The sequence below is a fragment of the Eptesicus fuscus genome, chromosome 5 (genome assembly GCF_027574615.1).
Source record: "Eptesicus fuscus isolate TK198812 chromosome 5, DD_ASM_mEF_20220401, whole genome shotgun sequence".
In the NCBI taxonomy this organism is placed as follows: domain Eukaryota; kingdom Metazoa; phylum Chordata; class Mammalia; order Chiroptera; family Vespertilionidae; genus Eptesicus; species Eptesicus fuscus.
Genome location: NC_072477.1, coordinates 41,987,275 through 42,059,363, shown reverse-complemented (window position 1 = coordinate 42,059,363; position 72,089 = coordinate 41,987,275). Strand labels below are relative to the sequence as shown.

Sequence of the window (72,089 nt, the reverse complement as noted above, 5' to 3'; positions counted from 1 at the left end):
GAACCTCCATTTTACACATATGCATTCAAAATCATTGAGCACTGAATTAGCTTATAATACAGTTTGCTTGCCACAACTGTCTGAATGCAACATAAACATTCCCAATCCCACCGATTCTCCCTTCAAGCCTGCCATAAAATGTTTCCTTTTAGGTTACCTCTGCCCAGACCTTAACCCAAGCTCTTTTACACTGGCACCTGGGCTGGCAGAGAAGACTCCTCCTGTTTTCTCTGCTCTGGAAGTTGTCCCAGACTTGCCTCACAGGTAACACCAGATCTGTCCTCTTTTTTCATGTCCCTATTACACAGATCCTCCTATAGGTGCAACTTTGTCACCTGGTTGTGTCCCAGCCATCCTGGATGAAGGGTGGCTCAACACTGTCTTTCCACCTCGAATGCCCTCCACCTTCCCTCAGTGACCCAGGCTCCCCCACCCCCCGATTTTGCACTTTCTATCATGTCATTTCCCTCAGCTAAGACATTCACCCCTCCCTCTGTCTGGTTAGTTAAGTCCTATTGCCTTTCCCTGCCTCATGTAAATTTCATTTCTTTCAAGGAAGCTTTGCTATCCCGACTGTTGGCAGGCTACCTTCACCTCCTTTGGCCTACGCTGGGTCACCTGTCATCCCCTTACCATTCACTGTCTCATGATTGTCCCCATGTGTATCTAACCATGCTTGTGAGCCTGCAGTGCCAGATCACAGAGTCCCACACATTGCTGCCTCTTTAGCAGCACGCTACATGGGGCTGAGCCCCTAAGTGGCACTCATAGAAACTTCAGAACTGCCTTCCCAAGGCTTCTTCAAATTTAGAGATGTGTATAAAGTCTCAAGACATGCATAATGCTTGTACTTGAAAAAGTATGTGTGAGACCCATGTCACTTCTGCTTATATTTCACTGACCAAAGACCAGCATGATGTCAATAGGGTGGGGAAATAGACTCTTTTTAAAGGAATTCCTGCAAGTTGCAGGGCAAGAAGGGGGGAGAGGTGAGGATATATAATTATTACTCAGGAAAAAGGGATATAATAATTGAGGGCAATAATATATTACTGAAGTATTTCCAAACAAGAACATTTTCCTACTTAATCCCAACCCATTGTCACTTCTAACAAAATAAATAATAATTCCTCAATATCATCTAATATCCAGTCTATATTTAGAATTTTCCAGTTATCCCAACGTTATATTTAAAATTTAATTTATTCAAACCAGAATCCAACCAAAGGACCAGTGTAACATGGTTACATGTCTTTAAGTCTTTTAAGATCTAGGACAGTCAGGAGCCTCCATATTTTCATCAGCTGTTTTTTCAAGAGACTAGTGCAGTTGTCCTGCAGTGTGTTCTACCATCTGGATTTGTTTGGAAGATGTATTTATTTCCTTTGTGAGAACATTAAAACATTTTTAAAAAATTTATTGATTTTATAAAGAAAGGAAGAGAGAGAGACATCAATGTGTGTTTCACTTATCTGTGCATTCATTGGTTGATTCCTGTTTATGCCCTGACCAGGGATCAAACCTGAAACCTTGGCGTATTGAGACAACGCTCTAACCAATCAAGCTACCTGGCAAGGCCCCTTCTGGATGTGACTCCTCATGGTGTTCGTGTAACCTGTCCCTCTACCCCCAGATTTCTCATAAAATAAAAATTAGATCTAAATAATCAGTTAAACTCAGATTAAACATTTTTGGCAAAAATATTCATAGATATACTGTATTGTTCATATCACATCACACCAGGAGGCATCAGATGTCTTTCTATCTTGCCATGCAGGATGATAAGATTGATCACTGAGTTAAGGTGTTGACAACCTGATTTCTCCAATGTAAGTTTTTCCCCTCTCATAATTATCACACCTGTGATGTGAAACTTGTGAACTATGTGAACAGCTGGTTCCTCACTGACCTTTTATTCAAAGACTTTGGTATCCAGTGATGAGCCTGCCTGAATGAATTATTTTTTAAGTTGTAATAAAATGATAATTTTAATCATTACTTTTATATTTGTTAGCTGGCATTCTTGTGTAAAGAAGGACTCTTCATCATCGGCTATTAGATGAAAAAATAAAACTCTTAGGACCTTATGTTTTGAGTTTTTAATCTCTCTTTAAAAATATTATTATATTGCCTGGCTGGTGTGGCTCTGTGGTTGAGTGTTAACCTAGGAACCAGAAGGTCATGGTTCAATTCCCAGCCAGGGCACATGCCCGATTGCGGGCTCAATCCCTAGTGTGGGGCATGCAGGAGGCAGCCAATCAATGATTCTTTCTCATTGTTGATGTTTCTATCTCTCTCCTCTCCCTTCCTCTCTGAAATAAATAAAAATATATTTTAAAAAATTATTACATCATGAACACTTTTGTACATATTTTTGAAAATAGTTTTGATGGCTGTATAATATGCATCATGGTGATAAATGATTATGATGAGTATTAGTCAAAAATATACAGGATCTGCATGCCAAGAATTATAAAACAGTTTTTCATGTTTCTTGACTTTCATGGCTTTGACACTTTAAAAGATCATAGGGCAATAAAAATAGAAAAAAGAAAGATCATAGGGCAAGTATTTTGTAGAACGTCAGTCCGAGTTCTCTGAAAAATCCTCATGATTAGATTTAGATTATGCATCTGGAATTTCTATAATTCTAGACTTTCTATCTGGTTCCTTTTTTTTTTTTGAGATATAATAGCAAGTTTAATAAAATCAGATTTGTATGAAATCAAAACATTCTTCTTGGATCCTGGCTCTCTGTCTCCCTGGCCAGCCTGTCTTCCCACAAAGTTGCAGGCAGTCTCTCTCTTGCTCTCTTCACTCTCAGAGTCTATCTCCGCATATCTCCACGGGTGACTGGTTGCCAGCAGAGAAGCTGTGGGCCACAGAAACCTGCTCCTGGGATCATCTCTGCCCAATTTAAAAATTGTGCTGTGCTGGGCTGGGGGCTGGTGTGTCGAGACCCAGGACCAGCATGGCCCAGGGATTCACCCGCACTTCCTGGTGCAATTATTTTCATCATATTCGTCACATCGAAAATATTTAAAAGTTCTCCTTCACTGCTGCAGGCCTGGAGCCCCTACAGTCTCCTGTAGGCACTCATCTGCTGGGGCTCCTCCAAGGTCTCCTCCTGCCGCCTGCGCTGACCACATTGTCAGGATGGGCTGTTATCTTGGTGACTGCACTCTTGAAAATGCAGCTGGCCAGCCTCATTGGATGTTCAGTCCTTTCACGACGTCTCTGCTTGCTCTTGGCTAAAATGAGTTGTCTCTTCTTTGCTAAAGTCTGGGGCATCATATTTCTCTGGCGCTTTCCCAGAGAAGGCTGGTTTGTATTGGAGATCGATCCAGGTTCCCCCGTGGCTGCAGTGTTGTCTTGCGGGCCCACTCCTGAGATGAGAACCACTCCTGGTTCCTTTAAAAATGTTTCCCATTTTTCCACTGCGGTTCTCTATCTGTTCATCCATTTTGTCCACATTTTCCTATAGGTTCTTGATTATATTTATTGTATCTGTTTTAAAGTTTTTTTTATAGATAATTCCAACACGAGTCACATGTGGATGTGCTTCTACTAACCTCTTAATTGCATTTTTGCTTCTTTACATGCCTAATAGTGTTTTATTGTACACCAGTCATTGAGAATACTATGTTGTAGAAACTCTGGGTTAGGTTATCCTCCTCTAAAAAGTATTGCGTTTTGTTATGGCAGCAGTAAAATTACTGGCAGATCATCTTGATCCTTGGGGCTCAGTTTTAGCCTTTGTTAGGTATATTCAGTTTGCCATTGGTCCTCAGATATAGTCTTTACAATTAAGGTAAGGTCCTTCTGGAATGTCAGTAGAAAGCCAATCTTTTTACAAACTCCTCTATTTTGGTTGGACTTAAACACCAAACTTAAACTTCTGAGTCCTAGACAGGTGCTAAAAATCTCATCTTAGTTCCGTAGCCTTTTTCTTTTTGTTGCGTTTCTTGGAGTCTTGTCCTGTGTGTATACAATTTAGGAGTCAGACAAGGATTAAAGGAACATTTATATTTAAATTTTGGATCTCCTTCTTTTGTAGCATTTTCCTTCCTGGGATTTCCCCCATTTGATTTCCAGTGCCTCTGGATCATTTCCAAAACACTGACTTCTTTCTCATCTCATCTCAGCAGTAAAACTGCTGCTCTCTGCTTGAGCTGTATTTCCCCAGGCACTGAAGTAAACCAGGAAGTGCCCTCAGAGGAAAAGCTGATTAAATGTGGACCTCACCCAGTGAGCTTCCCTTCTTCAAAGATAATATCCTTCCCACTTTTCCTTACTTTGGGTTGCTCTCCAGTGCCTTCACACAGTTATTTTTTTATATTTTGTCTAGGATTTATAATTGTTATCGGCAAAAGAATTAATCTAATACAGGCTACTTCTCCATTACACAAATGGGAACCAGATAATTGCATTTTCATTAAAAAATATTTAGAATTAACTATAAAGATTAAGAGATAAATATAACAAACAGTATTAATATTTGTGTTTTAATGAATTTGTTTCTGTTTGATACTTAAGGTGTTTGTAATGTTTAATAGACTTTAGCATGCTAGGTTTGTGATTCTAACTTATAATACGTAATTGAATAATTGGTTGGAACTTGTCATTTAATATTAAATAGCACTTATTTTATAAACAGTATGGGAACAATTAAAGGCATTTTACAGTCATCATATTTATGATATTTAAACTTATTAAATTTACAAATATTACTTAAATAATGTGGTAAGGTCTCTATAAATCAGATATTAAAATACTTAAGAAGAAAATTGACTATATTAAACTCAAAATTCATTTTGAAGCATTAAAGCATTTAATTAAATTTGTAAATGGAACCAAAATTAACAAAGGCTCATTTTAATAATTATTAAATTTGTATATGTTTATAAGGAAAGTAAGAGAATAATTAATATCATAATTGAACCAGGATTTTGTATTTATAACTTTAATAAATTGAACAATTAATTTTAAACCACTATTTTAAGTAAGCACTTATTGACATTTTTAAGTTTGGATTCTACAAAACCTGGTTAAATTGTTCTAGATCATAATTTGCTTAACATCTATTATCCTCAGTTTCTTTATCTGGGAAATAGGGGTAATGATACATCCCTAAAAGTATACATATTTCAATAAATAGTAATGCTCATGATGGTAATAATGATGATTAATGATAACATAGTTTTAAAAGAGGATTATAGAACAATGTACACATTTTTGGTTAAAAAATAAGTTACGCAAACATAGTATAAAAAAATCTCCAGCCTGGCCAGCATCACTCAGTGACAGCATTGACCTATGAACCGAGAGGTCATGGTTCAATTCTTGGTTGGAGCATACTCCAGGTTGTGGGCTCGATCCCCAGTGTGGAGCAGGCAGGAGGCAGCTGATCAATGATTCTCTTTCATCACTGATGTTTCTCTCTCTTTCTCTCTCCCTTCCTCTCTGAAATCAATAAAAAGATATTTTTTTAAAAACCTCCAGGTGGCTACATAGACTTCAATTTTTACTTACAATTATCTATCATTTCTAAGTTTTCAACATTGTAAATATAAAAATAGATGTATTTTGATATCTATTTGTGTGTATATGTGTGTGTGTTCATAGGTAACACTTTCAGTTGTAGTTAGGGGTGGGATTATGACTAATTTTTATAACTTGTTTCTTAATTTTATTTATTTTCTTACTTTAAAATTTTATTTACTTTTTATGTTGTACAGATATAACATATAGTCAGTAAAAACATATACCTGCGCATCTTAAAGTCAAGAAAAAGGCATCTTTCCTTGGTTTTAACCTTGCATGGAGATATTGCCACAAAGGTTCAGGGAGCTAGAAAGAAGTCATGTTCAGCATCATCCATCACATAGCCACTAAGTTTTTCAAAAATCCTTACTTAGCTTACTTGCTCTGAGATTCGGATGGTTTCCATGCATCCATACTCGGAAGGAAATGTGGTGTTGCCTAACACTACAGTGTGCCTTTGCCTGCCCTGGGTCTCCTGGAAGAGTGTGTCTGAGGAGATGGTATAAGTAGGAGGGACCCTTGTATCCTCTCCTTTTTCTCTTTTGCCAATCACTTTCACGCTTCATGCTCTGTTGTAAAGACCTTAATCACTCTTGAGGCCTCCCGATCCCCTTCTCCCAGGTGAGATTTCTAAATCTGTCTCTTAAAATCCTTCTTCTTTCCAGGACTCAGGTCAAGCTATCCAAATGTTAAAATTGTTCTAGATCACCTCTGATTCAACAACCCAACACTGAGAGCTTCATAGCCTACAAACCAGTTTTTGGTCCTTTTTGTGGAAAATGGTTAATAGGATATTCAGCTAGTTACTTAACCAGACAAGTTAACCTCATATGTCATTTCCTTCCTGAGGCCTTTCCTGACCTTGTCTCTCCCAGAGAATAAACCTTTCTCACTTGGGCCATCACAGCTCCTTGGCACCTTGAGCCCACACCACTTAGAGCAACTCTCACTTTGGACCATGACTATTTGCTTACTTTTTTTTTTTTTTTTTTGTCTCTGACAAGATCATATATTCTTAGAAACCAGGAATATATTAAGGTATCCCCAGCACTGACCACAATGCCTATAAGATATTCTCATCACTAGTTCATTGTCTTGAAGCAAAAGCAATGCATTTGGAGCCTTAAAAATTTCTCCCTTGCTGAGAAGGGGCAATTCTTCTTTAGAAGAATCCCAAATAATATATGTAGATACCCTCATCTCTTACTCCAGGTATGACCTGGACTTAGTGACTCTTCTAGAGAGCAGAAAGTAGGAAGGAAAAAAATAATAACTCTACAGTGTAGAAAGCTTGCAAACACCACCTTAAGCAAGTGATGAAGATTAACATCATCAGTGATGTCATGTAGATATCAGGTACGCCCTGATATGATGTGATAAGAAGGGCACTTCATCTCTGTGTTGTTCTTCCCTCACACCTGTAACTCTAGAGAAAACATCTGACAAACGGAGATTCAGGGACATTCTACAAATACCTTGCCTATACTCCTCAAAACTGTCAAGGTCATTAGAAAAAACACAAAACAAGGAAAGACTTGAGAAATTGTCATAGACCAGAGGAGCCTAAGGGGACCTGATAACTGAATGTAATGTGTGGATCTGATAAAAACTGGAGTTCACTTAATGATAATGAACTAATGTTGTCTTCTTAGTTCTAACAAATGCACTGTGCTAATTTAAGAAGATAATATTTGGGAAAACAAACTAAGTAAATGAGGAGCTCTCTATACTATATTTGCAACTTTTCTGAAAGTCTAAATTATTCCAAAATTAAGTTTATTTTAAAAATCACTTCCCTATATACTACACCCTCTGTAAAGGCCAAAAGGGTCAAACATTCTATTTGGGTATAAATGGAACCCAGTTAGTTAGATGCTATGTAGTAGATGTGAGCGATTAAAGCAACATTATTTATTTTTATTTTATACCAATTATAATGGTCTATCGAAGCAAATGCCAACTGTCTACATATCCATTCTTTACCAAAGACCCACAATAGCATTCAGGTGAATGGCTACATTTACTGTCTCCCTTGAAGCCTGGGGTGACCCTGTGACTAACCAGAAGGTCAATGCTATGGAAACGGAAGTGGATGGCATTTCCAGAAAGTCTCCTTCAAAGGAAAGGGAGCTCCCTTCCTCTTTCCTGCTGCTGGTATGAAAATGGGAAGGACCTGAAGTAGCACATCAAGGTTGATGGAGCCACAGAAGAGCATGAGCCTGGGTCTTTGATGAAGTTTTGGAGGTGTCATACCTAATCCTCAATGATATATGATCACATACCCAATTTTTTAAAAAAATGCAAAATACTCATTAAAAAGATGAAAACATTCATGTTCTAAAAATGAGAAATACATAGGTTCATAAGGGAGAAAATAAAAACGACCTGTAATTCCACCTCCTAAAAATAGCTTGTTTTGACATACCCAGTATCATTTATGAGGTAAATAGATACATATTCAATTAAAAAACCTCTTAGGAACTTATACATTGAGATTTTTAAATCTTACTTGTTAAAAAATATATTTTTATTGATTTCAGAGAGGAAGAGAGAGGGAGAGAAAGATAGAAACATCAATGATGAGAGGGAATCATTGATTGGCTGCCTCCTACATGCCCCCAACTGGGGATCGAGCCTGCAAGCTGGGGCATATGCCCTTGACTGGAATCAAACCCAGGGCCCTTCAGTCTGCAGGCCGATGCTCTATCCACTGAGCCAAACCAGCTAGGGCTTTAAATCTTACCTTTAAAGATGTAATATTATATCATGGGCACTTTTATAAATTTATATTTTGAAAATATTGTTTTGATGTTTGTGTAATATGCATTATGGTGATGAGTGATTACAATGAGTATGAATTTGGTAGTACAGAGACTTATGTTCAAGTCTCATTTGAGCCATTGACTGTGTAACCTCAGGGAAATTGTGCCATTTCTCCATAAAATGGCACTAAATGAGTTAATGCATAGAAAATCTCTACCATAGCTTCTGGATCTTAGTAAGTTCTTAATTAATAATTACTATTGTGATTATTATTATCATCCTTTAACTAGTTCCTTCTTGGACAGTTAACCTATCAGGGACTATTAAGAAATAGAAGCCATATGAAAACTTAGAACAGAAGGAGTTTAATGCAGGGAATTGGTTACAAAGGTGATAGGAAAGCTAAGAAATAAAATAGGGCAAAATAAATTACCCATGAATTAGCAACAGCAAGAAGGCATTACCACCTTTAGGTGTAAGGAGAGAGGGAAAGGCAGTGTAACCAGAGCCCAGGGCCAGGGTTACTTGGTAGAAACTAGAATCATGGCAGACTTTTCCTGCAGAAGCTAGAACCATGGAGGAAATGCCACCTGAAGTGATAAGGATTGGGGGAAAATATCTGGATTTCCCTCCTTCCCACTTTACGATCTCTGTCCAGAATCTCTCATTGACCAAACCTGTCCAGGGCCTGGGAAATGGAGTCCTTAGGGATTAGCCTTGAAATACAGAGCAGTGCGGGGAAGAGGGTCTTGATGGAATGGAGCTTATGAAAATAAACCCAGGACGGTATAACCCACCCCTTTTACTATTCAGCATTCATTCTCACCCTCCCAACTATATTTAATAACTTTAACTTGAAACACCTCTCTTCTACAAATGCTTTCTCCTTCTTCTCTCTGACAAGAGGGATTGCAAATACCATCAGTCATTATATTAATCTCAGATCCAAGATTTACAGGTGAATTTCAATTCTCCCCACAGTTTAGATGTGTCTTCTCATGGTCTAGTGAATTCATTATGAAATTAAGCACCAACACTACTCACAGAATGCCGGGGAACAGAAAGAGGAAAAAGATATCAATGGTAAGTCTATAATAATAAAAGGGTAATATGCTAATTAGACCAGATGTCATTCCGGACGTCCTTCTTGACCAAGAGGGGGAAGAGGGAAGCAGCCTGGTCCCGAGTGCCTGCCAGCAGCCAGAGGAAGGAAGCCCAGGTCCCGGGTACCAAAGGGAAGCTGGTGCCAGCAGCCTGGGGGAAGGAAGGCCTATTCTTGCACAAATTTTTGTGCATTGGGCCTCTAGTATGCATGTAAAAAAATATGTAGATCTTCCAGTTCTTATTTCTTAACTGGTCACGAGGCTATCATTAATGTTTTATCACTGGTAAAATATCACTTTATCATTGCTTTTTAATCCATCACCCATTCCATGTTACCCTGGTTCTCAGTCAGTACTTTGGCCAGTTGGGATTATTTACCTGGTGAAAAATACCTTCATATCTGAATGGTCTGAGTCCTTGTTACTCCATGGCTTTATTGGGTTACTTTAGTCTTTAATTGACCTTTAGTATTGGACCTGCAATTACTATTTTAAAAACTACTTCCTATTCTAAGGTAATATTTCTCTATTCCAAGTGACACCCCTACGTCCCAGATAACGTCCTTCCTGTATCAGATGTGTAGCAACAACATCATTTCCCTTGATTATTTTTATTTTTTTAAATATATTTTTTATTGATTTCAGAGAGGAATGGAGAGGGAGAGATAGAAACATCAATAATGAGAGAGAACCATTGATTGGCTGCCTCCTGCACATCCCCTAATGGGGATTGAGCCCGTAACATGGGCATGTGCCCTTGACTGGAATCGAACCTGGGACCCTTTAGTCACAGGCCAACGCTCTATCTACTGAGCCAAACCAGCCAGGGCTCCCCTGATTATTGATGTCAATAACTGCAGTACAATTCTCTTTTCTCAGCTTGTCAAATAATGGCCTTTGTAAAATAATTTTAAAATAATTCAGATAATTTCTAATTGTTCTTCAAAACAAACTGTCATTTCCTGCTCATAGCCTGGCATTGAAGTGATGAACAATTATATACTTTATTATAAGCTAAATGAGTATTCTAAGTATATTATTGGACATATAATATTGGTACCAAGTTTTGGCAACCTTTCTTATGCCTCTTACTGACGAATAAGATGCAAGATATTCAGAATACCCTAGCATTAATGCTCATTCACTATTACTCATATGTTTTTTTAACTAGCATTAATGCTCATTCACTATTACTCATATGTTTTTTTAACTAGGAACTTTTTATGGAAATAAAATCTGAAAATGTTTAGTAACTTGAGCAACAATAGGTATACCACATTTCATATACACTTATGTCAGGATTGAATAATTTACGTTTTCCTATTGATAGCAAGGACTATTTTGAATTTTCTTTACAAAAAAGGAATTGCTCTGATGACACTTTTCTAGACACACACACACACACACACACACACACAGCTATTTAAGTGACTTGCCTTATACTATCATAGCTAATATATTAAGGCTTAGCGTGTACTTGAGGTGATGTTGATAGTTAATAATAGTGTATGTAATATATCTCTAGTAGTCTTGATAAATTCAAGCCTTTTTGGCTATTTGATGGTTGCTACTTTCAACCTTGTAAATGGGCAAGAGATGCGTCAGGTTTGCCCTTTCTTGTTGTTCAGTTGTGCTTGCTTTTTAGTGTTATCTTTGATCCAAGGTCCTATTGAAGGCCCAACTTTACAATATTTTTGGGAGGGTTACTTAAGTTAAAAGGAGACAATACAGTCTGTGAATCCATGTAATCTAGTGCCTGTAAATGGCCCTGCACATGAGCTGGAAGAGAGGAAACTCACAAGGGCACCATTACCAGCTGCTCAGTGTGGTGGAGCCACCTCTCATCCCTCAGCTCAACATGTGGCTGTCATATTGACCTTTGGATTTCTTCTTTTGAGAAGTGCTTCCTCAAGACTTTGCCTATTTTTCTACTGGGTTTTCCTTTTCTTACTGATTTGGATTGAAGGTCACTTAAGAATTCTGGGACTCTTCAAAGTGGACAGATACCCACGGACACCCAATATGACCCAGTGGGAAGAAGATACAGCTTCCATGTCTCTGGAGTCACCAACTTCTTTCTCAGCGTGTCACTGGGAAGAATGGATTTTCCATTATGTTTTTATTATTGATTTCTACCTTAATTGCATTACATCCAATCCTTTGAAATTGTTGAGATTTGATTTATGGCCTAGTGTACAGCCAATTTTTGTAAATATTCCATATGTGATATGAAGGATGCATATGTTCCAGATGGTTGTCACTGGTCTATACATGTGCATAATGTCAAGTGTGTTACTCAGGCTGGTCAAATCTGTATGCCTTATTGACTTTTATGTCTGCTTGTCCTATTAATTGTTGAGATAAGTATATTAAAATACTGCACTGTAATTACAGATTTGCCTATCCTTATAATTCTGTCCACTTTGCTTTACATACTATACTAGAAAGACCATTTTGGTCCATTTTTGTTTTACATATTACAAGACCATGTTATTAGCCCAGCTTGCCATCACAGGAAAGAAAAACCCCTGAATCTGCCTGATAATGTGTCTGCAGCCCATGTATTATGAAGCTTTTCCTTTCATCTCATTTTATAATCCTACTAGAGGCCCGGTGCACAAATTCGTGCACAGGTGGGGTCTGGCTGTTCTGTCCCGATGGGGGCCGATTGGGGCTGGGCCAGCGGGGAGTGAGGGGTCACGGGATGTCAGCCAGCTGGCGAGAGGGGCCGTGAGTGGTTGGCCAGCCGGCCCCGCCCCTGATTGGGTTGGGGGGGGCAATTGGGGGCAGGCTGGCGGGGGGGAGGGGCTGCGGGAGGTTTGGGGGTGGGGGCGATGGGGCCCTGATTGGGCCAGTTAGCCACCACAGTGTGTGTCATAATGACCACTCGTTCCATCATTCCAGTCGCTTGGCTTTTATATATATAGATTTCTCTTACTTTACAAAAGGAATATACCTCACCCATTTCAGTTTTTACTATGCTTCCTTGCCTCTGGAGCACCACAGGGTACTCTTAAATAGAAATTATTTTTAAAAAAATATATTTTATTGATTTTTTACAGAGAGGAAGGGAGAGGGAGAGAGTGCTAGAAACATCGATGAGAGAGAAACATCGATCAGCTGCCTCCTGCACACTCCCTGCTGGGGATGTGTCTGCAACCAAGGTACATGCCCTTGACTGGAATCGAACCTGGGACCCTTGAGTCCACAGGTCGATGCTCTATCCACTGAGTCAAACCGGTTAGGGCTTAAATAGAAATTATTAATATTAATCATGAGTCCATAAATTAAAGGCAAGGCCTTATGTTTTCCATTGGTTAGGTGTATTTGTGTAAAGAGCACAACATAGCATTAGATCATTATAGAATTTTTTTGATGTATAACTCAAAGAACATTTAAAGAGTTGAATGACATTGCATAATGGAATTCCTTCCACTTCAACGATATATGTAAACATGTTTTCTAATTATTTACATATATAGAAATTGAAATAGGAATACAATTTGTGCCGAACCCTGTCTCATTTTAATAATCAGTAAATTTATCATAGATATATGAACTAACTGAAAAACAAAACCACAGCCATTACATTAAGAAATACACAAAGAATTTAATAGAATGTAAATATATTTAATGTAACATTTTGTTTAAGAAGTATAAAAATGTATGATTATGATGTTTTAATTGATTTCATTCTAATAATAATTGCAATGACAAGTCTTCAAGAATTTTTTTAAACATTTAAAGCCTCTTAGTCACATGAAATTTCAAAATTAAAATCAATTTTCCAATATTTTAGTTGCAGATAAGGATGATAGGATAATCAATTTAAAAATCTGAAATATAGAGATAGATTTTTGTGGAAAATTCTGAGTTCAAGGAGAAAAGAGAATGGTGTAAATTTTTTTACTGTTAAAGTTAAGTTAGTTCAAGCATGCAGAATCTCAGAGGGAAGGCAGGGGAGAGTGGGTGGGAGGTAATCAACCAAGGACCTTTGCATATGCATGGCCCATAGACACAGGCAATGGGGCAGTGAGGGCCTGAGGTGATGAGGGGGGTGGGGAGTTGGTGGAGGTGGGCTGGAGGGGGCCAATGGGGGAAGATAGGGACATATATAATACTTTCAACAATAAAGAATTATTTTAAAAAACTAAAAAAGAAAAAAAAACAAAACAAAGAGGTAAGTTTGTTCATGTATGCTATAAATGGACAATAGCAGCAATCAAATAGCATGGTATTTATTTTCCATTGCGAACATTAAAAGAATGTGAAAGATTTCTTTTAAAATGTCAGTTCCTGTGATGTGCAATTAATGGCACGATAAAAATCTTTGAGGTCAACTTTTAAAAAGTGTAAAATTCTTTTAGGGTATATGTGAGCAGAACCAATGAGAAGTCTGGTGCTATCCCAGTCCACTTCCTGCCTATTGTTCAACCAGGAAGGAGGTGGCACTAGAGCTGAGTGCCCAGAACTGGAAGCATTCTGAAGGAGACAAGACAGCAGACTTTGCTCTCTTTCATAGCTAACATCAAATTGCCCACCTTACTCCAGCTGGCAAGAATAAGAGGAAGGAAAGATGGACAGTCAGACATATTTATGAACTGCCTACCGTGTTCGGATATCTTACTAGCTGCTTTCCTGTGCATTGTTTCATTTCCATAACAACCCATCCTACAGAAGAGGAGCCTCAGGAAGATGACTGAGTACAGTCTGTAGTGGTGTAGCTGGGATTTGATCCCAGGTCTGGTCTGTCTGATGAGGCTACATCTGTGGCCTCAAAATCAAAAGATGCGTGTGAGCTCAGGCAAATTACTAAACTTCTCTGAGCTCAAACCTCCTCATCTGTAAAATGGGATAATAATAATAACTATTTTGCAGGGTGGTTATCACAATCCAGGGAGTTCATGTGTAGATGAACTCAAATCTTTAGCATAGAGTCTGGCCCACAAAAGGCACGGAAGACATGCATGTTGACCATTTGGGCGCAAAGTTGGGTATTGTTAATGGAAAAAAACGATTGAAACCTGTAAAGAATTTTAGTGAGTTTATTTGAGCCAAACTGTCGACATATGCCAGGAAGCAGAACCTCAATGAATTGAGATAATGCTCCGAAGAATGGTGAATTACATTTCTATTTACACATTGCATTCAAAGGAGGGACATAGGTGGGTTACATGAAATTCATTGGTGACGGATTAAGGAGGTGGGATAAAAGCAAAGCGGTGGGAAACCCCTGGGATTAGATAAAAAGTAAAATGATGGACACATACTTAGGTGGGTGCAGGAACAATTAACATGATAATGAAAGAATTTGAGGCATCTGTCCTGGCACCCACCACATTTGGTTGTGCCCCAGGGGCTCCAGAAAAAAGGAAGTTACAAGTTACCCAGACATCTCACAGATATGTTATCTTAGAGGCAAAAAGGCAAATGGGCTCAGGAAAGATCTAAGTTGATCTTTGTCAGGGAAAATATCAGCCTAGGAATGACTGCCCACTATAACCTGTTTGTAGTTAAATATTTAATTTTCAGACCATCTTTTGTGGTTATTTTAGGTCTCTGAGTTTTCAAGACTGCCACACAGGCCTCCCCTGAGCTTGTCAGGTTAGCATGTGGCTCCTTTCATCCACAGTATTCTGGCATAATACTTCTGCCAGCAAAGGGATGGTTGGTATTTGGGACACAAACCTTTGGGAATCTAGCTGTCACTCGAAGGTGGCTAGCAGAGCAGTGACTGCCTTAAACTTTGAGACCAAGCAGCTAAGACTGAAGGCTGGACTTTGACTTGCGGGTGCCCGAAAGGAAAAATGGCTGTTGTCTTCCAGACCTGTCCTAAGAAATCTGAGGCTAGCAACTGTCCACTGCAATACCCCCTGACCAAGAATTTCCCACCATCCATGTGTGTTAACAAACAGTGCAGCCCACAGAACTATGGAGTTCAGAATGAGTCACCCCATGATGTGCCTCTATGGTATGCAGTTTGTTCTGAGCTTTTCCCTCGGGCAACCTAACCCTTCTGCCCCTCCATTAACTATCTAGAAGAACTTGAATTAGGGACCTTGCCCATAATAAAAGACCATCAGGAATAACCTCTTTTGACTTTTCTATGTGGCAGGACAAACTTCTAAGAATCTGATCTTCTTATTCTGCAACTAGAGGCCCAGTGCATGAAATTCATGCATGGGTAGGGTCCCTAGGCCTGGCCTGCGATTAGGGCCAATCAGGTTCCCTGCCTCCACACTTCCTCCTTCCCTCGCTGCCAGTGCACTGCCACCATGCGGTTCCCCTGCCTCCCCACCTCCTCCTTCCCTCACTCCCTCAGTGCCCTGCCACCACTGCTGGTCACCTGCCATGTTCTGCACCACCCCCTGGTGGTCAGTGCACGTCATAGCAAGCGATCAAATTCCCGGTCTCTTGTTCGAACTCCTGAGGGGACACTTTGCATATTAGCCTTTTATATACACTGAGTGGCCAGGTTATTATGATCTCTGAACACATAATAATCTGGCCACTCAGTGTGTGTGTGTGTGTGTGTGTGTGTGTGTGTGTGTGTGTGTGTGTATTAGAGGCACAGTGCATGAATTTGTGCATGGGTGGGGTCCAGCCAGCCTGGCCAGGGGGAGGGGACATGGGCAGTTGGCCGGCCTGCCTGCTGGTCGAACTCCTGGTGGAGGGGACAATGTGCATATTAGCCTTTTATTATATAGGATATACACTGAGTGGCCAGATTATTATGTGTTCAGAAATCATAATAATCTGACCACTCAGTGTATATAGATGACCCTTTGAAGTCCCCAAGGCACCTTATCTCTTCCCTAGCTCAGGATGTCTTATATACCCATGTTCCCTTTCTGTGTCTGAACCTATCGTGCATGTGGGGTCTCAGACTCTCCCATGTATGTGGGGTTCCCATACATATGTATGTATTAAATTTGGTTATTTTCTCTTGCCAATCCATCTCATGTCTATGTGATTATTAGACCAGCTAGAAGAACCTTGAGGGTACAGGGCAGTTTGTTCCTTTCCCCCAGAGCCAATTCAATGTGCAGTAGAGGATTAAAAACTCATGTTGCTTCATCCAGGTAGGGCAGTAGCCACAGGGACACCCTGTGCCCACTGTTCACTTTCATGTGTGTTTTTTTAAAAATGTTTTTATTGATTTTAAAGAGAGAGGAAGGGAGAAGGAGGAGAGAGAGAGAAAATCATCAATCGGCTGCCTCCTGCATGCTCCTTACTGGGGATTGAGCCTGAAACCCAGGTATGTGCCCTGACCAGGAATTGAACTGGTGACCTCTTGAAGTATGGGATGACAACCCCACCAACTGAGCTACACTGGCCAGGGCCCACTTCCACGTTTTTAATATAACAAAGCAGTTTCAGCCCAAAATCTGTCCTCAGTTTAGCTGCAGATATGTTTGTTTTTTTAATCCTCACTGGAGGATATGTTTATTGATTTGAGAGAGAGAGAGAGAAAGAGAGAGAGAGAGAGAGAGAGAGAGAGAGAGAGAGAGAAACATTGATCTGAGGGAGAAACAATGATTGGTTGCCCCACGTATGTGCCCCGACCAGGGATGAAACCCAGCCCTGACTGGGAATTGAATCCACAACCTTTGGTGTATGGGATAATGCTCCAACCAACTGAGCCACCCAGTCAGGCTGCAGATCAAGAACTTGAACAGAATTGGCAAGCAGAAAAGCTCTATTTAGATATCCTGGACTGGGGCAAATATCACTTGATTATTTTTGAATCACTATTCCTATAACCCTCATGATCTTCGATGCATTTGCAATTCAGAACACTAGTGTGTGTGTGTGTGTGTGTGTGTGTGTGTGTGTGTGTGTCCTACAAAAGCAAAACCTGATAAATACCCCTGTGTCTAAACTTTTCACTGCAGAGATGAACTTATCAAGCAGGGAGAGTCCTTAGGTAGCTGTGTGTTCCTGGAGCCACTGGTGATGTTTGGGCGCCGCCTGTTGGCCATTGACCGTCCCTGTTGGAGAAGTTATCATCACTGGTCATGAGTTTCTTAACCTTGGCTACATGTTAATAACCACCCTGCGATTCTGATTTAAAAGGTCTATATATGAAACTTCTGGTTTCTGGTTCTGAATGTAAGGAGTGCAGAAACCACCACTCTGTCTGAACAAGTGAAAACTGAACAGACTGAAAAACTAACTCTTCTAGGATCTGTAAGAGGGGAGAACACAGGGCAAATGACTGCCCCCATGCCTGGAGAGACAGATAAGGAGGATACAGAGAATAACAATCCAATGGAGCAGACACTTCAGGAACCAGTGCTGGGTAGGAAACCATGGACAGTAATTGATGAATTGCTGGAGGCTTAGAGTTGGGAACTATGAGAATTAAAAACAGTCAGGGGGCGAGGGGAGAGACAAAAAATCTTGTGAGATTTACCTCCAGGAGCTGACCAGATTCCCACAGTAAATATCAGAGAAAAATTTTCTTATGCTTCCGGCAGGGGAAGGAGGAAAAGGAGCCATTTTAAAAATTGCCAGAGCACTCTGTTCTTCTTAACACCTGCCCTTAGGAGAAACCAGTTAAGCAGAGCCTAACCTGCTGGAGAATTATCAAAGCTCACGGAAAGACTGAGATGTAATCATGGGACTACAGAATGCTTCCTCTCCCCCAACACACCTCACTACCATATTACTAAAGGCCAATTTACAGCAGTTTCTTTTATCTGGTACATCACGTCTAGCTGCCAGAAAAAAATTACAAGGTATTCCAAAAGATAAAAATTTGAAGAGACAGAGCAAGCATTAGAACCAGAACATAGCAGGATGTTGAAAGTACCAGGCAGGAATTTAAAACAACTATAACTAATATGCTAAAGGCTCTAATGGATAAAATAGACAGCATATAAGAACAGATGGGCAATGTAAGCAGAGATGGAAATATCAGGAAAGAAACAAAAAAATGCTAGAGGTTAAAAACCCACTATTGTAGAAGTGGAAAATGCCCTTGATAGGCTTACTAACAGACTGGGCATGGCTGAAGAAAGAATCTCTGAGCTTGAGGGTGTCTCAATAGAAACCTCCCAAACTGCAAAGCAAAGGGAATAAAGATGGAAAAAGAAATAGAACAGACTATCCAAGGATTGTGGGGCACCTACAAAAGGTATAATATACAAGTAATGGGAATACCAGAAGCAGAGAGAAAGAAACAGAAGAAATATTTGAAATAATAATGACTGAGGATTCCCCAAGTTAATGTCAGACCCCAAACCACAAATCCAGGAAGCTCAGAGACCACCAAGCAACACAAATGCCAACAAACAAACAAACAAACAAATTACACCTAGGTAGATAACTTTCAAATTACAGACAATCAAAGACAAGGAAAAACCCTGGCCCTGGCCAGTTTGGCTCATTTTGTCCCACGCACCAAAGGGTCTCGGGTTTGATTCCGGTCAAAGGCACATACTTGGGTTGCGGGTTCAATCCCCCGCCCCGTTTGGGGTAAGTGCTGGAGGCAACCAATCAATATGTCTCTCTCTCACATTAATGTTTCTCTCTCTCTTGCTACTTCCTTCCCTCCCATCCACTCTCTCTAAAATCAATGGAAAAATATCCTTGAGTGAGGACTAACAACAACAACAAATCTGAGAGAAGTCAAAGGGATAAAAACACTTTAACTATAGAGGAGCAAAGATAGAAATTATATCCAGCTTCTCTTCAGAAACCGTCTGAGCAAGAAAAGAGTGGGGTGAAATATTTAGTGTTGAAAGAAATAAAACCACCAAAATGCCCCCATCAAACTAGAATTCTGTGCCCTGAAAAATTATCCTTCGAAAGTGAAGGAAAAATGTCTTTCCCAGACACAAATTGACGAAATTTGTTGTTAGTAGATCTGCCTTGCAAGAAATGTTTTAAAAGTTTCTTAGAGAGAATGAAAATAATATGGGTCAGAAACTTGGAACTACATTAAGAATGGAAGAGCATCAAAGAAGAATTAAGTGAAGGTCAAATAAGAACCTATTTTTCTTATTCATAATTGATTTAATAGATAACAGTTTGTTCAAAATAATAACAATAATTTATTTGATTATGATGCTTATGTATATTGTATATGTTTACATATAAGTAAAATGATATTTGAGAAATCTCTGTACTTTCCTCTTATTTTTGCTGTGAACCTAAACTGTTCTAAAATGAAGTCTTTTTGTTGTTGTTGTTAATCCTCACCTGAGGTTATTTTTCCATTAATTTTTAGGGAGAGTGGAAGAGAGAGGGAAAGACAGAGAGAAACATCGATGTGAGAAAAACATATCAATTGGCTGCCTCCTTTATGAGTCCTGACCAGGGCCCTGGCCAGTGAGGAGCCTGCAGCCAGGGTACATGCCCTTGACTGGAATCGAATCCGGTACCCTTTGGTCCGCAGGCCGACACTCTATCCACTGAGCCAAAACAGCTAGGGCAAAAATGAAGTCCGTTTAAAAAAAAAAAAAAAAGGTCTATGTTACGGATGGACACTGGTATTGTTTAAAACACACACACACACACAAAACACACACAAAATAACTTCACAGCACAAGTGATTCCAATGTGCTAGGGTGGTTTCATTTAGAATTAACAATTGATGGTTTTCTTTAATTGATTCACTTCACAAAATATTATTGAGCTCCTACTAGGTGCTAGCTACTGGGATGGAGATGATGCGCACACACGCGTGTACACACACACACTCACACACACACACACACACACACACACCAGTCCCCTTCCTCAGTTACATTACAGATACTAATAAAATAAGTATTCAATTTTTAAATAGGTATTAGAGCTAAGAACAGGGCAACCTGAACTCATCTGGGGGTTAGCAAAGGATTACCTGAGGATCTGCCTTTTGCTGTGAGATCTGAAGAGTGAGTTGGAATTAACTAGGTCAGGGTGATGTACTGAGCTTCCCAATTAATTGCCTCAGGTATCTTTGCTGAGCAAATGGCCCACGGAGTTGGAGGCAGGCCCTTCTTGATTCAACTCTGATTTCCCCAAATAAACAATCATATCCCTGGATGATTTAACTATTCATTTCATTGGGTTAATATGAGAAAACATTAAAATCAAGAAATTGTTGACTGTAGGGACAATCAAAGGTGTGTGGGTGAGGAAGGCAGGGGAGGAAGGTAGGGGAGGGAGACAAGATAAAGAACTGAAAATCAAATAAATGCAACTTAAAAAGGTGCTGTATTTTATCAAGCTGACTGACAAAGGTGGATAATACACTGGGCTGGTGAGAGTGGAAATTCTTGCCTCTGATCCAGCAAATTCACTGCTAGGAAGTCATCCTAGAGGATTATAGGCATAGATGTGCGGAGAGTCTCACAGAGAAAGGGAGCATGGCTGGGCTTAGATAATTAGGATCCTAGCCCCTTCTGGAGGTGAGGTTCCTTTTTGAGAGAGGAAGAGAAAGTGTTATGTGGGAGGTTGTCTCAGTGGATGAACTGCCATTGATCACCCCATGTAGGATTATGTAAGAGCAGATCTCTGCGTATAAAAATTTCTATATAACAACCTCTTCCATGTTTTTAATTCCAGTTGAATTCAGCACACTTAATGAGTACCTTCTGATGCAAGGCTTTGGCAAGGATGAGGAACTGAATTATGATGAGAATGGGTAACACCTGACTCTGCCCACCAGGAACATAGTCTAAAGCAGTGGTCGCCAACTGGTGGTCCGCAGACCACTGGTGGTTTGTGAGGTCCGAAAGGTTGGCGACTGCTGGTCTAAAGGAAGGCTGACATGTGACAAATTCAGATACAGTAATTATAGTAAAGTAAATATTATATTATAGGTATAAAATATGTGTTTAAAAGCATTATGAGAAGAAAGGAAAAGCACAATAAATTGTAATTGGGCAAAGGGAGAAATAAGAGGTACATTCTTACCACCCCCTTTCCTCAGGCTTCTAGATTAAAAAGTATTATTCTTTCTTTCTTTTTTTTTCCAGCTTTTTAAAATTATGTTTTTATTGATTTTGAGAGAGAGGGAGAGGTATAGAGAGATAGAAACATAAATTAGAGAGAAACATCATTGATCAGCTGCCTTCTGCACAGGCCCCCTGAGGATTGAGCTCCCAACCCAAGCATGTGCCCTGACCTGGAAATGAACCAGCAACCTCTTGGTTCATGGGTCACTACTCAACCACTGAACCACACCGGCCAGGCTGTATTATTACTTCTTAATGTTATCTGATCCATACCTGAAAACACTTTGGCAAAAATTCAAGCATAAATAATAAGAAAAAAATCAAAGCCTTCCTTTAACCACTCCAATGCCCTCTAATTCCATATCTCTCCCCATGTATAACTACTACTGCCAGTTTGGTTGTGGAGCCTCAGAGGACTTTGTGCATTTATGTGCAAATATGTAGGGTTTTGTTTTATTGTTGTTGTTTTTTTTGTCTCTGGGTGTTTTATATAAATGATAACATTCTGAATAGCTTCTTCAACTTGTATTTTTCACTCTAATATATTTTAGGAAACTTTACATGTCAGTCTGCTTAGATACACTTCATTTTAAAAAATGTATTCCATGGTATGTGCAGGTTAGTTACTTAACTATTCCCATATGATCAAACATAAAATGGGCGACCCATTAAAGGTCTACTTCATTTGCACAACAACAATAACAATAATAACAGCAGACACACACACACACACACACACACACACACACACACACACACAGAGTCTGGGTTTAGTAAATGGAGCCCTATCTTCAGCCACCACTCTAGAGAGTCATGGCCCACTGCCAATTCCAAGATCTGAATCAATTCACAGATCCAGAATGGAGGGGAAGCTGGGAACCCTTGAAGAGGAACATAGCAATGGCTCTACAGGGTGAATGGAGAACCTCACTCTAAGCCTTCACCAAAGAAACTGGTGATCTTTGACTAAGTAACTATATAACGACAAAAGGGAAATACCAAGAGCTCAACAGCCACCAGGGTCTAGCAGTGAGGGTGGGGACCCAAGTGGGCAGGGGAATAAGTGGTGCTTTGATTTGAATCTGCCTCATATAGTAGGCACACTGAAACGTGAACTTTAAGGAAATTCAAAGATGTTTGGGGTGGGGGAGGAAAGCCAAGTTAGAACTCTTTGCAACTCTAAAAATTAAAGAAATGAAGGTTAAGACAAGATACCCATTTTACCACACTGATTGTTAAGTCAATAAATTGTTTATGGGATGAAAATCAGTGTTTTCCACCCTGGCCAGTTTGGCTCAGTAGATAGAGCGTCGTCCTACAGACTGAATTTGATTCCCATCAAGGGCACATACCTTGGCAATCAATTAATGTCTGTATCTCTCTCTCTCTCTCTCTCTCTCTCTCTCTCTCTCTCTCTCTCTCTCTCTCTCTCTCGCTCTCTCTCCCTCTCTCCCCCCCCGCTCTCACAATCTCTAAAATTCAATGGAAAAATCTCCTCAGATATTTTTGACGGATTGACAAAAAGAAATCAGTGCTTTCCTTTGACTCAGCAGACCCACTTTTAGAAATATCCCATAGAATAAAGCTCATAGATATGTAGAGAGAAAGCAGAAAATGAGAGAAGTTGCCAAACTTTTATTTTACTTAAATTGTGGAATTAAAGAACCTGTGGGATAAGATATTTTGAACCTGGTAATTATTTCCCAAGTTCCTGAGTATATAGTTGAAACTGATATACTTAGAAATTGGCAGAATCTTTACTTTGGATCCCTAATCCAGTGAGAGATATTAGGATTGGAAAACTCAGACTTCCCCCTTTTACCACACCAGAGAGCAATACTGTATCCCTGGGAGAACCATAGCAAATTAGTGTCACCATCAAAACCTTGACAGTTGCCAAAGTAATGACTTCTGTCACATCTGCAGTTTACCTGACAATTTGGCTGATGCACAATTTAGAAGAACTTGGAGAATGGATTGACAATGGCTTTAATTGCATCTGCTTTTACAGATGTTGTCTCTTACATAGCTCCTGGTATGTCACTGTCAATTTGGAAAGTGCTTCTTCATCTCAATGAAAGCAGCCATTTGCTTTCACATGGCAGGGACTGCAGAATACTTTCAACTTCTTGCCTCAGACTTATATCAGCTCCATGGTTTTTGGCTTCAGTTTTGTACTTAGTAACCTTGATCATCTCACCAACCCACAGGACACAGTCCTCGGCCTCTACACAGATGTCATCATGCTAAGAGGGCCTGGTGAGCAGGAAGGAACAGATACCCTGGTTGACTTGGTAAGACACCTGCATACTGAAGGTGGGAGATATATCTTAAGAAAAACCAGGGAACTATCACACTAGTAAAGTTTCTGAGAGTCCAGTAGTCTGAATTATGATGGATAGTTCTCCAGAATGAAAGATAAATCTCTCAATTTTATGCCCCCATATAATTTTGACAGAGATACAATACTTGATAGGACATTTTTGGAGAAGCAAAAACCTGTTAGCTTTGCATGAGGCCCAGAGAAACAGAACACTTCTCAAGCTATCCGAGGCTGCAGTGTCAGTAACGGCTGCCTAGCCTTTCTGACCAGTACATCTACTGGTAGTCAAAGAGTCTGTGGAAGATTGGGCTGTGTGGAGTCTGGGGCAAGCCCAATATAAGCAGTATGAAGGCTAATATTTCCTTACTTTAATTTCTCTGTGATAGTACCACATGATTTCTGTTGTTAATGTATTTTGAACATTTTTTTCAATTGTGTAAAATATAGATAACATAAAATTTACCATCTTAAATGTACAGTTCAGTGCCAGTAAGCACATTCACATTGTTGTGCAGCCATCATCACCTTTCATCTTCAGAACTTTTTTCATTTTGCAAAACTAAAACTGCATACTCATTAGCAATAGCTCCCCACCCCTCTCTCTCCCTAGTCCTTGGCAACTGCCATTCTACTTTCTGTCTCTATGAATTTGACTGCTCTAAAGTACACCATGGTTTAAATTTTGATATCTTTACAGTATCTTTTGCTCTGCAGAAAGTCGTCTCTCCTCATTGTTCTTTAAAAAATTTCCTGGACACCCCCTGGCCAGTTGCTAAGTGGTTAGAGCATCAGCTTGAGGACTAAAGGGTTTGTTTCCAGTTAAGGGCACATACCTTGGTTGCAGGCTCAATTCCTGGCATGTGTCAGGGTGTGTTCAGCAGATAACCAATTGATGTGTCTCTCTCACATGGATGTTTCTCTCTGTCTCTCCCTCCTTTCCACTCTCTCTAGAAATAAATGGAAAAAATATCCTCAAAATTTCCTGGACATCTCTTGTACATCTGATCTTCCAGCTTAGTTTTTGAGACAGCTTATCAAGTAACATAAACAATTCATAGGGGATTTTTGATATTACACTGAACACATTACTAAGATATAAAATTTAAGCATTATTAAAAATATAATTTATTAAAACAAGTTAAGTCTATTATAAAAAGTTATGAGACTCTAATGACTGCAAATAGAGATTTTCTTTTCTTTTCAAATAAATAATACCATACTCAGGTTAATTTTATTCAGGTGAGAGCAATTTTGTTCACATTTAACTGTTCTCAGGATGTCTTCATTATATACAGAAATATAAGAATTTTCCCTTGAAATATTAATGAACAGTATCATGGGACTTTCTGTTCCTCCAACATATGGTGTTAGTAGGGAAAAGACAGGGCCCTGGAGAGTGGGATAGACTTTAAAAACTGAGATTACAATCTCAAAATTTCAAAATAGGTTTGTATCACACAGCCTAATATCCCTATGTTTTAGCCACCTTGGACCATAAAATTATTTGACTGCCCCCAAATTCCAGGCATCATATGTCAACCAGCCACAGGGTGAGCTTTTGTCATAATGTCAAAATATAATTCAATATGGTGTGTGGTAAATAAACATTTTTTAATGGATGGCTGGGTTTTTAAAAATATATTTTTATTTGTTTCAGAGAGGAAGGAAGAGGGATAGAGAGAGCGAAACATCAATGATGAGAGAGAATCACTGATCAGCTGCCTCCTGCACGCCCCACACTGGGGATCGAGCCCGAGCCTACAACTCAGGCATCTGCCCTGACAGGGAATCAAATCTTGACCTCCTGGGTCACAAGTCGATGTTCAACCATTGAACCATGCTAGCGGGGCCATATCTTCAAGTACACTTTAAAAATCACATCTAAGACCATTCAGCTTCTAGTGTGATGTAGGATAGGGGCCTTTTCTCAGCAGAAGCATCCATTCAAACCCTACCAATTCATAAACACTATGCTGTTCACCTGAAACTAATACAAAATAATACTGAATATAAAGCATAATTGAAAAAAAAACCCTCTACCAATTCATGTATGAAATATGTCCCACTCAACTCTTCCACGCTGAGGAAAACAGCATATTTCATGTAGTGAAAGACAAGAGGGTGACCTAGGGGCCCAAACTCCCATTACAGAGCGTACCTCCGGATAAACTGAAAATATGGTCAGAGTCCTTCCTTAGATTGAGTAGTAGAGTTTGAAAACCTCTGGAATGACAATTAGATCAAAGTCCAATGCATTATAGTTATATTTTTAGAAGCATCCTGGATCCATCCACTTTAGTGATAGTTCTTTCATGTGGTCCAGAAAATTGAAAGAAGGTTTCTCTGAAGGGCATTCTAATTATACTAAATTTGAATCAACTACTATGTAAGTTGAAGTATTAAAAAAGTGTATACAACCAATTACATGCTTAACATTAAAATTTTTTTGCAATATACATTAAAAACATTCCCCACCACATTTTACAAATACAACTTACATTTATAGTTTCTAAGGTAATTTTTATCTGATTTTGATTATTTTACATATATCATAAAGAAATAGAGTTACATCCTACATGTAAAGGCTCAGTGGTTTACTCTGTTACTTATTACTAAGGATGAGACAACCAGATCTCTTGTATTCCCTAAGGTGATGTAAATTCATAAAGTCCTAAGTTTGGCATTCCAGGGCTGAAATGTGAAGTATCCAAGACAGTTGAGGGATATGTAATAAAATAAAAGGTTTGGAGAATATATGGTCCAGCTAAAGCTGTACCCCCTGTGAGTTAAATAACTAAAAAAATCAATACACAATGTTACCGACAACCAAGCTATTGCATTGTGGAGGTTTTGTGCTGAAACAGATAGTAGTAAAAGAGAATTATGTTGTTTTTCATGCATCATATCTTGCCTTCCAACCAATGGCATGATCTGGGGAATCCATAAATAATGATTTATAGCAGGACCTAAGCCTTGAAATAAAGTCGTTTGTGTTCAAGTTTGATGAACATCTTTGCCTGTTGTTATTTAAAAAGCAATAAAAGACTTCTAGACCTAAAAGATAATCATCAACATGTTAAAAGAATAAATAAGTTACAGAAACTTCATTAACTGACCATGTAAAACTTGGTCCTTTGCAGCACCTTGCAATTTAAACTGCAAGGTCAGTCAAAACAAAGGCCATTGTAATTCATGAATGATTAAAAATGGATCAGCTGTATGAAAATGGAGAGCCAAAAGAGAAAGTCCCACCCCAAGGCTGTGTTTTGAACACTTATATCTGTTTGTGCGAAGGGAATTTAGTACAGTAGTCCCCTGTTATCCACAGGGCATATGTTTCAAGGTCTCCATGGATGTCTGAAACAGCAGATAGTGCCAAACCCTACATATACTGTTTTTTCCTATGCATACATACCTATGATAAAGTTAATTTATAAATTAGGCAGAGTAAGAGATTAACAATAACTAACAGAACAATTATAACAATATACTGTAATAAAAGTTACATGAATGTGGTCTCTCTCTCCCTCTGTACTCATCCTTCTTCTTATAATGATGTGAGATGATATGATTCCTCCGTGATGACATGAAGTGAGGTGAATAATGTAGGCATTGTGACATAGTGTTAGTCTATTATAAGGGTTACTTGAACACAAGCACTTCAATACCATGACATTTGATCTGATAACGGAGACAGCTACTAAGTGACTAATGGGTGGGTAGTGTACAATTGTGGAAATGCTGTACAAAAGGATGGGTAGTGTACTAAGTGACTAATGGGTGGGTAGTGTACATGTGGAAATGCTGTACAAAAGGATGATTCATGTCTTGGGCACAGCAGAACAGGACAGCAAGAGATTTCATCATGCTACTGAGAAGAGTGTGCAATTTAAAACTTATGAACTGTTTACTTTTGGAATTTTCCATTTAATATTTTCAGACTTCGGTTGACCATGGGTAACTGAAACTGCAGAAAGCTAAACTCTAGATAATGGGTGAGAACTGTACAAAAGTTTTAGAGAGAAATTTGGCCCTATATACAAAATTTTAAATACGATGTCCTCTGATTCAACAAGGCCATTTGTAAGAATTTGGTACTCTGAAATACTGGAATGTATACAAAAATATATGTACAAAAAAAGTTCATTACTAAATATTTGTAACTAGAGGCCCGGTGCATGAAATTTGTGCACGGGGGCAGGTGTGTGTGTGTGTCCCTCAACCCAGTCTGCACCCTCTCCAATCTGGGACATCCCTCTCACAATCCAGGACTGCTAGCTCCCAACCGCTCGCCTGCCTGCCTGCCTGATTGCCCCTAACTGCTTCTGCCTGCCAGCCTGATTACCCCCTAACCACACCCCTGCCAGCCTGATTGATGCCTAACTGCTCCCCTGCTGGCCCGATTGCCCCCAACTGCCCTCCTCTGCTGGCCTGATTGCCCCCAACTGCCCTGCCCTGCAGGCCTGGGTCCCCCCCAACTGTCCTCCCCTGTAGGCCTGGTCGCCCCCAACTTCCCTCCTCTGCCAGCCCGGTTACCCCTAACTGCCTTCCTCTGCTGGCCTGATTGCCCACAACTGCCCTCCCCTGCTGGCCATCTTGTGGTGGCCATCTTATGTCCACATGGGGGTAGCCATCTTTGACCACATGGGGGCGGCCATCTTGTGTGTTGGAGTGATGGTCAATTTGCATATGACCTCTTTATTATATAGGATATTTGTGAAAGTGAAGTTGACAACCTACATGTCTAAGAATAGAGTTAAAAACATTATTGTAGATCCAGAGTGTGAATACTATGTAGCCATGAGCAAGAAGGAGTTTGATTTACATGCACTGACTTAAAAGTAACTCTGGGGTCTATTGGGGAGAAGATAGCAAGTTGCAGAGCAGCATGCATAATGTAATTTCATTTTGTAAAATAAATGTAAAAAAAGCAATCTGAATACACATGCACATGTGTGCTCATAAATAATTCAGGAAATACTATATTTACAGCAAACTGTTAAGAATGGTTAATGCTTGGGAGTGGGTGAGAGTGCTTCATTTGAATTTTTTAGGAGGTACTTTCATTACTGTTTTTTTTAAGGCAGAATTTATTTTTTGTTTCTTTTAAGAACAATGGAGCATGTTGTCAGTTAAGTTCTCTCCATCCCATCCCAAGTACAGGGATTAAAAAAGAGAGAGAGAGAGTTGATATATCCTACTGTATTTTTGGCAAAGGTTTCCATTAGGTAACACATTAAAATCACTTATCAAATAAAGATAATATGTTACTTGAAGAATTAAAATTATATATTTGTACCTATTCATATTGCTCTATTTTAAACTTAGAATATAAAGAATGCTTTTCCTTCTTCCCTAAGTTATTTCTCACTTCCTGGGTCTTCCAAGACCTACATCTGTCTCTCTCTAGATACCATTCAATTAGTGGTTCTAAAAGAAGTGGTATTTCTGGAAATTTCCATATGGGCTAGGTGAATTGAGGGGATCTAGACATACTTATGGGATCCAACAAGTGATCCAATAATTATAAAGAGACTAAAGAGCAACTATTCAGAGATCAAGGATAAATCACCAAGATGGCACTTCTGTTCCCACCCAATAACAATGCCTGTCAATCAACTTAGTACATTGTGAAAGCAACCAAAGGACTAATGGAGAGTATTAAAAGTATAAAGAATTAAGGAGAATTGCTTTGAACAGTAGCAGTTTAATTTTGGAAAACATCATTTGAATTCTTAAAAAGGGATTAAAAATAAACTCTTGAGGTATAATATACAAAAACAAAAGTACGTATTTAATAAGTGTACAGCTTATTAAATTTTTATAAACACAACACTCCCATGTAATCAGTATCCAAATTAAGAAATACTAAATCAGTATCACAGGAACTCCTTGTTTGTTTTGTTTTGTTTTGTTTTTGTGGGTTTTTTTTAGTGTCAGGTGACAGTGTATGCATGAGTTTGCTTTTGAGCTCTCTTGGAAAGGACTACATGAACACAATGTTGAATTTTTCAATCCATGAACATGGTCTATCTCTCACAAAGGGAAACTTTATTATTCAACAACTTCCCTGAGAAATGCAAGAGAATCAGGAAAAGAGTGTCTAAGTTCATCAGTTTGTCTGGGGCTCCTGAGGGTCCCTGTAGGGAGATGTTCTGCTTCACCAGACCCTCCAAAAAATAAATTTTTTACTGATCTGAAAAAAAATAGACACAATTTTGATTCATTCAAACCTGACAGCTATTGCCATTTTTTTATTTGACAATCTAAAAAAAGAGTTCATTGCTTCTGACAAAATAGTCAGGTATTGCATGTTTTAAAAATTTCTACAGCACACCAGTGTCTGTTGAAGCATACCAGTTGAAAATTGCTGCTGTAATCCAATCCCCCCTTACTTTCTCTCACATCTATGTAACTTCCTTAGTTCCCTCCTTAGTTTCAAATGTATAAAAAAGCTGCAAAACTGTTATTCTACAGAGCATTTGAGACTTTGTTCCCCCCAAATGGTGTCAGTTTGGCTCAAATAAACTCTTATAAAATTCTCTACAGGTTTAGACATTTCTTATGTTAACAGGTTGAAATCAAAGGACAGTAAGCAGTAACTCAACGCCTTAGGAAAAAATAGAGATCTCCAGTAAAGGTAACTACATGGGTAAATGTAAAAGCTAGCATTACTGTATTTTTGGTTTCTAACTCCACTTTTTATATCCTACATGATTAAAAGACAAAGGTAAAAACAATCATTATAAATCTATAGATGCATGCACAATGTATAGAGATGTAACTTGTGAAAATAATAACCAAAGGGGGAAATGGAGCTGTACAGGAGCAGAGTTTTGTGTGCTATTGAAATTAAGCTGGACTCATTTCAAACTAGATTTCTATAAATTTAGGGTGTTAATTGTAATACCATGGTAACTATTAAGAAAATATCAAAAATTATACACAAAGGGAAATGAGAGGGAATCAAATAGTACGTTACAGAAAAATTAATCACAAAAGAAGGCAATAGTGAAGAAAATGAGAAAAGGAATAAGACATACAGAAAATAAACAGCAAATGGCAGAAGTAAGTCCTTCCTTATCATTAGTTATTTTAAATATAAATGGATTAAACTGTCCAACAAAAGGCAGAGACTGGCAGAATGGATTTTTTAAAATGATCAACTACATGTTGTCTATAAGAGTCATTTTAGATCTAAGGACATGCATGGGTTGAAAGTGAAAGAATGTAAAAAAGATATTCCATGCAAACAGTAATCCAAAGAGAACTGGAGTGACTATGCTAAAATAAAATAAAAATAGACTGTTAGTCAAAACCTTTAAAAGGAGAAAAAGAAGAATATTATATATCAGTAAAAGGGTCAATTCATCAAGAATTTATAACAATTATAAACATATACACACCAAATGACAGAGTCCCAAAATATATGAAGCAAACACTGACAGAATATAAGGGAGAAATAGACTGTGCTATAGTAATAGTTGGAGACTTCAATACCTCACTTTGAATAAATAGTAGAGCATGTAAACAGAAGATCAATAGGAAACAGAATAATAATAATAATGTAACAGGACTATAAAACAACTAAGCCTATGTAACATACATATATAGGACATTCTGCCGACAACAGCAGAATACACATTCCACTCAGGTGCACAAGAAACATTCTCCAGGACAGGCCATAGATACTAGGACACAGAAAAATCTCAATAAATTTAAAAAGATGGAAAGCATTCAAAGTGTACTTTCCAAACTCAATGAAAAACACATACCTAGATAATAAAAGGAAAACTGAAACATAAAAAATATGTGGAAATTAAACATACCCTTAACAGCCAATGGGTCAGAGAAACAAATCACAAGGGAAATTACAAAATATTTAGAGACAAATGAAAATGAACCCACAACATACCAAAATGTATGAGTTGCAGTAAAAGCAGTGCTAAGAGGAAAAACCTATGCTTACATTAAAAATAAGATCTCATGGCTGCTCAGCTTCACATGCCCAGCTCAAATTGGGACCCAGGTAACAGAGACTTGGCCGACAGCAGATGCCCTCTCACTGCAACAAGACTTGATGGAGATGTCTTGCACCCATGATCCGGGGAACTGGGGTCTAGGATATCTAAATCCAGCCTAGCACCAGGAATGCTCAGGGCCTACTCAAGAAGGCAAAAAATCCTCTCCACTAATAATTATAGGGTAAAACAAGATGGTTGTTAGAGTATTAAATTTGACAGTAAAATAGTAGTCAAGTTTTCAGACTTATTTAAATTGGCCAATCAAAATAAGCAAATACTCTAGAAAAATCAATTGTACTGGACAAAAAAGCTGTTACTAAAGTGTTAACTAAAATTTTTATTGGTAGTTCATCTCATGGTAAAATTGCGTAACATATAATGAACCTAAAGCAGTCACATTTTAGTGCAAAAAAGTAAAATTTAAAAGCTATCAAGATTACAGCATAAAATTTCCAAAAGCCTCCCAATATTTAAACCAAAAAAGGAGGGATAGTAGAAGAATATCATGTAAGGAAAAATATCCTGCAAATAAATTACATCTAGAAAATTTTTACTTTAGAAAATTAACTTTCATTTGTAATGCTAACAGCAAGTCACCCAGGTAAAACATACATGGTATCAAAACAAGCCAAAGGAAAATCATTTGGGCAAAAAAATGAAAAAGGATCGCAAGTCAAATTTATAGAAAATATTCCTTTATTAACTTTTGGTCGAGAATATGTTTGTATATTTTCAGAAAACAACTCCGAGACATGTGGATTCCTGCAACAGAGAGGAATTGACAGGAGTGCTCCAGCCATGAAGTCAGAAGAGAAACAGTCCAGAGATGGAAGACGCTGACGATGCCTTGCCATACTAGCAGTCAGCAGAAATGCGTCACTGCAGATTGCCCAGGACCAAACCAGAGAGGGTCGGACCTGCAATACCACCGTTTGTCCACCATCCAGAGCTGAAATATCATTGCTGTTATGAACACATTAACAACTGCTGGACATGGAAACCGGGACTCAAAAGAACTGTTGGCCCAGAGGGAGGCTCACTACAGACTGATTCATTTGCCTCTCAGCATAACCATTATTGCTTGTCTCGTTTTCAGTCCCTATAAGTGTATTCCTAGTATCACATGAGCTCGCTAATCTAGGGGAAATGATGAACACATAGACTGAGGAACAAGAACAGCAATGATCAGACTGTCGGACCTCAGAGGGAAAGTAGGGGAGGGTTGGGACAAGGGAGATAGATCAACCAAGGGACTGGTGTGCTTGCATATGAGCCTAACCAATGATCACGGACAACAGGGGGAGGGGGGCTTGCGTGTGGGGGGGATTGGGAGGGGAACGGGGGGAGGGGCTTTGATGACAAATATGTGATACCTTAATCAATAAAGTAATTAAAAAAAATAAGATCTCAAATCAACAACCTAAATTTACAACTTAAGAAACTTGCAGCATTATTTACAGTAGCCATGATTTGGAAGCAGCCCAAATGTTCATTAGTAGATGAGTGGATAAAACAGCTATGGTACATTTACGCAATGGAATATTACTTGGCTGAAAAAAGAAGGAAATTTTACCTTTTTTGACAGCATGGATGCTAAGTGAAATAAGCCAGTTAACGAAAGACAAGTACTACCAGTATATGATTTTACTCATTTGTGGATTCTAATGAACAAACTGAACTAACAAGCAAAACAGAGACAGATTCATAGATAGAGACCAAGTGGTTTCACTGGTGAATTCTATGAAACATTAAAGAAGAATACCAATTCTTCTCAAACTCTTCCAAAAAATAGAAGGGGAAGAAACACTTTTTTAACTCATTCTATAAAGCCAGAATTATAGAATTGATACCAACTCCAGACAAAGATATCACTGGAAAGAAAACTATGGACCAGTATATAAATCTATACTAATAAAAGGGTAACATGCTAATTAGACTGGGAGACCTTCGGGACTTAGCCATGGTGGTGGGGCTGAGGCAGAGGCAGTTAGGGGCGAGCAGGCCTGCAGAGGGGGGCAGTAGGGGGTGAGCAGGCCAGCAGGGTGGGGCAGTTGGGGGCGAGCAGGCTGGCAGGGGGGTGCAGTTGGGGATGAGCAGGCCAGTGGGGGAGGCAGTTGGGGGCAAGCAGGCCGGCGGGGGGGGGCAATTGGGGGCGAGCAGGTTGGCGGGGGGGGGGGGGCGAGCAGGCCAGCAGGTAGAGTGGTTAGGGGCAATCAGGCAGGCAGGCAGGTGAGCGGTTAGGAGCTAGTGGTCCCAGATAGCAAGAGGTATGTCCGACTGCCGACAGTCAAACATCCCCTGAGGAGTCCCAGATTGGAGAGGGTGCAGGCCGGGCTGAGGGACGCCCCCTCCCCCATGCACGAATTTTGTGCATAAGGCCACTAGTATAGATATAAAAACTTTCAATAAAATATGAGCAAACCCAAGTTAACAGTATATTAAAAAGGACTATAAACAATGATCTAGTGGGATTGGTTTTTTTCACTAAGCATAATTTCTTGGAGATTCGTCCAAGTTGTTGCATGTATTCATAGTTCATTCTTTTTTATTGCTGAGTAGTATTTAATGGTATGGATGTACCACATCTTACTTAACCACTTATCTACTGAGTGACAGCTGAGTTGTTTCCAATGTTTTTGTTATTATTAATAGTTGTTATGAACATTTATTTCCAGATTTTCTATAAAACATGTTTTCAATTCTCTTGAATAAGTACCCAACATTGCAATTATTGAGTCAGACAGTTGTTTAATGTTTAGTTTTATAAGAAATTGACAAACTGTCTTCCAGAATGACTACACAATTTTTCCTACCAGCAATTTATGAGTGATGCCATTTCTCTGCATCCTCTGCAGCATTTGGTGTCACTATTTTTATTTTGGTCCTTCAGATATGTGTGTAGTGGTATCTCATGATGATTTTAATCTGCAATTTCCTAATGGCTAATGATGTTCAACATCTTTTCATGTGTATTATTTGCCATCTGTCTATTCTCTTGGGCAAAATTTCTATTTGTTCTTTTGCCTATTTTCTAATTGATTTTTGTCTTTCACTGTTGAGTTTTGAGGTCTCTATATATTGTACATACTAGTCCTTTGTCAGATTTGTGGTTTGCAGATATTTTCTCTAAGACTGTAGCTTGTCTTTTCATTTTCTTTACAGGGTCTTTCTTAGAGCAAATGTTATTAATTTTGACTAAGTCAAATTAATCAATTTTTTATATAGTTTCTTGTATAGCTTTTGGTGTCAAGTCTAAGAACTTTTTACTCAGTCCTAGGTCCTGAAGATTTTCTCCTTTTTTTTTCTTAAAGTTTTATAGACTTATATCTGTGATCCATTTTGAATTAATTTTTGTATAAGGGGTGAGGTTTAGTGTTGTTGTTGTTGTTGTTTTAACCTATGGATGTTCAATTGCTCTAGCACTATTTCTTTAAAAGAGTGTCCTTTTTCTATTGAATTGCTTTTGTATTTTGTAAAAAAATCAGCTGGGCACATATATATGGTCTATTTCTGGATTTTCTATCCTGTTCTATTGAGCTATGTGTCTATCCCTCTGTCAATACTACACAGTTTTGATTAGTGGTTATTTGTTTTTAAAGCTCTGCACTAATTCTAATGAGAACCACTGTTGGAGCTAGAAAAATGGTTCCAAGGGACTGACAAGTCCAATGATCTCGTAAAATCCAGAGAGGTGGAGTGAAAAGCAGGTTGTACTTAGAGGCAAAAGACTTGGGTTTTGCAGTCTTATTGCCTCAGGATGTGGCTGGAGGACCTGGCCAAACCTTTTAGCCTAAGCCTCAGTTTTCTCATCTAAGGAAGGTGGGTGTTAATATCTGTTTAACCTACCATTCCAGTATAAAAGGAAATATAGAGTCTGTAAAGTTTAGACTAAATCCAGTATTCAAATTAAAGGGTTATTATTTGAGGGATAAGGAAAATGAGATCCCAAGAGATTAAGGTCCTTCTCACCTTCTATTTGATTTGGTGGCATCACCAGAAACTGTCACATGTTATTTGACAATACTTCCAGAGCCCACATTCTTTCAGGTACTGTGAAAAGCCCCTGGGACACAAACACAAAAAGACATGGTCCCTGTCCTTAAGAATCTTTCTTCATAGTGGGGACATATTCCATTTTTCAAAGGTTAAGTGAATTCAAATTAAATTTATACTGAGGAATCCTTTAGAATTACAGGACCTTCCTAGGTGGATGGATACACGGAGCAATAAATCATGGTTATGACATTTCTCTAAGTCACATTCGCAGACTTTCATAAGACCGCACACTGACTTAGGTAGAGCGAAAGGAAAGAGGGAGGGTTTTCCTGGACAGAACTAAAAACACTCTGAGGTTCATATGCTTGCAACCACTTTCCAACTATTCCCATCTCCATTCCAGGATTTCTTTGCCATCTACTTATTAAAACAAAACAAAAACACCTCATCAGAAAACAACCCCCACGGAGCCAATTCAGAGTCCTATATAGTGAATAAAAAATGCATTTTGTCTAACCGAAGTGGGGCAGAACCTGTTGAAAGAGGGCATTTCCAAGGCTCAGCCTGCCTCTTCTATGTGCCCCCAGGTCTCATTTTAAAAAACGATTCCAGCCCAGGTCTGTCTGCAATGAGCTGCATGTGGAGTAGCTTTAACAGTCAGAGAAAGACTAGATGTACAACATCCCTCTAGACAGCCTGCAGTGAAGAAAATCTCACTTATTGAACAAACTGTTATTATTGAATCATTTTGAATATTAGTACATCCTATTTGGTGCATTTAGAATGCAAGGTATGAAAATAAAGCAAAACACACAACAGCAAAACACACTCCAGCACAACAAAATCAGAATCCAGTTCCTAAACGCACAGCTAGAGAGATTGGTGAGGCTCTGCTGCCCCCAGGTGGCTGAAGCCTTTCTCAGACAAAGCCACAAGTGCTCCTGCGCTGTTAAGTATTATGGTAACTTTTCGAATGATGGGAATGGATGGATGGATGGATGGATGGATGGATAGGGAGATGGGTGGATTCATTTATTTGTTCATTCAGTTAATAAAGATAGAATTTAAACTGTTTTCAAGGCACTGCCACAAGTGCTGTTGGGAAGTGGCATTTGAGATATGACATCTGAAAACCTCTATGGTCAGAGCTACCCAGTGCATTGGTCCCAAGAAAATAGTGGGAGCAAGGGCAAGTGATCTATGATGATAAAGGCAAGAATTCCCAAACATGCTATTCCCCCCAAGGCACAAATATATCTCATAGCCTATTAATTCAAACCCATTGAGAGAAAGAATATGAAGCAGGTAAACATGAGTTTTACAGATACATTAAAAGGAATGAATATAGGGAAAGTTTGAGGTGGGGACAGAGAGAGTGGGTAGAACCTTTTGCCTCACTGAAAAAAAAAAGTGAACAAACTAAAACAACAAGATACCATATTTAACATGGTTTTTCCTCAAAGATGATGACAGCCAATATTAGTAAGTCACCATACTATTGGTGGGTGTAGAAATTGGTGCAATTCATTTGATAGAGCAATTCTACAAGTAGGAACTTATTGTCCAGAATTACTTGCAGAAGTGTATAGAGGAAAGAACAGATGAAGTGACCACATGCCATTTGTTTCACCGGGATTAAATAACAGAGTCACAGACATTTAGAGCTGAGGACTTCCTTCTTAAGAATAAAAATTGTGCTGGAAGTTGCCTCTGTAGCTGTCTTACTATTCTTAGGTCTTTTTAGGACACAGTAAGCCTATATAAAATTCCCAACCTTTTAATTTCAATTGAACTCAAACATGCATTTACTGAGCACCTTGGTAAATCCAAGATTTTGGCTGGGTTGGGGAGGGTGCACTGCAGAGATAACTTAGATCTGGTTCCTAGACCTCAATGACCTTGGTCTAAAAAAGATCGACTTGTTAAAACATAAAATTCAGTTATTAAATGAAATAATGGCTATAAGATAGCATTATAGAAATAATATAAGATCCAGAAGATATAATATATTCTAAGTGGAGAGGTTAGGGAGGAGTGGATTCCTAGCAAATGTGGTATTTGAGCCTTGAAACACAACAGGATTTTAGTAGGTCTAGGAGGTCAGGAGGGGGAATAACTCTTCCTTTTGGTTGGAAGATTATGAGATGTTAACTGTTGAGAAAGTCTCTATTGAATACCAACAAGATACTGTGTTAAATAGAGAAGCATAAGAACTACTATATCCCTGAGAAAAAAAGTTATATTAAATGATGTTGTGTGATTAGGTATTGCACAATCTACAGAGTTCAGAAGTAAAGCAGAGATGCAGGCTAAACATATATTTTTGGTAGTGAATTAACCACTTGAAAAATATTTCAGTAATAGAAAGCATGAAACATAAGATATATATTATTTCTATTACTGCTCCCCCTTTCCAAGTTTCTAGATTTTGTAAAAAGTAATTGTTTTTATTTTTAATTAAATGAACAATGTACAATACACAGTATAATCTTGTTTGGAAAAGTTTAAAGGAGAAGAAAAATATTTTCAGGCAAAATTAAAACTCCCCCTTCAAAATTTCCCATTCTGCCCCCAATCGCATTCTCTTTCCAGCAAGCAGAATTGCTCTATCTGCTTGCTGTGTTTCCTCCCATAATGATCCATGTAAATATATAACTGTGCTGTATTTTCACATAAATGGATATGTGTGTGTGGTGAGCTTTTTTTTTGCACTCTTACTTCTAACTCAATACCATATTTTTGAGATTTTTCTATGTTAGTACATTGATCATAGAATACATAGAGTTAAAACGCATTCTTCGGAACTAGAATTCCACAGTAAGGCTATACCTTGGCTATTTCACCGTGTCCATTTTGATGGTCCATGACAGTCACTAAGGTCTGATCTGATTTATATAAACAAGCAAAAACAACCCCACTTCTGGGCTTAACAAACAGACATCTTATTTGAACCCCTCACTTACAGCCCCTTGCTCAATTCCCAGACCTGAGCCCATTCACAAACCCAGAGTCTCCTAAATGAAGAAAAAGCTGAAAACCCTTGAGGAGTAAACATTAATAACATCACAAGTATGTATTGTGACTCTTACTCCTAGCTTTACCCAAAGGAACCAGTGGTCATCTATAGAAAACCTGCATGGACAAAAAGAAAATTCAGTACTCTGAGATAACTGAACCCTGGCTGTGAATTACATTAACTCCTAGAGAACTGGAATGTCACTGCAGTTCACTGGTTAGAGTGGGACTCTATACAGCAGTGAGGTGATCAAAGAAATTGTAACCTGAGTCCACCTTACAGTGAGTTTATTGGGACCCTAAACCCTTCCTGTGGTTATCTTCCCAAATCTTAAGTGTACAGTAGAAAGAGATATACTCTTCACATTGGTTTCCAGGCTTTTACAAGAGTGATTATGATAGAAAAGACTAAGTGGAAACCCACAGAACTTTATCCTCCCTTCACCAAATCAAGAGTAAAATGGAAGTTATATAAATCCCTTGGCTAATGACCATAGTAAGGGTCACCATCAAAGGTTTGAAAGATGCATTTAACCTGCCAGCTTGGTTGAGGATGAAGATGGATGGATCTTGAAGAATGACTGAGGATTATAAACTCAATAAGGTAATGTATCCAACTGCCAGTGCTTTTCCAGGTGTGGTCTCTTTTGAGGAACATATCAACAGAGGCCCTGGCATGGAGCCATTGCCGGAGCAAATGCTTTCCCTTATCTCTTTCATAGATAAAACATACCAGAAGCAATTTGCTGTCACCTGGAAGCAACTGTTGAACACCATCTTGCCTTAGTGTTGATGTAACTCTAAGCATCTGTTTGGTAAGCAGAGATCATGATCATCTCACTAGCTCACAGGATATCATAGTGGTCCACCAGGCTGATGAGCTTCCTAGTAGCACTCCATTATTAAGTGTGTGTGTGTGTGTGTGTGTGTGTGTGTGTGTGTGTGTGTGTGTGTGTGAGAGAGAGAGAGAGAGAGAGAGAGAGAGAGAGAGAGAGAGTTATTCATTTGTTTGTTTGCACTCAGCTACATTTTTACCTTTCTGTACTCTTCTTGTTTATCATAAGGGGCCAAAAATATATCAAATACATTTATTAGACCCTTTGCAAGGTAGCTTCCAATTAGGTTTTTGACAATGAAAGATAGAAGGCAGAAGGCATATTTTGTTTGTATTAAGTCCCTCCCCTCTTCTCCTATTTCTGGCTTACTTACAGACAGCAGTAACTGTGGACAAGAGTGGGCCACTGGGTTCCCATGTTATTACAGAGATAGCAGCAGCAGCAGGCACGCTGGAAGCCACTGAACAAGTGATGCTGGGCTGCGGCTGTGGTGGGGGCAACAAAAGAAGCAGGTGTCAGGTATCCTGCAATGTTATGGTGGGTGTAGCACCAATGGCAGCATCGTCAGCAACAGGTACTGCAGCTGGCTCACCTGGACAATGATCATGGGCTGTGTGTAACACCATTTATCATTCTCTGTTGCTGTGTTACACATTACTCTCAAACTAAATGGATTAAAATAAGCATTTATCTTACACTTTGTGGTCAGGAATCTGGGCATGGCTTACCTGGGTACCTCACATGGCAGCTGGCATCACTCACAATGAATGAGCAAGGGATTAACAGAAGGTGCCTAAGATGGAAGCCACAGGGCTTTGTGTCCTACTCTCAGAAGTGACATCCTTCCTCAATAAAATTCTAGCAAATCGGATTCAGCAATACATTAGAAAGATCATACACCATGACCAAGTGGGATTTATTCCGGGGATGCAAGGATGGTCCAATATCTGCAAATCAATAAATGTGATACATCACATAAACAAACTGAAAGACAAAAATCACATAATCATATCAATTGATGCAGAAAAAGCATTTGACAAAATCCAACACCCTTTCTTGATAAAAACTCTCAGCAAAATGGGAATACAGGGATCATACCTCAACATAATAAAAGCCCTATATGACAAACATACAGCCAACATCATACCCAATGGGCAAAAACTAAAGCCATTTCCCCTAAGAACAGGAACAAGAGAAGGATGCCCACTTTCACCACTCCTGTTCAACATAGTACTAGAAGTACTAGCCATAGCGATCAGACTAGAAGAGGAAATAAAAAGCATCCAAATTGGAAACGAAGTAAAACTGTCCTTATTCGCAGATGACATGATACTATACATAGAAAACCCCAAAGACTCCATCAAAAAACTACTAAACCCAATAAAATGAATTTGGCAATGTAGCAGGATACAAAATTAACACCCAGAAATCTATGGCCTTTTTATACACCAATAATGAACTCACAGAAAGAGAAATGAAAAAACAATCCCACTTACCATTGCACCAAAAACGTTAAGATACCTAGGAATAAACTTAACCAAGGGCGTAAAATACATGTACTCAGAAAACTACAGGACATTGAAAAAAGAGATAGAGGAAGACATAAACAAATGGAAGAACGTACCATGTTCATGGATTGGTAGAATCAACATCATTAAAATGTCCGTACTACCTAAGCAATCCCCATTAAAATACCAATGGCATATTTCAAAGATCTAGAATAAACTCTCCAAAAATTCATCTGGAATAAAAAAAGATCCCGAATAGCCATAGCTGTCCTGAGAAAGAAGAACAAAGCTGGAGGGATCACAATACCAGACATCAAACTATATTACCAAACCACGGTTCTCAAAAGTGCCTGGTACTGGCACAAGAACAGACATATAGACCAATAGAACAAAATAGAGGACCCATAAATTGACCCAAGCCATTATAATTAATTAATATTTGGCAAAGGAGGCAAGAACATACAATGGAGTCAAAACAGCCTCTTTAATAAATGGTGCTGGGAAATTTGGTCAAATACATGCAAAAAAATGAAACTAGATCACCAACTTACCACAAAAACAAACTCAAAGTGGCTAAAGGACTTGAATGTAAGACAGGAAACCATAAAAATCCTATGAGAGAGAAACCAAGATGGCGGCATAGGTGAAACACCTAACCTGCAGCCGGGCACAACAATTTCAAAGGCACAACTAGAGGTCAGAACGGACATCGTCCAGAACCACAGGAGAGCTGGCGGACTGAAATGCCCACAGCTGGGGGGAAGGAGAAGGCCACGGGGACAACAGGGGGAGCCGTAAAAGCCTGAGGTATGGAGAAACTGGCGGAGACACGAGCACGCGCGCCTGCGGGGAGGATGGAGCCGGAGAGGAAGGGGCGGCTGATGGCCTGGCCGGCGTTCACTGGCAGGAAGGAGATAAAGGCTCCGGAGTGTGCTAAGCGCCGGCTCCGACTGCACTGAGCGCCAGTTCCGGGCGAAACCCTGGGAAGCCAGGCGCAGGCTGGGGGAATGAATCTGGGCTGTGGGGCGCAGGCACAGAGGAGCGGGGGAAGGCAGAGCTCCAGAGGCGCGCACGGGAAGGGGTGCAAAGGACGGACTGTTGCCTGCGCCACTGAACTGCCCTAGCGGGAAGGAGACATAAGCTCAGGACCGTGCTGAACCCCAGTTCCGACTGCACTGAACCCCAGTTCCAGGCGAAACCCTGGGAAGCCAGGCGCACGCTGGGGGAATGAATTTGGGCTGTGGTGGCGGAGGCACAGAGAAGCGGCGGCTCCAGACGCGCGCACTGGAAGGTGCGCAGAGGACGGACTTTTGCCTGCGCCACTGGGTGGCCCTGCTGGGAAGGAGACAGGGACGCCAGACTGCGCTGAGACCCAGTTCCGGCTACACTGAAACCCAGTTCCAGGCGAGAATCTGGGAGTACAGATTTATTAGGGGAGGGACTGGACTGTTTGGCAGTGGGCGAAACTCCAGGGCGCGTTTCTCTCAGAGGTGTTTGCAAGGAATACAGAGGGACACAGACACAGGAGCCTCATAGGGCGGGGCTGACAGGAAGCCAAGGTTGTAGGCTCCACCCTGTAGCTCCGCCCCAGCCAAGCTGAGCAGAAGCTTTTTCCTGCTGAGTGCCTCAGGTAGTGGCTGACCCACACTACATTGGAGACCCAGAAACGAGGGCATCTAGTGGTTGGTGGGAGATGACATCAGATTTCAATCACTTGCATAAGGGAGGCATTCTAGAGGCAGACTCAGTGAGCGCCAAGGCATTGCTGCATCAAGACCCGGCCCACAAACATGTCTCCTGCACAGCAACTCTTCCTATATAGACAAAAAGGGTCCTCACGGCCAATTGGCCTGGAGGACAATTCCTCCCAGTGACACCAACAACAATCAAGACTTAACTGTACAAAGGAGGACCAAGATGGAGACATAGGGCGGCAGCCTGATCGTTGCCTACCACAACAATATTGAGACTACGACGGGAGAGCAGAGCAGACACCAGCCAGAAAGACTGGGGGGCTGGCTGAGCAGATGCTCTACAACTAGAATAAAAGAGAGGGGTACGCAGGATGATGCTGATGCCGGTGACCCAAAGTCCACACTTTAAGAACTATGGCTCAGGCGACACAATGGCGCCCTGGAACGTGCTCGGCGCAGTTCCCCCGGCGGTCTCCGGCTGAGGGGACGGCTCCACTCGCTACCGAGCACGGACAGACGAGCCCCTGGGAGACATGGGGAGGGAGACTCCGTGCTTGCTGACCTCCGAGTCCTTCAAGAATCTCAATGCCCCGAAGTGGCCAGGTGCGCACGCTCAGCGACTGGCCACCGTTGCAGACCCAAGGGCCGATGCAGCAACACCGGACCAGCCCACCGCCGGGCACCGGGCACACCAGAGCCTTGCCGAGCCTGCCGCCCAACGAGTTCTGCGGCAGCTGCCCTGGAGCTCTGAGAAAATGACTGAAGGAATTGCTGAGAGGGAATTGACCAACAGGAATTGGGATCAAGAAGACGAAACCCCGCTGAGACCCGAGTCCAGGCGAGCCTGCGAGCCTCTGGGCTCAGATGTGGTCACACGCCTCTGGGTCTAGGTGAGGCCTCACGCCCCTGGGTTTGGGTGAGGCCACCCGCCCCTGGGTCCAGGTGAAGCTGGATTCCGGGTTCGGGTGAGGCCATGTGCCCCTGGGTACGGGCGAATCTGAACCCTGGGTCCGGGTGAGGCTGTGGGCCCCTGGATCCGGGTAAGGCTGGGTCCCGAGTACGGGTGAGGCCGTGAGCCCCTGGATCCAGGTGAGACCACGCGACCAGGGGTCTGAGAGAGGTAACGCGCCCCTGGGTCCGGGTGGCTTCGTGCACCTAAGTCCAGGTGAGGCCACGTGCCCCTGGGTCTGAGAGAGGCCACGCACCCCTAGGTCCGGGCGAGACCATGTGTCCCTGGATCCGGGTGGGGCCTCGTGCACCTAGGCCCGGGTGGGGCCGCGTGCCCCTGGGTCTGGGGAAGGCCAGGCGTCCCTGGGTCCGGGTGAGACCGTGTGTCCCTGGATCCGGGTGAGGCCTCGTGCGCCTAGGCCCGGGTGAGGCCACGTGCCCCTGGGTCTGGGGGAGGCCAGGCGTCCCTGGGTCCGGGTGAGACCGTGTGTCCCTGGATCCGGGTGAGACCTAGTGCACCTAGCCATGGGTGAGGACACGTGCCCCGGGGTCTGAGAGGCCAAGCGTCCCTGGGTCCGGGTGAGACCATGTCTCCCTGGATCCGGGTGAGGACGCGTGCACCTAGACCTGGGTGAGCCCAAGTGGCCCTGGGTCTGGGAGAGGCCAAGCGTCCCTGGGTCCGGGTGCGACCATGTGTCCCTGGAGCCGGATGAGGCCTCGTGCACCTAGGCCCGGGTGAGGCCACGTGCCACTGGGTCTGGGAGAGGCCAAGCGTCCCTGGGTCCGGGTGAGACCATGTGTCCCTGGATCCGGGTGAGGCCTCGTGCACCTAGGCCCGGGTGAGCCCAAGTGGCCCTGGGTCTGGAAGAGGCCAAGCGTCCCTGGGTCCGGGTGAGACCATGTGTCCCTGGATCCGGGTGAGGCCTCGTGCACCTAGGCCCGGGTGAGGCCACGTGCCCCTGGGTCTGGAAGAGGCCAAGCGTCCCTGGGTCCGGGTGAGACCATGTGTCCCTGGATCCGGGTGAGGCCTCGTACACCTAGGCCCGGGTGAGCCCAAGTGGCCCTGGGTCTGGGAGAGGCCAAGCGTCCCTGGGTCCGGGTGCGACCATGTGTCCCTGGATCCGGGTGAGGCCTCGTGCACCTAGGCCCGGGTGAGCCCAAGTGGCCCTGGGTCTGGGAGAGGCCAAGCATCCCTGGGTCCGGGTGAGACCATGCGTCCCTGGATCCGGGTGAGGCCTCGTGCACCTAGGCCCGGGTGAGCCCAAGTGGCCCTGGGTCTGGAAGAGGCCAAGCGTCCCTGGGTCCGGGAGAGACCATGTGTCCCTGGAACCAGGTGAGGCCTTGTGCAACTAAGCCCGGGTGAGGCCACGTGCCCCTGGGTCTGGGAGAGGCCAAGCGTCCCTGGGTACGGGTGAAGCCAGATCCTGGGTCCGGGTGAGGCCGTGCGCCCCTGGATCCATCCGGGTGAGGCTGGGTCCCAGGCCCGGGTGAGACCACGCACCCCTTGGGTATGGGTGAGGCCACGTGCCCCTTAGTCCGGGTGACGCCGTGCCCCTGGGTTCGGCCGAGACCAAACCAGAGGGAGTCGGACCTCCATTACCACCATTTGTCCACCATCCAGAGCTGAGGGGTCAGTGCTGACATGTACACATAAGGAACTACTGGACATTGAAATTGGGTCTCAAAAGAACTGTTGGTACAGGGGGAAGCTCGCTACAGATTGATTCATTTGCCTGTCAGCATAACTATTATTGCTCGTCTCACATTCAGTTCTTATTAGTATATATCTAGTGACATATGATCTCGCTCATCTAGGGGAAATGATGAACAACATAGACTGAGGAACAAGAACAGAACCAGAAGCAAGGAGGCATCGATCGGACTATCGGGCCTCAGAGGGAGGATAGGGGAGGATAGGGGGAGGGTGGGGGGGAGGGGGAGAGTTCAACCAAAGGACCTGTATGCATGCATATAAGCCTATCCAACGGTTAAGTTCAACAGGGGATTGGGGCATGCGTGGGGAGAGGGGTGGGATGGGAATGGGGGGATGAGGACAAATATATGACACCTTAATCAATAAAGAAATTAAAAAAAAAAAATCCTATGAGACTCCATAGGCAGCAAAATTGCATACATATGTCATAGTAATATCTTTACAGACACAGATCCTAGGGCAAGAGAGACTAAGGAGAAAATAAACAAATGGGACTACATCAAAATAAAAAGCTTCTGTACAGCAAAAGAAACCATCAACAAAACAACAAGAAAGCCCACTGCATGGGAGAACATACTTGCCAATGTTATCTCTGATAAGGGTTTAATCTCCAACATTTACAGGGAACTCATACAACTTAACAAAAGGAAGATAAACAACCCAATCAAAAAGTGGGCAAAGGACCTAAATAGACACTTTTTGAAAGAGGACATACAGAAAGCCAAGAGACACATGAAAACATGCTCAAAGTCATTAATCATCTGAGAGATGCAAATCAAAACAACAATGAGGTGCCACCTCACACCTGTCAGAATGGCTATCATCAACAAATCAACAAATGACAAGTGCTGGAGAGGATCTGGAGAAAAAGGAACTCTCCTTCACTGCTGGTGGGAATGCAAACTGGTGCAACGTCACTGTGGAAAACAGTATGGCGTTTCCTCAAAAATTTAAAAATGAAACTCCCATTTGACCCAGTAATACCACTTCTAGAAATATATCCCAAGAAAACAGAAACACCAATCAGAAAGGCTATATGCATCCCTATGATCATAGCAGCACAGTTTACAATAGCTAAGATTTGCAAACAGCCTAAATGCCCATCAGCAGATGAATGGATTAGAAAACTATGGTATATCTACACAATGGAATACTATGCTGCTATTAAAAAAAGGAATTCTTACCATTTGTAGCAGCATGGATGGAACTGGAGAGCATTATGCTAAGTGAAATAAGTGAGGCAGTGAAAGAAAAATACCACATGACCTCACTCATTTATGGATAATGAAGAACATTATAACCTGATGAACAAAAAGATAGATACAGAGGCAGTGAAGCATCGAACAGACTGTCAAATTACAGCGGGAAGGCTGGGGAGTGTTGGGGAGGCAGGGTAAGAGATCAACCAAATGACTTGTATGCATGCATATAAGCATAACCAATGGATGCAAGACACTGGGTGGTGGGGTGAGGGCATGTGCGGGAGGGGGGGGGGGTAGGGTGGGCCAGGGGAAGGTCAATGGGGGGGGGGGGGGGAAAGGGAGACATATGTACTACTATTTGTTAATACTTTAAACAATAAAATTAAATTTAGAAAAAGAAGTGAAATTCTGTCACTTTTGTTGTATTCTGTTCATTAGAATCGAGTTACTAGGTCCAGCCCATACTGAAGCTAATATTTACTCGGTACATACTATGTGCCAGGCCCATACACTCTGTCTCCTTCTCTTCTAAGCCACAGTCCGAGTTCAGAGGTGCTCTCTCAGCATTTCCGAGCTCCCCCTGAGTCTTAGAACACTAGAATGCCCCTTAAAGTGAATTTAATGCCTCTGCCTACCCCACCTCCAACAGCTGCCCTCACCACTTAGAGTGATCTATTTTCGGTTCTTGGGGAGCTCCAAGCTTTCTTCCAACTAGACAACCTCCTCCAAACCCTTTTGGAGAGGGGGGCACAGTGTACTCCGCAATGCCTAACACTTCCTCCATCATAACACCTTTATGTTGTTGTAATGGGCAGGTTACTTGTCTCTTCCCACAGTTCCTTGCGCGCTGGGACGTGCTTTAGGCGCTGTTATATGCCAGCTTCCCCGAGGGGCCAAGCCGGGCCCCCCAATCCCCAAGGGCACCTGCCTGGCCTTCGACACTTTCCTGGGCTTCGACACTTTCCGAGGCTCGCGCAGCCGCAAAGCTTCGCAGGTAGAGAGAGCATGCGCACCAGGGCAGCGTGGCGTGGCGTGGCGTGGTCACGTGGCCTAGGAGGGGCGGGCTCAGACGCTCGAATCAGCCTCACACTGGCTGCGCTTGCGCGCTGCAGACAACCGTTGCGGGGCGTCCAGGGCCCTGAGTTAGGACCTTCGGCCGCCTACACCCTGCCCTTTGGCTCGGAAGTACCCGGCCTGGTGGCCCCAGGACGTTCCCGTTGCATGGCGGAGTGCTGCGGAAGATGCCCATGAAGTCATTACTCCTTCTAGTTGCGCTGTTGACATGGCCTTCGTTCGTGCCGGCGTTTCCGAGTGAGTGACCCGCCTGAGGTTTCAACCACCCAGGGATACTCTAGGGGAACCTCGGGGTCGGACCCGCCGGAATTCCGGCTCTTCTTTCCTTGGTCCCACATTCCTCCCAAACTTCACTGTCCAGGGCCCTAGCCTCCAAGGCTGAGGTGTGTCCCTCCTCTTCCCCTTCCTGCACGCTGCGAGGCTGGCCTGGCCACGTGACCCAGGAAGCACCGGCTGGGCACATGGGGCACACGGACCTCCTTACCCCGGCGGAGACTGTCCTTGATGTTAACGCGGCCCCCTTCTACCGGAGAGTCACTGCGCATGCGATAAAGCAGGGTGCGCAAACTGCAGCCAGGCCAAGGCGGCCTGTTTTTGTATGGCTGGCTAGCTAAGGATGGTTTTTACATTTTTAAGTGTGAATATGAAATGTGATCTTTGTGAAATGTGGAAAGTATGAAATTCCAATTTCATTTTTCATAAATAAAGTTTTATTGGAACATAGCCACACTCATTCCTTTATGTATTGTCCATGGCTGCTTTCCCTTGTTATAACATCCGAGTTAGATAGTTGCCACAGTGATAGTATGGCCTGCAAAGCCGAAAATATTTACAGAAAAAAGTTCAACCCCTGTGGTAAAACATGGAGAACCTGTGGATTGTGTGTAGTGGCCTGGGACACTTAACTGACCCTGTGTGCACCCCTGCAGAGCATCCTCAGGAGTATAGCATTCAAAACCTTTGTTAAGAAGAATTATAACTTATGACCTGTCCCTCCCCAGTAGCTGAAAATTAGTAAGGTGGTTACCTAGTGAAGTCCAGCGTTTGATAGCTGATATTCCAGCTATGATTTGCTGCTTGTCCATCTAGTCTAACTATAATTCATTATAGCATTTTGGAATGTTGGGGTTTGGTTTAACCAAATAAAATTTAATAGGGAGGTGTAAAGTACTAAAGTGCTTGCTAGTTATGCAGGCCTACATTTCATGAATAGTAGTGGCAAAAGTTCTGGATAAAGTGTCTTAGATAAGTTAGTCCATTAAATACTAGCACTTATGATTTTTAGTTGTTTTAAACAAAAATATTTGAAAAAATGTTCTTTGCCATAATACTGAAAATGATAATTACCTTTTCTTGATATCTGATGGTCATTATTACTAATATCAGTTATTGCATTTTGGTAGTTGTAGATCATTAGGTCACAACTAACATATATGGGGAGTTTAGATGACATGGATACATATTGTACATTCTGGGACTGCTAAAATGTTAAAGGGACATCTTTAAGAAGAAAGAAATAAAGAAACATTAATATATAAATAATAAAATGGCAATAAATACTACCTATGAATAATCACTTTAAATGTAAATGGATTAAATGCTCCAATCAAGACAGGGTAGCTGAATGGGTAAGAAAACAAGACCCATATATAGGTATTCAAAAAAAAAATGTAGGCACACACTTGGAATAATTACAAAGGCAGTGTTTATTTATTTATTTATTTATTTAATAAGTCTTTATTGTTCAGATTATTACCATTGTTTCTCCTTTTTTTCCCCCCATATCTCCCCTCAACCTGGTTCCCACCCCCCCTCTGCTCTTACCTTCCCCCCGCTGTCCTCATCCATAGGTGTATGATTTTGTCCAGTCTCTTCCCATACCCCCTACACAGACACCCCTTTCCCCCTGAGAATTATCAATCCACTCTGATTCTATGCCCCTGATTTTATTATGTTCACCAGTTTATTCTGTTCTTCAGATTTTTAATTCACTTGACTTTTAGATTCACTTGTTGATAGGTATGTATTTGTTGTTCATAATTTTTATCTTTACTTTTTTCTTCTTTTTCCTCTTTTTAAATAATACCTTTCAGATTTTCATATAATACTGGTTTGGTGGTGATGAACTCCTTTAGCTTTTTCTTATCTTTGAAGCTCTTTATCTGCCCTTCAATTCTGAATGATAACTTTGCTGGGTAGAGTAGTCTTGGTTGTAGGTTCTTGCTATTCATCACTTTGAATATTTCTTGCCACTCCCGTCTGGCCTGCATAGTTTCTGTTGAGAAATCAGCTGATAATCATATGGGTGCTCCCTTGTAAGTAACTAACTGTTTTTCTCTTGCTGCTTGTAAGATTCTCGCTTTGTCTTTTGTCCTTGGCATTTTAATTATGATGTGTCTTGGTGTGGTCCTCTTTGGATCCCTTTTATTTGAGGTTCTGTGTGCTTCCTGGACTTGTAAGTCTATTTCTTTCACCAGGTGGGGGAAGTTTTCGGTCATTATTTCTTCAAATAGGTTTACAGTGTCTTGCTCTCTCTCTTCTTCTGGCACCCCCATAATTCTGATGTTGGTACACTTGAAGTTGTCCCAGAGGCTTCTTACACTATCTTCTACTTTCTGAATTCTCTTCTCTTCGTGTTTTTCTGGAGGCGTGTCCTTTTCCTCTTTGTATTCCAAATCTTTGACTTGATTCTTGCATTCCTCTAGTTTGCTGTTGGGTCTCTGTATAATATTTTTTATTTCAGTCAGTGTATGTTTCATTTCTAGTTGGTCCTTTTTCATATCCTCGAGGGTCTCATTAAATTTATCGGCCTTTTCCATGAAATTCTTGAAAAGCCTTATAACCGTGGTTTTGAACTCTATGTCCATTTGTTTGTTCTCCTCCATTTCTTTCGTTTGGGATCTGTTTCCTTGCCTCCTCATTTTCGCTGCTTCCCTGAGTTGGTAGGGTAGCTTTGTGTACTAGGTGTCCTATTGGTTTAACGGCTCAGCCTCCCAGTTACCTGAGGTGGACACTCTTGGTGCACCCCTTAGTGGACTGTGTGTATAGCCTTGTTGTAGTTAAGTCTTGATTGTTGTTGGTGTCACTGGGAGGAATTGACCTCCAGGCCAGTTGGCTGTGAGGACCCGCTGTGTCTATAACGGAGGAATTGCTGTGCTGGAGACACGTTTATGGGGCAGGACTTGTTCCAGTAGGGCTTTGGTGCTCACTGAGTCTGCCTCTTGAATGTGTCCCTTATGAGAGTGGTTGAAATCTGGTGTCATTTCACACCAACCACTAGATGCCCTAGTTTCTGGATCTCCAATGGGGTGCAGGTCAGCTACTGTCTGAGGCCCCCCAGCAGGAGCTACAGCAAGAACTAGTTTTCTCCTCTTTGCTTGAGTGGTTTTGGAGCAGTCTGACTGGAGCTTCAGTTGATTTGGTTAAGCTGCCACAAGGCAGGCCATTTATATGCAAAAGCCGCTGTGTGAAGCCTGGGCTGGTTTGTAGAATGTGCGGGGCGGGGTCTCAGGGCATCACTAGGCTAGGGCGTGGCAAACTGGTGATGGCTGCCATCAGCCGTCTCTGCCTTTCCACGTTTCCCAGTCCCCGTGTCCCACGTTCCAGTGCAGTAAACACTGATTGCTGGGCGCACCTCTCAGCTTTTCCGCATTTGTTCTCCTTTCTTTTTCCTTCTTAGTTGTAAATCTACCATTCAGCCAGCTTTCCCGTGGTTCTGGGTGGTAGACGTTTTGTCTTTTAGTTGTATTTTTGAAATTGTTGTGCCGGCAGTGTTTATTAAAATACTGTACATTTCATCTTCAAAATTGAGCTACCAGTTGTTACAGTGCATATATATATATATATATATTTTTTTTGGGACACCCTGTATATGCTGTCTATAAGACACACAAAAAAATAAAAAAAGATACAGCAGCCTTAATGACACATTAGACGAGATAGATTTAATTTATATTTTTAGAGCATTATACTCAAAGCAGCAGAATATACATTCTTTTCAAGTATCCATGGAACTTTTTTAGATAGACCACATTAGGTCACAAAACAAATTTCAATAAATTTAAGAAGATTGAAATCATATCAAGCATTTTCTCTGACCACAATAGTATGAAACTAGAAATCAATTACAAGAAAAAAATACTGGAAAACACACAAACAAATGGAAGCTAAATAGCATGTTACCAAACAATATATGGGTTGCTTTTTCCTTTGGGAGCCGCTGGGTAGAGAGGAATGTGGCCATCTCCTCTCCCTACCATGGCGTGTACTCATCCACTGATATCTGTGTACTCCAAAAAGAGGGAAACATCTGGCAAAAATGTCACTTTGCCTGCTGTATTCAAGGCTCCCATTCAACCAGATATTGTGAACTTTGTTCACACCAACTTGTGCAAAAGCAATAGACAGCCCTATGCTGTCAGTGAATTGGCAGGTCACCAAACCAATGCTGAATCCTGGGGTACTGGCAGAGCTATGGCTCGAATTCCCAGAGTCATAGGTGGTGGAACTCATCGTTCTGGCCAGGGTGCTTTTGGAAAAATGTGTCGTGGGGGCCGCATTTTTGCACCAATCAAAATCTGGCACCATTGGCACTGCAGAGTAAACACAACACAGAAATGATAGGGCATCTGCTCTGCCCTAGCTGTCTTGGCCTTACCAGCACTGGTCATGTCTAAAGGTCACCATATTGAGGAAGTTTCTGAACTTCTTTTGGTGGTTGAAAATAAAGTTGAAGGCTACAAGAAAACCAAGGAGGCTGTTTTGCTTCTTAAGAAACTCAAGGCCACCCTAGCAGGTTTAGCTCAGTAGATAGAGTGTCGGCTTGCGGAGTGAAGGGCCCTAGATTCAATTCTGGTCAAGGGCACATGCCTGGGTTGTGGGCTCGATCTCCAGTAGGGGGTGTGCAATGAGACAGCCAATCAATGAGTCTCTCTCATCACTGATGTTTCTATTTCTCCCTCTCCCTTCCTCTCTAAAATCAGTAAAAATGTATTTTTAAAAAAATTAAAAGAAACTTAAGGCCTGGAATGATATAAAAAAGGTCTATGCCTCTCAGTGAATGAGAGCTGGCAAGGGCAAAATGAGAAACCATCATCGTATCCAGCGCAGGGGACCTTGTGTCATCTATAATGAGGACAACGGTATCATCAAAGCCTTCAGAAGCGTTCCTGGAATTACTCTGCTTAATGTAGGCAAACTGAACATTTTGAAACTTGCTCCTGGAGGGCATGTGAGCCATTTCTGCATTTGGACTGAAAGTGCTTTCCACAAGTTAGATGGACTGTATGGCACGTGGTGTAAAGCTGCCTCCCTCAAAAGTAACTATAGCCTTCCCATGCACAAGATGCATGATTCAGACCTTAGCAGAATCTTGAAAGAGCCCTCTGAGCACCACACAAGAGGATTCACTGTAGTGTCCTGAAGAAGAATCCACTGAAAAACCTGAGAATCATGTTGAAGCTAAACCCATATTCAAAACCATGCGCCAGAACACCATTCTTTGCCAGGCCAAGAACCAAAAGCTTCGGGTGGATAAAGCAGCAGCAGCATTAGAAGCCAAATCAGATGAGAAGGGGGTTCCAGGCAAGAAGCCTGTGGTAGGGAAGAAAGGAAAGAAGGCTGTTGGCCTTAAGAAGCAGAAGAAGCCTTTGGTGGGGAAAAAGGCTGCAGCTACCAAGAAACCAGCAGCTGAAAAGAAGCCCACAGAAAAGAAACCCACCACAGAAGAAAAGAAGCCCGTGGCATAAATTTAATTTTGTTTATTCCATAACGGTCAAATCACTTTGGACAGCTAATTTTGAATAAAAATATGATCAAAGGCAAAAAACAACAACAAAACAACATATGGGTTAACAATGAGATCAAGGAAGAAGTGAACAAATAAAAATGAAACACAGCTACCTAAAACCTATGAGACACAGCAAAAGCAATCCTAAGAGTGAAATTCATAGCATACAGGCGTACCTCAAGAAATAAGAAAAATCTCAAATAATCTAACCTTATACTTAAAGGATCTAGAAAAAGGATAACAAACAAATTACAAAGTGAGTACAAGGAAGGTCAGAGTAGAAATAAACAAAATAGAGTCTAAAAAATATATATCAAAGATCAATGAAACCAAGAGCTGGTTCTTAGAAAAGATAAACAAGGTTAATAAGCCTTTAATCAGACTCATGAAGAAAAAGACTGGAAGGACTCAAATAAATAAAATTGGAAATAAAAGGGGAGAAGTAACAACTGACACCACAGGAAAAAGAAGGGGGGAGGGTAGTAAAATACTCCTGTACATGCTACAATATAAATGACCTTAAAAACATACTAAGTAAAAGAAGCCAGTCACAAAAGAACACATATTGTATGATTTCATTTACATGTAATATATCCAATAGGCAAATCCATAGAGACAAAAATAGATTAGTGGTTACCTAGATTGAGGGATAGGGGCAATTGGGAATGGATATATTTTGGGGGTGATGAAACTGTTTTAAACTTAGATTGTGCTGATAGTTGCACAACTGTGAATATACTAAAAATCATTGAATTGTAGACTTTAAAATATGTATTTAATATATTAGGAAGGTATATTATTGCTTAAGATTATAATTTACTTAAAATTATGTTAATTATTTTAAGTAAATTAAAAGTAATTATGTTACTTTAGACATTGATAAAATCCAATATAATAAAATTAATAGAACTTAAACTTATGTGATCTAAATTTACACTAGGCCATTTAGTAAGGGCTAACTAGAAGAATGTGGGGGTTTTCTGAAAATTGGAACTATTTACGATGTATGTGATGTTCTTTTAGATAAACTTTAGATTTCAAAATTTAGAAAAATATGGCTAAAGTTGTATCTTTTATTATTATTATAAAAACTGCCTGTATTCCCAAAAATAAGAGAATGTTTTAATTACCCAGATTTATCCCTTAATAAATATTGGAATATTACCCACAAACCCTGACCGCCCCCCTCCCCGAAAAAAAGCCAAAACAAAACAGATTTATTTATTAATCCTCACCTGAGGATATTTTTTCTATTGATTTTTTAGAGAGTGGAAGAGAGGGAGGGAGGGGGAGAGAGAGAGAGAGAGAGAGAGAGAGAGAAAGGAACATCGATGTGAGAGAGACACATTGATTGGTTGTTTCCTGCACATACTTCTACCAGGGCCAGGATAGAGCTTACACATTTTTTTTTCTTACCTGTTCCTTAATATAAATTACTGGAGGCACAATTAATTTACATACTTGCAAACTTTTGGTTCATTCAATCATTCATTTAATAAACGCTTTTAAATACACACGCGTGCGCGCGCGCACACACACACACACACACACACACACACACATATTATTGATTTCAGAGAGGAAGGAAGAGAGAGGTAGAAACATCAATGATTAGAAACATCAATGAGAGAGAATCATTGATTGGCTGCCTCCTGCACACCCACTACTGGGGATTGAGCCTGAAACCCTGGCATGTGCCCTGTCGGGTAATTGAACCAGTGACTTACTGGTTCATAGGTCAGTGCTCAACCACTGAGCTATACTGGCCAGAGAAAGACTAATGAAGGATCTCTGCATCTTAAGGGAAGTAAGGAAGTTACTTCCTTTACTAAGGAAGTAAACTATGCACGTGACAATTATAGATTTTATTGTTTAAAAAATATTGTCTTCTTGACTGGCAAAATGAAAATTGTTTTTAACTTGTGTTTCTTTCATGAATAGTGAATTTTAGCAAGTTTTCATGCTAATTGGATTTTGTATTATTTCTTATACCCTATTCCTCCTTTAATTGGGCATTCTATGAGAAGGAAGTACATATTCTGAATGTATTGTTTGTTAGAATTTTATATTTCATTGCTCATTTTAAAATATGATTTTATTAATTTGTCTTTCACTTCTCTGTGAAGTTAGTTTATTCTTTTGTAAGTCATTGTCAGTTCCTACCAATACTTTGTAGTAAGAAAACATTAAATTTGGATCAGCTATTTTTAATATTTCCAAATACATAATCTTAATATAGGGGGTCCCAAAAATGTATACACCTATTAAAGGTATGCATTTTAGTCCAGTTGTCAGGAGAGCAAACTTTTGTATATTTTAACAAACTTATTTTATTTTTCTACACTAATAAAAGAGAAACATGAAAATTGACCGTACCTCCGCTACGCCCACAAGCCACCCCCACAAGGCAATCAGGAGTGAGTATGCCAGTGATGGGCAACCTTTTGAGCTTGGTGTGTCAAACTTCGCCAAAAAACTGAGCATAACTCGGGTAGTGTGTCACTTTGAGGAAAAAACTAACTCCAAGACTCTAGTCGCAAATGTTTCATCCTCAGGAGCAGCAAATGTTTCATCCTCAGCATGCGGCGTCATGTCATCAGAAATGGCTATGCGTGACAGTGCTGACACGCGTGTCATAGGTTCGCCATCACTGGAGTATGCAAATTAACCCAACCAAGATGGCGGCGGCCACGGAGCTGGAGCAAGCAGGAGGCTTGGGTTGCCCTGGCGATGGAGGAAGCCAAGCTTCCCGCCCGCCCTGGCCTGCCCTGGCCTCTGCTCAAGCTACAAAGTTTCAATTATAGAAGATAAATAAATCCCAGATACTTGCCAGCCCTGGCCTCCGCTCAAGGAGGTGCTGAAAAAAAAAAAAAGAAAGAAAGAAAGGAGTGGCTGGGAGCTTGGGTCGCCGGGGGGCTGATCAGTCCAAGATGGGATGGCAGTTGTGGGTGATCAGGCTGGTGGGGGTAAGCAGACCAGCAGAGGGGCCAGTTGGGGATGAGCAGGCCATCAGTGGGGGTCAGTTAGAGGTGATCAGGACAGTGGGGGGGCAGGCAGTTTGGAATGAGCAGGCCAGCAGGGGGGCAGTTGGAGGTGAGCAGGCCAGTGGGGAGGGAACTTGGGGGTGAGCAGGCCAGCAGGGGCGGCAGTTGGGGGTGATCAGGCTGGCGGGGAGGGCATTTGGGGGTTAGCAGGCTGGCAGCGGGGGGGCATTTAGAGGCAAGCAGCTGGCAGGCAGAGTGGTTAGGGGCAATCAGGCAAGCAGGCAGGCAGGCAGGTGAGCGGCTGGACCCAGCAGTCCCGGATTGTGAGAGAGATGTCTGACTGCCAGTTTAGGCCCGATCCCTGTAAACTGGCAGTAGGACATCCTTCGAGGGGTCCCAGATTGGAGAGGGTGCAGGCCGGGCTGAGGAATACTCCCCATGCATGAATTTCATGCACCGGGCCACTAGTTTATTATATTTTAATATTTACATTTTATTAATATTAAACAAAATTTTTATACTTTAATATTTATTATCTGTCTATATATAAAAAGCCAGTGACCGGAACGACCGGTTGCTATGACGCTCACTGCAGCCAGTGAACCAGCCAATCAAGGGCGGGGTGGCCGGCCACCTCCCCCACGGCCCTTCGCCTCCCTAGCCAGCCCTGCCCCAGATCGGCCCTCCCACCCTGATCCGGGATAGGGCTGGCCGGCCAACCACCATGAGCCCTCCCCCAGGCTACTGGTCCCTGATCGCCGCCCCCCATTCTATTCGGGGGTGGATCTGGCTGGCCCACCGCTCACAGCCCCTCCCCATGGCTGGCCCCACCCCTGATCAGCCCCCACCACCCTGATTGGCCTGAGGCCCCTCCCCCCATCCAGCTCTGCCCCCAATCAGGCCCCTGAGACTAATTGGGGGTGGGGCTGGCCAGCCAATCTCCCCTGGCCTCTCCCCTGGCCGCTGATCCCTCATCAGCCCCCCCTACCCCATTCAGGGCCGGGGCCAACTGGCCCACCGCCCACAGCCCCTCCCAATGGCCAGCCCCACCCCCAGTATGCCCCCCACCCCAATTGGGGGTGGGGCCCGCTGGCCAATTGCTTGTGGCCCCTTCCCGAGCCGGCCTGGCCCTGATCAGGCCCCAATTGGGGTGGGCCAGCCAGCCAACCTCCTGCCGTCTCCTCCTCCTGACAGGCCTGGTCCTGATCTGTCCCGATTGAGGATGGGCTGGCCAAACCCCACCCATGCACAAATTCATGCACTTGGCCTCTATTATTTTAATATTTAATTATATTTTAACATTTAAAATAGAGTTGTATTCTTCCAAGACAATTTTTTAAATTTTTTTTATTGATTTCAGAGAGGAAGGGAGAGGGAGAGAGAAATAGAAATATCATTGATGAGAGAGAATAATTGATTGGCTGCCCTGACTGGGAATTGAACCATGACCTTCTAGTCTATATATAGAAAAAGCCAGCGACCAGAACACCGGAATGACTGGAATGACCAGTTGCTGTGACACCCACTGTGGCCAGTGAACTGGCCCAATCAGGGAGTGGGGCCGGCTGACCAACCTCCTACAGACCCTCCCCCTAGCTGGCCCTGGCCCCGATCACCCCCCCCCCACTCCAATAGAGGGTGGTGCCAGTCGGCCAACCTCCTGCAGCCTCTTCCCCTGGCTAGCCCCACCCAAGATTGGCCCCTCACCCTGATCAGGGGCAGGGCCAGCTGGCCAAACGCCTGCGGCCCTTTCCCCCAGCTGGCCCCGCCCCATATGGGCCCCCACCATCCTGATTGGCCCCCCACCCCACTTAGGGGCGGGGCCGGCTGACCTACCACCCATAGCCCCTCCCCACAGCCGGCCCCACCTCCAATATGCCCCCCCACCCCGATTGGGGTGGGCCAGCCAGCCAACCTCCCACTGTCTCCTCCTGACAGGCCCGGCCCCAATCTGCCCCGATGGGAGCAGGGCCAGCCAGACCCCACCCATGCACAAATTCATGCACTGGGCCTCTAGTTTATAGGTTGACACTCAACCACTGAGCCACATGGGCTAGGCCTTCCCAGACAGTTTATCATCATACTTCTCTTTTGCCAGCATCCTTTTGTCATCTTTTTATGGCAACATTGTGTAGTTACTTATATGTACCTGCTTTGAAGCAAGACAACATATTTTTGTATCCCTTTCTTACCACTTTCAAGTTGAATATAATTTTAGGCAAATTATTTGTTCTTTCTAAATACCCTCCTTTTCTCTTTATAAAGGTACATTTAAAGCCCTTAATATAGTGCCTGGCACATAGTAATTGCTCAGTCAGTCAGAACTATTATGGTCTTTCAATCAGTATTTTCTAATTTCCCCTTCAGATTTCATGCCACTTTGTTTCTACAGTTGTTTGATCATTTTGTTTACTTTCCTACTATTTGTCATGTGCATAATTCTTCATGTTCTATTTCAAGAAGAGAAGTGCAGATAGCCTCAAGCTCAGCTATAACTTCCATATCTGTGATTCTTGCTAACCTCAAGCCTGCTTAGCAGGTAGCCATCCTGCTAACTAGATGCATAGGAAAGCAGCATTGTGGTTTTTCAAGGTGGAAGAGATTCTTATTTAGGTATGTTCTGAAACATTGCTATGTTTGGTTGGATCACTAACTGGTAAAATAGAAGGGATATAATGAAGAACACAAGGGCAGACAACAAATATTCCAAGTTTAATAACGCAACTTCTAGCAGAGTAGTCTGGTCTTTGTAAGAATTTGAAGTTTGTTCATCCTTCTAAATACCTCCTAAAAAATGGGATAAAGCAGGTTTTCAGTGGCCAGAGCCATTTGGAGGGATATTTGAGGCTTGACTATATTTTATTACCTTGCCTGCAAAAATTTTTATAAAGAACAGGTTGATTTGCAAGAGCATTTCTGGTTAGTAGAACTGACAAGGTCTACATCAAACATAGATATTTTAGGGGACAAAAGTAGGAGGTGGAAGGTGTGGGGGGAGGGGATGGATTTAACAACAGAACAATGTGGAGACAAAGGGTACATGAAGAAGGGAGGAAAAACAAGGTAGGAGGTAAAGTGTTTGGTTGATAGGCAGCATGAATAGGCTTTTTAGTATTGCCTGAGTAACAGTATAAAGAGATAATGAGTATTTCAGGTGGTTTTTTCTTTTTAGAAATCAACTAGTAGTAAGTATCTCCTTTTTCTGTCCTTTGACAATCTAATTCATCTAATAGTAGCCTGGGTATCCTATTTACTACTATGAGAAGAGACAAGTTAAATGATTAAACATTGAAAGGGAGGGAGGAGCAGGGGAAGAGAGAAAACATCAACAGGGCTGGAGATTGAACCTGCTATACATGCTCTTGACGGAATGGAACCTGGGACCCTTCAGTATGCGGGCTGATGCTCCAACCACTGAGCCAAACCAGCCAAGGCTGGAAATGTCTTCTTAAAAGCATTTAAGCTTTTTTTTTTAATACATATTTTATTGATTTTTTACAGAGAGGAAGGGAGAGGGATAGAGTTAGAAACATCGATGAGAGAGAAACATCAATTAGCTGCCTCCTACACTCCCCCTACTGGGGACATGCCCACAACCAAGATACATGCCCTTGACCGGAATCAAATCCAGGACCCTTCAGTCCACAGGCCGATGCTCTATCCACTGAGCCAAACTGTTTAGGGCAAAAGCATTTAAGCTTTTGTTGCTTGCAGACTTTAGATTTGCTTATGAATAGTTGCTCAGAATAGATTTTTCCAAAATTGATTTTAAAAAATGTTTATTTTGGAAAATTTCAAAATATCCACAAATAGAAAGAATGGCATAATAAATTTCCATATATCTATAACCAGCTTCAACTATTATTAACCCATAATTAATCTTGTTTCATTTATATCTCCACCCCCTCACCTCCCCAACTTCTCAGCCTTGGATTATTTAGAAGGAAATTCCAGACATCATATAATTTTATAAGTAAATACTTTAACATCATGTAGAACTAAAATATAAGTACACAACAATGTGAATTTCATACCTAAAAAGATAGTTATCCTTTATATATTATAAAACTAGAGGCCCGGTGCATGAAATTCGTGCATGGAGGGGGGGGTGTCCCTCAGCCCAGCCTGCACCCTCTCCAATCTGGGACCCCGGTGGAATCAGGCCTAAACAGGCAGTCGGACATCCCTTTTACAATCCAGGACTGCTGGCTCCCAACTGCTTGCCTGCCTGCCTTCCTGATTGCCCCTAACCTGCTTCTACCTGCCAGCCTGATCACCCCCTAACCACTCCGCTGCCAGCTTGATTGATGCCTAACTGCTCCCCTGCCAGCCTGTTTGCCCCCAACTTCCCTCCTCTGCCGGTCTGGTCACCCCTAACTGCCCTCCCCTGCAGGGTTGATCGCCTCCAACTGCCCTCCCTTGCAGGCCTGGTCCCTCTCAACTGCCCTCCCTTGCAGGCCTGGTGCCTCCCAACTGCCCTCCCCTGCTGGCCATCTTGTGGTGGCCATCTTGTGTCCACATGGGGGCAGGATCTTTGACCACATGGGGGCATCTATATTGTGTGTTGGAGTGATGGTCAATCTGCATATTACTCTTTTATTAGATAGGATAGAGGCCTGGTGCACAGGTGGGGGCCAGCTGGTTTGCCCTGAAGGGTGTCCCGGATCAGTGTGGGGGTTCCCTTGGGGTGTGGGGCAGCCTGAGTGAGGGACCTGTGGTGGTTTGCAGGCCAGCCACACCCCCGGGCGACCCAAGAGGAGGCCCTGGTATCTGGAATTTATTTACCTTCTACAATTGAAACTTTGTTTTTTTTTGTTTTTTTAAAATATGTTTTATTGATTTTTTTTTACAGAGAGGAAGGGAGAGGGATAGAGAGCTAGAAACATCAATGAGAGAGAAACATCGACCAGCTGCCTCTTGCACACCTCCTACTGGGGATGTGCCCGCAACCAATGTACATGCCCTTGACCAAAATCGAACCTGGGACCCCTCAGTCCGCAGACCGACGCTCTATCCACTGAGCCAAACCGGTTTCGGCTACAATTGAAACTTTGTAGCCTGGAGCGGAGCCAAGCCTCCTGCTCACTCCATGGCTGGCAGCCATTTCTTTTGGGGTTTGTGTACCTTCTATAATTGAAACTTTGTAGCCTTAAGCAGAGGCCTGGGCCCACCAGGGTGTGTGGAAAGCTTTGCTTCTTCCATTGCTGGGGGAAACCCTTGCCTCCTGCTCTTTCCAGCTCCGTAGCTGCCACCATTTCTGTTTGGATTTGTTTACCTTCTATAATTGAAACTTTGTAGCCTTGAGTGGAGGCTTAGGCCAGCAAGGGCAGGCGGAAAGCTTGGCTTCCTCTGTTGCCTGGGGAAACCCAAGCCTCCCTCCCTCTCTCTGTGGCTGTAGCCATCTTGGTTGGGTTTATTTGCATATTTGCTCCTGATTGGCTGGTGGGCGTGGTTTGTGGGTGTAGCAGAGTTAGGGTCAATTTGCATATTACTCTTTTATTAGGTAGGATATCTGGTTAGTGTTGAAATTTTCCTAATTCTCTCTCTCTTCCAGTTTGATTGCATTGGGATTCAAATAAGATTCATACATGTAATTTATTAATGTCCATTAATTCCCTCCCCTCCCCCACCCCAGGCATTAAACAGCTCTGGCCACCGACACAGACATCAAGCTAGGATGAACTAAGGACTGTACATCTGCTTTGCCCCTGATTGATATAAGAGCAACACCAGCAATCAGGTGTTTCCTTGCCCATTGCCAGGGGGTCATTAATTCCCTTTTAACCTATAGTTCTTCATCTTTATTTTACCCCTGGTAATGTAATTGAAGAAATTGGATCATATACGCTATAGTTTGCTGCAGTCTAAATTTTGCTGATTGCACATCCATGGTGTAGTTTATGTTTTCCTTTGTTGTCCCATGTATTTCCTGTATATTGTTAGTTAGATCTAGAGGTCCTATTAGATTCAAATTTGACCTTTTTTGCAAAACTGCTACATTGAAGGTTTTGTGTTATTTTATGAGGATGCATAGCTAATTTTGTATCTTTTTGTGATATCATTAATATTGATAATCATTGAAAATGATTATATTCTATTTATAAATGGCTTCTTTGTTTATTATTTGGAATAATTTATGAATTGAAACTTTGTTTCATCTTGAGCTATATTTCAATATGCAATTTGGTCTATTTCTGTATTTTCTGTTCTGTTCCATTCATCTATTCATATGCAGTGCTAAACTATTTTTATAATAGAGGCTTTATACTGTATTTTAATACCTAATAAGGGGTAGCTCCTGTTTTTCTGGCTATTCTTACTCATTTGTTCTTCAAATGAACTTCATAGTCCTTTTTTTTTTTTGTCTTCAGAAAATAACTAGTGATATTAGGAGCATATTAAATGCATGGCCCTGGCTGGTTTGGCTCACTGGATGGAGCAACAGCCTGCGGATTTCGGACTCAATCCTCAGTAGGAGGCATATAGGAGGCAGCCGATCAGTGATTCTCTCTCATGGATGTTTCTGTCTCTCTCTCTGCCTCTCCCTTCCTCTCTGAAATTAAAAAAAAAAAAAAGTATGAATTAACAGAAAATATGACATCTAAGCATCTTTATGATATTGAATCTTTTTTGTCTGAGTACATGGTATATTTTTCTGTGTAGAAGTTTGCATTATGCCTTTTAGATTTTATTATATTCTTGTGCCCGTTTTATGAGGTTGTTATAACAAATTATCAACAGAAATTTATTCTCTTACTAGAGGCCTGAGTCTAAAATCAGTTTCACTGAGCTAGAATCAAGTTGTAGGGCAAAGCTGTGCTCCTTCTGGAAGCTCTGAGAGCCAATATTTTCATTGCCTGTTTCAGCTACTGGTGGCTGCCAGCATTCTTTATCTTGTGGCCACACTAATCTCTGCCACCTCCCCCATATTACCACTTCCTTGTCTATGAGTGTATCATATCTTTCTCCATCTCTCTCTTTTAAAAACATTTGTGACTATATTTAGAATAATCCCCTTTTGCAAGACGCTTAATTCAATCATATATGCAAATATCCCTTTTCCATATAAAGTAACATTTACAGGTTCCAGGGACTAGAGCCTGATCTCTGTATGTCTATATTCAGCCTAGAATAATTCCTCATATAGGTTTTGAGCATGTCTTTTCAACTTTATTATTAGACTAGAGGCCCAGTGCCTGAAATTCGTGCATGGGGGGAGAGTGTCCTTCAGCCCAGCCTGCATCCTATTCAATCTGGGACCCCTTGAGGGATGTCCGACCACCTGTTTAGGCCAGTGGGATCAGGCCTAAATGGGTGGTCGGACATCCCTCTCACAATCCAGTACTGCTGGCTCCCAACCGCTCGCCTGCCTCTGCCTGATTGCCCCTAACTGCTTCTGCCTGCCAGTCTGATCACCCCTAACCACTCCCTGCCAGCCTGATCGATGCCTAACTGCTCCCCGGCCAGCCCAATTGTCCTTAACTGCCCTCCTCTGCCATCCTGGTCACCCCTAACTGCATTCTTCTGCCAGTCTGGTCGCCCCTAACTATCCTCCCCTGCAGGTCTGGTGGCCCCTAACTGCCCTCCCTTGCAGGCCTGGTCCTCCCCAGCTGCCCTCCCCTGCAGGCCTGGTCCCCCCAACTGCCCTCCCCTGCAGGCCGGGGTCCCCCCCAACTGTCATCCTCTGCAGGCCTGGACCCCCCCCAACAGCCCTCCCCTGCAGGCCTGGTCCCCCCAACTGCCCTCCCCTGCAGGCCGGGGTCCCCCCCAACTGTCATCCTCTGCAGGCCTGGACCCCCCCCAACAGCCCTCCCCTGCAGGCCTGGTCCCCCCAACTGCCCTCCCCTGCTGGCCTGGTCTCTCCCAACTGCCCTCCTCTGCTGGCCTGGTCACCCCTCACTGCCCTCCCTGCTGGCCTGATTGCCCACAACTGCCTTTCCCTAAAGGCTTGGGACCCCCCCCCCCACCAACTGCCCTCCTTTGCTTGCTCAGTAACCCCTAACTGCCCTCCCTGCTTGCCTGATTACCCACAACTGCCTCCCCTGCAGGCGTGGGTCCCCCCCAACTGCCCTTTCTTACTAGCCTGGTCTCTCCCAACTGCCCTCCTCTGCCAGCCTGTTCTCCCCCAACTGCCCTCCTCTGCTGGTCTGATCACCCCTAACTGCCCACAACTGCCCTCCCCTGCAGACCATCTTTTGGTGGCCATCTTGTGTCCACATGGGGGCAGCCATCTTGTGTCTTGGAGTGATAGTCAATTTGCATATTACTCTTTTATTAGATAGGATTTTTAAAAAATTTATTTTGTTTTCAAAAGAGCATCTTCCCTCTCATTTTATCTTGGAGCTGGTTTATATTTGTACTAAAGGCCAGGTACATGAGATTTGTGCACTCAGGGGGGTCCCTCAGCCCTGCCTGCACCCTCTTGCAGTTCGGGAGTCCTTGGGAGATGTCCAACAGTCAGACATCCTTAGCGCTACTGCAGCCCCTTCTGCGCTCGCCACCGCCACCACTACTGTGCTTGCCAGCGTGAGCCCGGCTTCTGGCTGAGTGGTGCTTCCCCTGTGGGAGCTCCTGTGTTGAGTTCTGCCCCCTGGTGGTCAGTGCGACCAGTTGTTCAGTCTATTTGCATATTAGCCTTTTATTATATAGAATGTTGGTTTTTGTATATTGATTTTCTAACTTGCTACTTTATTACATTATTTTATTCCTTTATTCTATAATAGCTTTTCAATTGATTCTTTTATGTGGTCTAGATGTATAATTATCTCATACTAGAGGCCTGGTGCATGAAATTCATGCACTCGGAGGTTGGGGGGAGGTCCCTCAGCCCGGCCTGTGCCCTCTTGCAGTCCAGGAGCCCTCGGTAGATGTCCAACTGACAGCTTAGGTCTGCTTGGGGAGCGTGCCTAAGCTGTCAGTTGGACATCCTTAGCGCTGCTCTGAAGGCGGGAGAGGCTCCCGCCACTGTCGCTACGCTCACCAGCCGTGATCCTGGCTGAGTGGTTCTCCCCATGTGGGAGCACACTGACCACCAGAGGGCAGCCCCTGCACTGAGGTATGCCCCCTGGTGGTCAGTGCGCATCATAGCAACCGGTCATTCCATCATTGGGCCGAAACCAGTTCTCCGACATCCACCAAGGGGTCCCAGATTGCGAGAGGGCGCAGGCCAGGCTGAGGGCCCTCATTGGTGCATGATCGGGGCCAGGGAGGGACATGGGAGGTTGGCCAGCCGGGGAAAAACTACGGGAGGGCTCCAGGGTGTGTTTGGCCCATCTCGCTCAGGCCCTTTTGGCTGGACCCCAGCAGCAAGCTAACCTACTGGTTGGAGCGTCTGCCACCTGGTGGTCAGAGCATGTCATAGCGACTGATTGACCAGTCAACTACCTGCCCCCTGGTGGTCAGTGCATGTCATAGCGAGCAGTTGAGCAGCCTTAGCATATCATTAGCATATTACACTTTGATTGCTTGAATGGCCGATTGGACAACCGGACACTTAGCATATTAGGCTTTTATTATATAGGATAATAAAAGTATAATATACAAATTGACTGAGCGGCCGAACAGCAGAATGACCATCTGGACAACCATCTGGAAAACCATCAGGGACCACGCTATGACACCCATTGGTGCCAGGCCAGCCAAGGTGGGTGCTATGTGATTGGTCGGGAGCCTGGCCATCGCCCCATGATTGCCCCGCAGAGGAAGGCTCAGGCCACTAGCTGGCAGGGTGATCAATCAAGGGGCTCCATGATTGCCCCAAAGAGGGAGGCCCAGGCCACCAACAGGCGGGCTGTGGTGGGTGGGCGGGGCCTCCCTCTGCGAGGGAAGCCCAGGTCCTGGGTCCTGGCAGCTGGAGGGAAACCCAGGTCCCAGGTGTTGGAGGGAAGTCGGTGCCAACAGCTGGGGAAGGAAGGCCTATTCTTGCATGAATTTTGTGCATCAGGCCTCTAGTATCTACATATAAAGATAGTTTTGCCTTTGTCTTCTGAATTCTCATGCTTCCATTCCTTTCCCCTATCTAATTACATTGACTAATACCTTCAACACCCTGTTATATAGTAATGGAGATATTGGTATCCTGACCTTGTTCCTGTCTTTAGGGGAAAAGCTTCTAGTGTTTTACCAAATAGGATACAAAACATATTTTTAATGTTCTTTTTAGGGACTTAAGTTTATATTTTAAAATTAGAAGTGTAAGCAGTTACCTTTATAGGGAATATTATTGTCTTACATAGTGCTCTGTAGCTTTTGAAGTATTTTTAAATATTTAATTTATTTGGTTTTGTGAGATAAAAGGGCAAATATAGCATTTTAATTGTATAGTTTGGAGAAATTAAGTAATTGACTTAGGTCATGATGTTAGAAAGTGGTAGAGCCAGGACTTGCTTTTTTTTTTTTCTGTACTCAAGGCTACATACTTACTTTTCCTTCAGGAAAACTCTAGATTTAGGACAATGCTTTTTATACATAGGAGAATGTGTAAATAAGTTATTTTACTTTTTAAAATGTAACTTTTAGTGGTTATTAAGTGTGTGTGGTTTATTCTTTTTTTTTTTTTTGAGAGTAAAACATCCTATATAATAAAAGCCTAATATGCAAATCGACCAAATGGCAGAATGACTGGTTGGCGGGGGTGGGGCCAGCAAGTGGGCAGCGCCAGGCCAGTCAAGATGGGTGCCAGCAGGCAGAGAGAGGGGATTGCAATCAGGGGTGGGAAGTGGGTCTGTAGCGACCAGCAGCAGTGGAGGGGCAATCAGGGGGCAGGGCCAGCTGCTTGCCTGCCAGCGCCATCTCCTGATCAGCCAGCTGGTTGCCTCCCACAGAGGGAGGCCACCAGTGGCAGGGGGCGATGGGGAGGGGGCATGAGCTCCCCCTGGTGGTCAGTGCGCCTCCCACAGGGAAAGCGCTGTTCAGCCACAAGCCGGGCTGATGGCTGGCGAGCACAGCGGTGGTGGCGGGAGCCTCTCCCGCCTCTGCAGCAGCACTAAGGATGTCCAGTGGGGAGCGGGCCTAAGCCATCAGTCGGACATCCCCCAGGGCTCCCGGACTGCAAGAGGGTGCAGGCTGGACTGAGGGACCACACCAGACCTCTAGTTATAGATAAGTCTAAAGTCCTCTTTAATGACCAACTTCAGTCCCATTCCCTCTCCTCAGAGACAACTACCCACATGAGTTTGGTATGTTACCCTTCTGTCCATTTTTAAAAAATCCATAATTCACAAACAAAATGTATGATACTATGTTAGTGATTAAGGATAATATCAAAATCTACCTTGTGTTCTATATCTTCCCTTTTTTCACCCATCATCATTAAATGGATCTTGGAGTATGCAAGGCTTTTCTTAGCATGACATAAAATGAGGAATCAACTTTTAGAATCTAGATCTCTAGACAAGTCTAGTGTCTTCCCCTTATCATATTGCCTCACCAAGCTATTTCATTAAGACTTTTAAAATTTAGAAATATGCTTTCAGTTTTGATTAAACTTCATCTGGTCTTTCTAAGTTGTAACAGAAGAGTTAAGGGAGAGAGCTGAAACATGTAAATATAAAGCATTTTTGGACTATTTTGTGCTTGTCAAACAGCTGAATAAAAAGTGCCTCCTTAACAGAAAGTTTGTTACTACTGTGATTCATTTTGCCTGCAGAAGGAGGGTTCAGGTACACGTTATACATTAGAGTTTGGTAAAAAGTGACTTACACCTGGCCGGCATGGCTCAATGGTTGAGCATCAACCTATGTATCAGGAGGTCAGGGGTTGATTCCTGGTTCAGGGCATATGCCTGGGTTGTGGGCTTGACCCCCAGTGTGGGATGTGCAGGAGGCAGTTGATCAATGGCTCTCTCTCATCATTGATGTTTCCATCTCTCTTTCCCTCTCCCTTACTCTCTGAAATAAAAAAATATATATATTTTAAAAGTGACTTACTTCCTTGAATTAAATCAATTTGTATCCATGATAGTGGCAAAATCTATTCAAAACGATATGCAATACAAAGTTCCAACCCTTAAAATTTAAAACTCCTGACTAGGAGTAGGGAAGTTGGGCAGAATATCAGAATATCTTATTCAGAAGTCTTTTTTTGTTTTCCACATTGGATATGAGAGGCTTCACCACTCAGATGTTGCAAAATACCAGTATAAAACCAGTATAGAACTGCCATTTTTGTTGTAAGAATTAAATATTGATGGTTTAGACAGGAATCTGCAAACTTTTCTGTAAAGGGCTAAGTAGTAAGTATTTTCAGCTTCTCAGGCCATGTGGTCTCTGTTGCAACTACTCAACTCTGCTGTTGGAGCCAACTATCCTATCTAATAAAGTGGTTATATGCAAATTGACTGTCACTCCAACACACAAGATGGCCACCCCCATGTGGTCAAAGATGGCTGCCCCCATGTGGACACAAGATGGCCACCACAAGATGGCCTGCAGGGGATGGCAGTTGGGAGGGACCAGACCTGAAAGGGAGGGCAGTTGGGGGCGATCAGACCTGCAGGGGAGGGCAGTTAGGGGTGACTGGGCTGGCAGAGGAGGGCAGTTGGGGGCAACCAGGCCTACAGGGGATGACAGTTGGGGGGGACCCAGGCCTGCAGGGGAAGGCAGTTGGGGGCAACTAGGCCAACAGGGGAGGGCAGTTAAGGATGACCAGGCCAGCAGGGGAGGGCAGTTAGGGGTGACTGGGCCAGCAGGGGAGGGCAGTTGGGGGTGACCAGGCCTGCAGGGGAGGACAGTTAGGGGAGACCAGGCTGGCAAGGGAGGGCAGTTAGGGGCAATTATGCCAGCAGGGGGCACTTAGGCATACATCAGGCTGGCAGGTGAGTGGTTAGGGGGTGGTCAGGCTGGCAGGCAGAAGTTGTGAGGGCAATCAGGCAGGCGAGCAGTTGGGAGCCAGCAGTCCTGGATTGTAGAGGGTGCAGGCTGGGCTGAGGGACACCCCCCCCCCCAATGCACGAATTTCGTGCACCGGGCCTCTAGTAGATAATAAAGAAACAAATGGGTAAGACTGGCTAGTTGCAATAAAACTTTATTTACAAAAAAATACCAATTGGGTGGAAATGACCCACAGGCTATAGTTAGATCATTTTTGGTTTGAAGGCAGTGGTGTACTGGTAAATGTTTAACTGGCTTTTTGGAAAGAAGGGTAAGCCCTGATTTACAGCATTTGCCCCATCATGGTTGATTTCAAGCTACCTACTTGACATCACTGAACAGAAAGGTAGAAAGAGATATATAGTAGCAAACCATTATATAGCGTTTCATCATACAGATACCCTAAATGTAAATAACCTCAAAACATAGATAATAGTAAAATGAAATAAAATAAGAAAGTGATGAGTTTGGATATTTATTACTTTCCTTTTCAATACAATTTATTTAAATGCAAATTCAGATAATTTAATTATAAATGATGTCTATGTGTAATATCTAGCTCACAAATTTCCTAAAATTTAACAATTGGCTCTGGTGAGTCATTATGAACCTAATTCATCACACCACTGAGTTGGAGGACATAATCATGAATTTTGTCTTAATAAGTTACATACTGAATCATAAGTTATATGGGAGAGTAATAGCAAAAAAATAGAATTGTGTTAATATGCAACTTTTGCACTGATCTTGCTCATTTGTTTTAAATAAGAATCTGAAAGAATAATTTTAAGTGAGAGTTGACTGTCAGATATGCTTTATTCCTTGGTTCTTTATTTTAATTTTCAAGTGGTAGCATATGAAGTAAATATGGGTCAGTAGATTTTGTCAGTATATCATATATGATAATAAATGTTACTTATTATTTGATTTTTTCCCCCTTAAGGAATAACTGTGACACCTGATGAAGAAAAAAACTTGAATCATTATGTACAAGTTTTACAGAATCTACTACTAAGTGTTCCCACTAGGGAGCCAGGCCAAGAGAAAATATCAAAGTCTCCAAATAACATTTATTCCATGAGACCGAAGTCTTCAAGTAATGTTTATTCTATGAGACCGAAGGTATCACAATTTAAGGAGTTAATTTCACATGACAAAGCTTCAACGGAGAATGATGTTTTAAGTGACCCTATCAGTGATAAAGCTACACCTTTCCCTACTAGAGACTTCCAACCTGAAGTAAGGAGGAACAAACATACTAAAAGTACACCATTCTGGTCGATTAAACCAAATAATATTTCCGTTATTTTAAGTTCAAAAGTACCTTATATTGAAAGAGAAGAGCCAGAGCCAGAGCCAGAGCCAGAGCCAGAGCCAGAATCAGAGGAGTCACAAATTGAGGCACCAATGTTATGGCCAAATGTTACTGAATTACCTCCAAGTCCTTCAAGTAGGAGCACTGACTGGGATACCTCCACAGAACTAGAAGATGTTCCTCAGCTCTCGGGGGAATATGAAATACCAATATATGAAAGTGAGCCACTAATTTTGAGTAATGAAGAAATTTTGGATAAAATATCAGATATTCGTTCGGAAGCACGACACGTACCTCTTGGTGAGAGCCTCAAGCCAGAATATAGAGAGGACATTCGAGCCTCTAGAGAGAACCTAAAACGAAGCCTTGCTTTAGCAGAAGCAGCAGAACACAGATTACAAAAAATGTATAGATCCCAGTTTTTACCAGTAGGACGCAGCAGTTTTCTAAGTGATGACATTGAAACTGTTATTAACACACTGTATAATTCTAGATCTAAGTTATCTCAGTATTTAGATATTAGATATGTTCCATTGGAGATGAGACAGAAAGCTACTACAGTAATCCATATATTGAAAAACAGATTATGTTCAAATCAACTAGAAACTCAAAACCTTATTAGGAAGTTATTAAACAATAATATAAAAATTTTAAACCTACTTGATGTTCCATAACAAAGGTGACCTAAGAAAACTGGGCATTCATTAACAAGAGAAATAAGCATACTAGTGATTCAAAAGTTGTATAAAATATTTTCTATTGTAGTTCAATGTGCTAACATCTTTACATTTCATATGTTATGAACATTTTTCATATGCACTAATATGCCTAAAAATTTAAAATAAAAGTTTGGTTCAGGAGTTTGTAGTTTTCTTTCATTAATTGATTTTTAAAATTATGAAGATCTAATCTTTAAAATATTTAAGCTTTGGTTTTACTTGAATAAATTGGTTAGATTCACTCATTTAATAAGAGTTAAGGACTGTGCAATCTATATATGTAACTTGTTTTAAATGAGTGCATATAAATGTTTAGGGTATATGGCTTTATTACTCTTTGAGAGAATCTGAGTTTTCTGACCGACTAGCATAGATAAGTAGAGCTTGTATCAAAACTACATTTATCTGGATATATGTGTGCCTCCTTTGAAAAGTGGATGATGCATTAAGATAGATCTTTTTCTTTGTTGGTAAGTACTTTTGGATGATCAGTGAGGAACTGTAACCAGAATTGGTAGTAAAGTTGTTCTCATTTATTTCCTCCTTTGTTTGTTTATATACTGTACCTGTACATTGAAGCTTTGCAAATCTTTTATTTGAGAGTATGACTAACATCATTAAAGTTAACTGTGTAATATTGTAATTATGGTGCAGGTAACTCTGTTTTATAATTGGACCAGTATTTAAATTTATTTATTTATTCATCAATCCAGTCATTA

The 72,089-nt window shown here is 42.0% G+C and overlaps 1 protein-coding gene and 2 pseudogenes across 1 annotated transcript; 2 read left to right on the top strand and 1 right to left on the bottom strand.

The window, feature by feature from the left end:
- Positions 1-47,741: 47,741 nt before the first annotated feature.
- Positions 47,742-71,511, top strand: SPESP1 (sperm equatorial segment protein 1). The gene is made up of 2 exons (XM_028141839.2): positions 47,742-47,932; positions 70,280-71,511. Exons 1-2 carry the CDS (start codon positions 47,863-47,865, stop codon positions 71,323-71,325), a joined length of 1,116 nt encoding a protein of 371 aa, XP_027997640.1. The 5' UTR covers positions 47,742-47,862; the 3' UTR covers positions 71,326-71,511.
- On the top strand, positions 51,917-53,519 carry LOC129148985 (60S ribosomal protein L4-like; annotated as a pseudogene).
- On the bottom strand, positions 62,090-62,234 carry LOC114230718 (small nucleolar RNA SNORA48; annotated as a pseudogene).
- Positions 71,512-72,089: the final 578 nt, after the last annotated feature.

Excerpts from the sequence above, each read along its gene's own strand:
- SPESP1 (XM_028141839.2), top strand. The coding sequence starts at position 47,863 with ATGCCCATGAAGTCATTACTCCTTCTAGTTGCGCTGTTGACATGGCCT. Across the intron at positions 47,933-70,279 it reads GTTCGTGCCGGCGTTTCCGA|GAATAACTGTGACACCTGAT; the intron begins GTGAGTGACCCG and ends TTCCCCCTTAAG.